This window comes from Crassostrea angulata, chromosome 6 (assembly GCF_025612915.1).
Source record: "Crassostrea angulata isolate pt1a10 chromosome 6, ASM2561291v2, whole genome shotgun sequence".
NCBI classification, from domain to species: Eukaryota; Metazoa; Mollusca; class Bivalvia; order Ostreida; family Ostreidae; genus Magallana; species Magallana angulata.
The window spans coordinates 60218473-60290561 of NC_069116.1; the positions used below are offsets into that span (position 1 = coordinate 60218473).

Below are 72089 nucleotides of genomic sequence, written 5' to 3' on the forward strand. Positions count from 1 at the left end.
CTGGAACTTGTGAGGAAGCATCCTAAGGTTGTGTAGATTCAGGATTATTCAAATCATTCTCCCCGGGGGAAGGGTGGGACCCCAATGGGGGAATGAATTATCACATAGGAATACATAGAGAAAATCTTCTTCTCAAAAACTATTCGGCCAGAAAACCTCAAATTTGAGTAGAAGCATCCTCAGATACTGTAGATCAAGTTTATTTAAATTATGGTCCCTGGGGATATGGTGGGGCCACAATGGGAGGGGTGTCAAGTTCTACATAAGAATATTTAAAGAAAAACTTGTAAAATTTTCTCAAAACCATTTGGCCAGAAAAGCTTAAACTTGGGTAGAAGCATCCTCATGTGGTGTAGATTCAAGTTTGTTCACATCATGAACCATGGGGTATGGTGGGCCACAATGGGTTTATTTAGGAATAGAAAAAACATTTAATATAGAAAAAGAGAAAAATCTTATCACAATTACTAAAACAAAACAGGGGGTTTGGTATTTACCATTAGAATCTGTGAATAAAAATTGGCAGACATTTTTACTTTGTGTGCAAGATCTACTGTATCTAATTGTCAAATATTTTGATTTGATACTGTAATGCTGATTTGATCAAAGTTATGACTATTGTTGCTCAGGTGAGCGATGTGACCCCTGTGCCTCTTGTTATTTTTAGCTGTGTATTAAACGTGACAAGCTAGAGGGGGTGTTTCAAAGGAGAAATCTTTGGGGATTATATCATACTAGTATCTATAAACATCGAACAATTAAGTAGCATTTGCTGCGATGATATCTTTGGACAGTGTATAGTAATGTTTACGTGACTATATCAAAATCTTCCTGATTCTGTTTGTGGGTTGGAAACGTTTGTTAAGACAAAAGTTTTCCTCTCTTCCTGTAATTATTACTAACAAACATCGAAGATAATCACAGAACAAGATAAACTTTCTAATTCTGAAGCAGAAATTAAATATCAATTTAATCATATTGACTTTATGACGAAGTACGTTGCGTGAGTAAAAAATTATTGTAGATTTACATAGTTAGAAAATAGCCCCGTCGCTCTAAGGGGTCGTTATCAACCCGAAGTTTATTAAACTGCAGAACACCGTGGGATCATTTATAAATCCTCACATATATCAACTTTCGATTCTTCCTCCCACATAATCATATCAAGGGACCTTCAAAAGCATTCTGACATTTGATTTATTAGTTTCAAAACAAATGGGTTTCAATTAGTAAAGGAATTTGAATGAGTTCAACTGTTAACTGTAAACCCAGATCTGCATTCAATAAACATTTCAAAATTTCATTTTACGAATTAATATTTTTCATTCTCTGTTTATGTATATTACTGACAATAACAAACCAATTAGAAAAATCTTAGTCGCAATTGGTACGTTTAATTTTTAAATTTAAGAAGTATTTTATTCAAGTATACACCAAAAAAACTGACGCAAGTGTCAAAAGAACGACGTTAACCATTTGGTTTTTTCTCTGAACAGTAATAATTGAAATGAAAAAAATAATAATTAAGTTTCATAATTCATGAAAAATCTCCTCACAGACATATGAACACAGTTGACGCAAATCAATAATTTATCCTTTTAAATTGAATTCTGTTTTGAAAACAAAATACCATAATATTTATTTCTTTGAAACATTTTTACTTTAAATCATTTCATAATGCATTTTTTTAAGAATTGGTCTCGTTCAACATCACGCTCTCATTCTCTCTCTCTCTCTCTCTCTCTCTCTCTCTCTCTCTCTCTCTCTCTCTCTCTCTCTCTCTCTCTCTGTGCAAAGCTGCGTTGCGTAATTATAGACAAAGCGTCTGGTTAACCTGGACGTTCACAATAGTTCCGCAGAATCGCACAGCTTCTTTTTACTTTCATATCATATCTCAGGGAGGGTCGTTAATTTTAATAAAACTAATGTTAATATCACTCTCCATGTTTGACTGATATTAGGTTTACCTTATCAAATCTGCAACTTGATCGTAGTATTCGTTTAAGGTCTTAGTAAATCTCGGGATATAGTGTAAGAGACAATCAGTTGGGTTTTTTTAATTCACTCCTACAGATAAGTGTATAAGAGCTGTCGGTTTTAGCGCTTGAAAAAAACTTGACATTTTTGTGTAGTTCTTGGTTTAGATTACTATTTTGATTTCTTTTTATTCAAACCTACTTTTCTAGAGAAATCGTAAAACATCGTGCAACCCGATATTTCTGGGACTTCAGGGTATAAATACGATCCACAATGATATTGAACAATAAAGTTGGATTTGTATAGGTCCATTGTTCATTTAATGAATCACGGTATTATTACATATAAATCCCTTTTCATTCCTTTATCAGCATTACTACAGTACTGTTGTATGAAGTTACATTCAAAGAATTCAATCTAAATAACAGTTTATATTCTATGGGCCTAAGTAATTTGTAAAATTAATAGGTTGAATTCTTTACCCTTCTTTTAAAACAAACAACAAATCATGTTTTCACTCCAAAGATTAGAATGTTGAGTTGTCCCACCTTGTGTTTATGGAAAATGGAAGAAGAGCACCGAAGAAATGTCACACCTCACAGCCTTATTAGCTTAATCGGAACCTTTCTGGTTTTTATATTAACGAAAAAATGAAAAAACGCGAGAAATAAACGATTAATCAAAGTACTGAAGAACTGACGGGAGTTGATTTTGTCGATGTTTATTTATTTTAAAATCAATGATATGTTATTTTGCATGACAAGTACATGTATACGTAGTTTCTAATTTGAATTACGCATATTTTTATAATATGAATTTTTGAATTTTTTCGACTAGAATGTCGAGAAACCTCCATATGAATCATGTTAAATAATATTTAAAGATAAAATTAATTCAATCAAACTATGTATCAGTGGTAGAAGTATTTCTCGAAAATTGTATGGATCCAAGCAATATTGAACTCTAGTCTCGTTCAACCAAACGCTCGGCTGACACCGTAAATCTCCGACAAGGGTTTACGGAGACAGCCGAGCGTCGAGTTCAACGAGACTAGGTTGAACTCTGGCGTAGGAATACATACGACTACAAAAATTATTTAAATTGTTCGTACCATTTAAAATCTGACTATTTTTAAGGTATTTGTAAATAAGTTTCCTTGAAAAACAATGCTTTAGCATACATTACATCGAATTCATCAATTATTTTCAAGAACTAAGTCTTGTCAGGAGCAATGATTTGTGCTGAGGTCCAAACACTGTTTCACTTTCGGTTTGTCCGAGTGACTGCATAGGAGAGTTGATTGAAAATCAACTCCCAAAATCATTTCATCCTTTGACTATATACGGTGTCAAAGAATAAGCATATTTTTCCCTGTTCTAAAGTGATTTAAAAATGATATCACAAAAATGACAATTTAGGTTTTATTTACACAAGAATACCCTAAATTTAAAAATAATCTCGTCAAAATCAGGATCTTAGGAAGTTTCATTTGTTTATTATATCAGGAACGAACTTGCAAAATTCAAGTCTACAGTAGAAATAGAATCGTCCACCCGATTTTGTGTATTATATTTTTACTAAAATTCAATTGGAAGGAAATGTTATTTTTAAATTTAATAATCCAGGTCTTTCATTGTATATTATTTGAATGTTGACTCTAAAGAAATTGTTTTTTCTGGCTTTTTTTTGCACATAGAAAATGACTTTATGAAAATAACAAATGGGTTTCACCTTAATTTAGCCATCAATGCATAACTGTTGTTTAAATTTCAACTATCTGCATATATTTTCTAAAATGATAGCAAGAAACTAGATCTCGTTACGAGTAACGATTAGGTCTTCCGCCCGATTTTATTTTCATATGATACGATGAAATATCGATATTCTCTGCCAAATCTGCGATCTTGGTGAATCTAGGTTTTTTGTCTCGAGACCGAAAACGGACGAACAAAAGAGGTTTATGAAAATAAAAGCTAGGTTTTTTTATACATTTGTTTAGTGTACACCACTGTTAATCATGGAAGATGAAACACCAAAGATAATCAGTTAAACTTGTGAAAAAAATAAATTGTTTGAACTCTTCTGGTGAGTACCGGAAGTGACGGTTGACAAAAGAAAACCCGTTAAATATGTCTTCAATCGATTGTCTATCATTTATAAAAGTGTGTGTCTCAATCACTTACAGTGACTAAAATCTCGCTGGTATCAATTTTGTAAAAAGGCTACGTACCAAAGATATTTGAAATCTTGATTGTTTTCAAGTTATCTGTAATACAGTTTAAGGGGCCAGTCCCTTTTTCTTGAGTTCAATCGAAAGGTCTCACGAATACTAACATTTTTTGTTCTTACACCCATCTAAAATTGTTGTTCATTTTTGAGATACAAATGATTGAATATTTATGGGGCCAGCCCTCTAGATCCTTAATGGGGGCAGACTTTAGAGTTTTGATTAGTGGAATCGATTAGAATCATCAATGCAAACATTTTCTTTTCTACATTGCCTAACAAAATATGTCTCCTTCTCAAGATATATTGCATCAAAGTTTAAATTCTTTGGCCCCTTAAAATCCCTAATTACGTCATAAATGGGTGTGAAAATGATTTTACCTGATAAATATTGCTACAATCAACAACTTTGCTTCTATCTTGCATTACAAAATTTTGATCGTTTTTCAGTTATTTGTAATAGAGTTTACGAGTGTCTTGGCCCCTAATTTAAGGGGCCATCCCCTTTTTCATGATTTTGTTGGAAAGAACGTTTATTATCTACTACTTTTGTTATATATGTCTTAACAAAATACCAACTGATAAAAAGATACAGATGAAAACGTATGAAAATTTTGAATGAAAATTCGTACTCAATTTTCGAGCCCAGGCGAGCTCCAAGAAATGGCGCCACTGGCGTAAAACAACATAATAGTGCACAACTTCAAACTATAGACTACCTATCCTGAAAATTTCATAGTCATATCTCTGATAGTTTCTGAGATCAGCTCTGCACAAAATAGGTCGTGAAAATGTGCAAAGTGGCCGATAAATCGGTACCGGAAGTGACGACAGAAAAAATCTCAAAAATGTATGAAGTTTACATCAAGTCCCATCTTCTGTGAAAAAATGATTGAAATCGGTTGAATAGTTTTCGAGAAATCGCGTGCACAAAATTTGTGGAAAAAAATAATAATAAGAAGAAATCGTACGAAAACTATAAGGTCTTCCGTTGGAAACGGAAGACCTTAAATATGACAGAGGAGAAAACTAAAGAGAATCGGCAGGCGCCTTACCTTACTGGAAGAATGAAATGGGAATGTTACGCCCTGCTGTTTTATGGTCATTATGTTATTATGACATGGTGCGGAATAATAATATACATGTACAAAAACAAATATTTTTTGAAAATACCTATTAACAAGATGAAATTTAAGTCCATTGGGAAATCAACTCTCTCTCTCTCTCTCTCTCTCTCTCTCTCTCTCTCTCTCTCTCTCTCTCTCTCTCTCTCTCTCTCTCTCTGTTGTTGTGATCGTCGCTTGCCATTGGTTTTATCTTTGATTACCCCCCTCTCAAAAACTCTAATGACTAAACTTGCATAGCTCAATTTTATAGATTAAAGACTTTAGAAGGAAATGATTGACAAAGAAGAAAAAAATCTTAACCCGGGTTTTTCAAAGCATTTATTCATCGATGTAACAGGTCAATGTCTAACAAGCAAAAATGAATCTTTTACTTCACTTAAGTAATGTACTTTGATGTTAATTAATTATGTTTTTAATTTATCAAAAAAATGCATTATACTTTGTCTACCTGATAAGTAGAAGATACCTGTCTGAGATGAATCAGTAAGTGATTATTTACAAAGAGCAACATCTGGCCTGATAATAATTAATTTACTGATTTGTAATTTGTGCGGCGTGATTAATGTAAAATCGCTCACTTTATAATTAAGGTTAACAATCGTCAGTCTGATCTGTTGTTACAAACAGGATACTGCGCCGACAACAACAGTTTGTTGGCACATGCATTTCTTTCTTTCATTTACAATAAATGTATTTAATTATTGTCAACATTTTACAGACCAATCATTTTATACGTAAGCATAGAAAAGACAAGATATCATACGTGTATACAAAATTGTGCATGATAGTATCTAAAAACCAGCAGACATGTTTATGAAAATTTCCCAAGATTCTTCCTTAGAAAGATAGGACTAAGACAAATTTTAGGGGGAAAAATTAGGTCAATCCTAAGTCGTACTTAGAGGTCAAAATTAAAGCTGACTTTCGAATACTAAGACGTCTTGAATAATTGATAAATAGAGATACACAACGCATAAAAGCCATCCTAAAGGATTCAAATAGTTTTAAAATCATAATAATGATAATCAATTATGTGTAAAACAAGCGAATTAATAAATTGATTTTTTATTGATGCAATAAATATTAATGAAATACTTATAAGCATTCTTTTTAAACTCACTTGGGAATGTATTTTAAAATATCTCTCTCTCTCTCTCTCTCTCTCTCTCTCTCTCTCTCTCTCTCTCTCTCTCTCTCTCTCTCGTTTCAAGCGCAGATCTGGAATTTTTCCCTAACTCCAACCATTAGCCCCCTCTCAGTTTTTAAACTGATATTCTTTGACAAACGCTTCCATATGTATCAATCTGACATCTTCAGTTTTTCTACCATACAATGGGGTTCGTATTTCCCGATGAAAGTGGGTTTAATGCTAGCTGCAGGTCTGTAGCTCCCGGTCTGAAAAAAATTTGGATGGACGACCTGTGAGCTACAGTGCCTCCCGTAGTAAAAAAAACCTGCAATTTACAGCGCACAAAAATCGCGCTAGCTTTGGACTGATTAATCTTATTTACACAAAAATTCTATGGAAAAAATTAGTACAATTAAATTTTTAAGGCAGTTTACTACTGATATTGTCTGTTTGCTCGCCTCAGTCTTTTTTTCCATAACACGCTAACCGACCTCGGAAAAATTCACATCGAGATCAAGAGTCGCCATTTTTATATGTAAACAAACTGCACCACTTCACTTTACGGGACTGGTGATGGTATTTATAGGGGCATCATATGTCACGATTGTGGTCAAATTCTATTATTCTGTTTTTATTATTTACAATGCTTTATGAATGCATTTCTAATGATCAATCAAAATTTTAGAGTCAGTCCTAGAGTTATAAGCAAGATGCAGGGATCACAATTTGTTGTCATGTAAACAAGACTCGTGCCATGTTTTTGTTTACATGGGTTCAATAAATCAGTAAAAAATCTTTTACAAGCTGATTTGTCTATCTTCTTATTCATTTCAAGCATAAATTAACAGTTGCTAATGTTTAACACATTCATTTTAGGTCTATAACTTTGAAGCTCTGTAACACGCTTATAACTCAACGAATGACACTCAAATTTTGGTTGCCTATTAAAAATGCCTTAATTACTAAATATTAAAATCGGAAAAATAATTTTAAACCAAAATCGTGACCATGCCCCTTTAAAAGAATATCAGAGGGAATTAAAGTGACGATGTCTGTAGTAAAATGAATGTCCGAGGAATTTGTTCGAATCAAATACTTCTGCAGAATATCACCCCTGCGAATGTGTTTGGAATGTTTTTTTTTTATCGTTGCTTAGTATGTAATTAATCCAGAGGTCCTCGAATGAAATTTTCAGGAGACTTCCCCGAGATTTGTTCAGTTCCTGTGAAATTTCAAGCGGATGTATAAGTGTTCGGATGACATTCTCAAAATACGTAAGAACTGGTCGTTTTTCATATTATATCCTACTTGGATTTATGTAAAACATTAAAAAATCTTTTAAGATGTATGTCTTATTTCACCATCTAGCGGTTATTTACATTAAACGATAATATTCAGAACAGAGTTATCGTTCGTGTTCAACCACGTGTAGAGTGGTTGAGAATATAAACATTGGGTTGCTTAATAAAATCATAGCCATGTGTGATGCTTGTGCTGTTTAATACTATGTTTTTAGAAAAAAAATAATGGGTGTCTATTTTGCATAAAAACTTCGTATATCGAGCCATTTTCAAGGAACATTCTGCATAAAATAGTATAGTCTGTTTCACTGTTGATGCTATTACTAGGCCGTACAAGGTCAGGCGCAGATCGAAAATTAATCCTCAGGGGGGATCTCTATAAGCATGTTAATTGTTGCAACAGCAGGCAGAAACTATTTTTAGGTCACCTGATTAAACTCAGGTGACCTATTGCTATCCGTTTTCGTCCGTCGTCGTGCGTTGTTCATCGTGCGTTAACAATTGTACAATTTTCACTTCTTCTTAAAACTACAAGGCTAATTGTTACCATTTTTGGTGTGAGGCATCTCTATGGTAAGAGAAATCTAAATTGTAAAATTCATGGCTCTACCACCCTCGGGGCACCACAAGTGGGGCCAAATATGCCAAAAAAGCCGAATTTTCAAAAATCTTCTTCTCTACTCCCACACATGTGTGGAAAAAACTGGTTGCATAGTTATGATGTCCATGAAGCCCTCTACCAAAATTGTGAAATTCATGGCCCCTGGGTCAGGGGTTCTGGCTCTAGGGTGGGGCCAATATGGCCATATAGTAAAAGTGTATTAAATCTTTAAAAAAATTTCTTCTCTACTCCAATATATATTTGTTAAAAAACTAAATGCATTATTATGATGTCCAAGAAGCCCTCTACCAAAATTGTGAAATTCATGGCCCCTGGGTCAGGGTTTAAGGCTCTAGGGTGGGGCCAATATGGCCATATAGTAAAAATGTCTTAAATCTTTAAAAATCTTCATCTTTACTCCCACACATGTGGGCAACAACTGAATACATAGTTATGATGCCTACTAACTCATCTTCCTAAATTATGAAATTCATGGCCCCTGGGTCAGGGGTTCAAGACATGGGTGGGGGGGGATATTGCAATATATTGTTAATGCATATAATGTTTTAAAATCTTCTTCTCTATTCTTACACATCTGTATGAAAAACTGATTTCATAATTATGTTTACCAGGAAGTCCTCTACTAAAATTTTAAAGAACTATATATGATAAGAGTTAAATTTGGCCCCCATAATTCGCCATTTTTAAAGTGTTTCGGGTACAATAAAATGTTAACTAATTTTTTAGAAGAGTTGATATAAAATATATTTTTCATCTATTTATTTGATTTATTTGCACTCACTGGCAGTATATGACGTCAGAAGTGACGCCATTTCTATAATTCAATCAAAATCAGCCAAAAATTGACATTTTTCTTATCTATTTACAAATGGGAAATATAGAGCGCATGCTTGAACAAGGAAAAATTTTTTGTCACTTATTAGTCTTGGCTAGATACATCTCTGATTAAAATATTTTATTTGTTCAAGAATGCGCTCTATGTTCAGGCACGTAGCATCGTTTTTGAAAGGGGGGGGGGGGGGCAGACTAATCCAAGAAATCTCGACAAGCAAAAAAAAAGAAAAAGGAAATTTAAAGTTTCCAAAACTCTTCAAAATCCTAATCCGTGGGGGGCTGGCGTAGTATATCACTTCAATTTCACTCCTCATTTCCTTATTTTCATCTCACTTTTTTACATACTCCTGTAACGTTTTCCGGGTTCGAAGATTCGGTTGCTCTGCCTGAGCAATTATAATACAAATCAAATTTCTCAATCAAAGCTTTAAATCAGTAATATATACAATTCACTTTCTACTAGAGCGCAAGCGCTTCCTCAACATAACTTATTCTGTTATCAGCCGACACAACACATACAATAAAACCTCGAAAGCCTTATGCAGGCACGTAAGGTATTTATTTGTGTTCTAGGTTTCACCCTAATAACTGCTTTCTTTACAGCTACTTCTCACCTCGACTGTCTGTTCAGAAGTCCGACTGAGAGCTCAGAAACTCTCCTTATATACCCTAAGTCACGTGATACTTGGGGATCTAGAAACAGGAAGTAGTACTCTAGTATGAGAAGCAAGTATGATTTTGATTCCGACTTTCGTTTCATTACCCACGCCTCCAGGAATGCGTCCCGCATTTAAAATAACAATATGATCTGGTAATACGCGTGGAACATAACAAAACTAACAATAAAACAACTTGATTCAATAGAGGGTCATGATCAACAAAAATAATTCAAAGACAGTGCGCTCATTACAAAAATCAGTGAAAAGATCTATTAGTATGAGTAAAAATATGAAATCAGCAAATGATCTATGAGCAGTCCGTATGCCTTACAAATAATGAATAATCAGCCAATAATGAATCTGCCTTAATCAAAGAAGAACACATCTTCAACTTAAATTTATCTAAAACCAACTATCTTCTTCCCGCGATGTGACAGTGGTCTTTCCCTCCTAGCTGCGACCATTTTATCGGCTATGATTTACAACAGGTCAACTATCTCTAACCTGTTTCCGTACAAACAAAAGTCAAGATATCGCTTGCACTCTGAACAATTATTCAAGTTTAGTATCTAGCCGCTATAGTCGACTTCATAGTCTTGTCACCACTTTGGCGCATTCCTATCGCGTCTTGGTCGGCAGTTTACGCTTGCGCCAGTTTCCTCAACGGAAATGAATGGCTCTGTTTCCTCAATGTGAACATCGTCATGAGGTGAACTGTCACCTATCTGTAAGTCACCTTTGTTTTGAGGCTCGTTGTCAGACTTGTCCTCTTCCCTTAATGTCTGAGCATGGCTCTTTCTCATTCGGTCACAATGAATGACAGTACTCTTTTCTCAAAAACCACATGCAACTGTGTACAATACATCTGACAGCTTATTCTCTACTTTATAAGGACCCCTCCAAAATGAAGTTAGCTTGGGAGAGCATCCGCTTTTCCTTACTGGGAAGTATACATATACCATATCGCCTGGCTTAAATGACGACCAAGATACTTTAACATCATGGTACTTCTGACGAAGCATCTCTCCTTTTACATTGTCTCTGACAATCGCATGCGCTTTCTCCAAACGTTCGCGCAATATCCAAACCCATTGATGAGCTGGTATTTCTTTAATTTCTATCGGCATCTCCTACATTAAATCTAAAGGTGTCGTTGCCTCTCGACCTAACATAAGCATATTAGGAGAGAAATTTGTTGTCTCATGCATCGTTGATCGATAAGCCATGAGGATATAAGGAAGACACAAGTCCCAATCTCCTTGGTTGTCTCTGACATAGGCGCTCAACATTGAAAGCAAGGTGCGGTTGAATCACTCAACCATTCCATCGGATTTAGGATGGTAGGGCGTTGGCCGTGTTTTTGTAATGCCCAGCAATTTGCACATTTCTGTGAACAGCTTACTCTCATACTGTCGGCCTTGGTCGGAATGAATGATGGATGGAACACCAAACCTCACGATAACTTGTTCCATAATTGTTCGAGCAATGGTCTCCGCTTCCATATCTGGAAGAGCAAATGCCTCTGTCCATTTTGTAAAGTAATCCGAAACGACGAGAATGTGACGATTTCCTCGGTCCGTCTCGGGCAACTCGCACAAAATGCCAGAAGCTATTCTCTCCATAGGCACACCAGATGTTGTGATTTGCATAGGGGCCCGGCGTTTCGGAATAGGATTTTTCCGCTGAGTACACGTGTCATATCCCGCTATGTACTGATGTACATCTCTCTGCAGACCTGGCCAATAGTATCGTTGCCTTATTTTTGCCAGCGTCTTTGTCACTCCAAGGTGACCTGACGTCTTATTGTCGTGACACATCTCCAAGACAATTCTCATTCACAATCTGGTACTATGGCTTGATAGATCCCTCGATTTGACGGAAGGAATACCCAGCGACGCACTAGCAAACCATCCTGGATGCTTAGTCTTTCAAATTGGTTCCACAACGATTTGATCCCGTACCCATGCTGCGAAACATCAGAAAATGAGGGTCTTTTACCGAGGTTGTGACAATCACTGTTCATATCGAACACACCCGATTTTAATTTTCCCATAATTCTTTGCAACGTGCTTGGCCGACCCTAACAATAGGCGCTAAGTTATACCCGGCCGAGCTGTCCAGCAATAAAGACGTGCTTAGTGTGTGAAGGGGGTATCGTGTTAGAAGCCTGTGTGGCATGTTTTAGTTTCACAAGTTCAGCATTTGACGCGGACACGGATAGCTGACCGTGGTAAGTATTTATTTAGTTTGGTGTAGTTTATTTGTAAATTTTTGCCTTTTTATTAGTATTACGCAGTCGTCCTATAAAGTCACCTTGACCATTGTTCACTGTAGAGTTACCTGTGTGTTCACTGATGTGTGACTTTAGCGAGAGTGTTTAAATGGAATTCGTCTTTTTCTATAGTACAGTTTTTGCTATTGCTGTATAAAGAAACGGTGATTTAAAGGGCTATTTTCTATGCGTTATTTTATTTTACAATTTATTGTCACTTTTTCCACTTAACTACTTGGGCGGAAGTGCGTCACCGGAAGTCTCAGACGCCATATTGTTTACTGTAAACAAATAACTTAGTTACCATATACTTACAATATTTTGAGATGTTGCCTTTAATATAATACTATTTATACATTATCATAGTTTGATACTATCAGTGAGATACTTATATGATGTATTATACAATATTGTTTTTATTATGGTGTTATGGTGTCACTTGTACACTTATTGTAGTGTCATATTGTTGATGTTGAGAAGATGATGATGTTATGATGTCGATGACGACGATGATGATGGTCATGTCGATGATGATGGTGTAGGTGATGTCGTTCATGGTGAAGTCGATGACGATGCGATGTTCATGTTGATGACGACGATGATGTTATGGTGATGATGACGACGACGATGATGATGGTCATGTCGATGAAGATGATGTAGATGATGTCGTTCATGGTGACGTCGGTGATGATTATGGTGTTGAAGTTGATGATGTTGATGATAGTGGTGATGATGATGATTGTGGTGAGGAAACTACTCTAGTTGTGGTTGTCCGTAGTTGGTCCAGGACTACAGCCCCGGAGATTCGGACACTCTTCTAATTTATTTTTGGTCATTTGTATAAACATCATATTTTTTCTTGTTGAGTGAAAGGTGTGTGAGTGTTTGTGTGGTTTAGTGTTTATATTTCTATCTTTTCTTTCTTTCTCTTATTTTTTTTGTTATTAAATTTTGTTAAATTTAAGATGTCTTGTTGTTGTTTGGAGTAGCCTCCGCTCATCCCGTTACAATTGGTGGCAGCGGTGTGATGAGTTGACTCCTCCAGATACTACAAGATATCTTTATAAGTGAACAGTTGCCAAGGTTTATTTTATTTTTCATTTTTTGATCTCTTTTGTAGTACATGTAAGAGCAAGTGTAGGTCGTTGTTTCCTTTTCCCTTGGTGAGTACATTACGTTAGGCAGATTGTTTTGTTAAAAGTTGAGAAGTTAGTCCCTTTATGAGATAATTTTGAGGTAAGTTGGTCTGTCAGTCAATGCACCATGTCTACTGTCAAGGAGATGCTGGAGCTACTTGAAGTGGGGACCAAGATGGGGATGAAGGATGAAGACCTTCAACAATTCGTGAAGGACGAACAGGCCAGAATGCGGGACGAACGTGAGAAACATAGAGTCGAGAGACAGGAGGAGAGAGACCAGGAGGAGAAAGACCGCGACTTCAAACTACAGATGGAGAAAGAGCGCGCCGCAAGAGAACATGATGAGCGAGAGCACGCCCGATTGATAGAAGAAAAGAGACATCAGCAAAAACTAGAAGAACTGGAACTTGATCACAAACTGCAACTAGAGAGATCTCACATGAAGCCGAGTGTTGTGACTAAAGAGGAAAAAGAAACTTCTCAAGTGATAAAAGGACCAAAACTTCCTCCGTTTGAGGATTCGAAAGACAACATTGACGCGTACATTAAAAGATTTGAGATATACGCAACAACGCAGAAATGGAATAAAGACACGTGGGGGACTCATCTTAGCGCATTACTCAAAGGAAAGGCACTGGATGTGTTCGCAAGACTCTCACCCGAAACAGCACTTGATTTCAACGAGTTGAAGAACGCCCTGTTGAAACGATTTGACATGACGGAGGACGGTTTCCGCAAGAAGTTCCGATTTTCAAAACCAGACGGAAGTGAAACTTTTATGCAATTTTCTACCAGACTGGACAGTTACCTTGAGCGGTGGATTCAGCTGTCTAAGACTAACAAGACATTCGATGATCTGAAGGACTTGTTCTTACGTGAACAGTTTTTATTGTGTTGCTCGAAAGAACTTGCCTTATTCCTAAAGGAGAGGATTCCTACTTCGATCCAAGACATGGCGCGATACGCGGACCAGTTTGCTGAGGCCAGAACAGTGACATCCTCTTCACTTACGCAAAAACCGCTCTTTGACAGACGACAGCAGTGCGATAGACAACCGCCGTACAAAGATTCCGTGCAACAAAACCAATCTGGAAATGCAGTGAAGTGTTATGAGTGCGGACGACAAGGACATAAAGCCTTTAACTGCAACTTCCGCAAAAGTCCGAATAACAGGCCGTTTAATTCGAGCGAGAAACAAGAAACAACACCGAAACATACTTACCCTAGTGATTTTCAACGTGGGTCGTACAATAATGGGAACCATGGATATCCAGGACGCGGTAGAGGTCGCCAAGGAGCCGCGAGTGTCGTCGAGAAACATGGAAACTTACCGTGTGTTGGTGATTCGGTTGCTTTCTGTGAAACGGAAATGCCAGTTGTGAAAGGATGTGTTGGCAATAAACTAGTGACTGTACTAAGAGACACAGGTTGTAGTGGTGCCGTTATTCGTAGAGAACTGGTAAACGATGATCAACTAACAGGGACATCTCAACGATGCAAGTTAGCAGACGGTCGTATTATTGATTCAGATGTGGCTAGAATTGGTGTCGATACTCCTTACTTTACCGGAAGTGTTGATGCTTGGTGCTTTGATTCGCCTTCGTACGATCTTATTCTTGGTAATATTCGTGGAGTAAGGAAACCACATGAACCAAATCCAGCCTGGATTCATTCCGTTGAAAACATAGCAGCTGTTGAAACGCGTGCGCAACTGAAAAAGAAACAGTCTCCATACAAACCATTGAAAGTACCGGAAGCAATACGGGATGTATCGCCGGAGGATATCTTACAAGAACAACGAAACGACGAGACACTGAAAAAGTTATGGAGCTTAGCTGAGAGTGGACAGCTTAAACATTTCAGTGACGGCGGATTTTCAAAAATGTGTGAACGGAAGCAAATGTTGTTCAGAGAATTTTGCAGTCCCAAAGTGTCCAGTGGAAAACTTTTCCGACAGTTAATCGTTCCTCGGAAATACAGAACTATCGTCATGAAGATAGCACATGAAACGCTGATGGGTGGTCATCTGGGATCAAAGAAAACAACCGACAGAGTAGTGTCCGAATTTTACTGGCCAGGAATTCAGTCAGACATTAGACGGTTTTGCAGATCATGTGACGTGTGTCAGCGGACTATTCCAAAAGGAAAAGTACCTGCAGTACCGTTAGGACATATGGACTACAAGATCGATATGGGAGGCAAGCTGAAAACTTTCCACGCAAATCTTCTTAAGAAGTATGTTGAACGAGATACATTGAACTGTGGTGTTTTGTCAACATGTGCAATTTCACTCATAGACTTTAGTGACCTAGATGATGATGAACAACAGGACTCTATTCTTATGCCACCTGTTACTCAAACCGAAACAGCAAAGGACATAAAGTTTGCAGACAGACTAACACCAGATCAGTTGGAAACTGCTAAATCACTGTGTGATTCGTTCTCAGATGTATTTACGGATATACCTGGAATGACGAACTTAGTGGAGCATAAGATTGTTGTGACATCGTCTGAACCTGTGCGTGTGAAACCATATCCAATTCCGTTCAGTACAGAGAAAACAATTACAGAAGAAGTTCAGAAAATGCTACAGTTGAATGTGATTGAGCCATCATCTTCCCCTTATTCAGCTCCAGTTGTCATAGCTCGGAAGAAAGATGGAACGAATCGATTTTGCATTGATTATAGACGACTGAACTGTGCTACGGTATTTGATGCAGAACCAATGCCCAGTCCAGAAAGCATATTTTCCAAAATGACCGGAAAGAAGTTTGTGTCAAAGATAGACTTAAGCAAAGGATACTGGCAAGTACCGATGGCTGACGAGAGTAAGCCGCTTACAGCCTTTTCCACACCATCCGGATTGTACCAATTCAGGACAATGCCGTTTGGTCTTGTAAACGCGCCGGCAACATTTAGTCGTATGATGAGAAAACTACTTCAAGGTATGAACGGCGTAGAAAACTTTATCGATGATGTCATTGTTTTTACAGATACCTTTGAAGAACATCTACACATACTGAAGACTGTGTTCGAACGACTCAGAGATGCGGGACTTGCGGCCAGACCGACAAAATGTTTCATCGGATTTGACAAGATTGACTGTTTGGGACATATGGTGGGCAACAAGTGTCTAGAACCAGAACAGGACAAGATTGATGCAGTCAGAAATGCGCCAATACCACAAACCAAGAAACAGGTTCGTGCCTTCCTAGGCTTAGCAGGATTCTACAGAAAGTTTATTCCGAATTTCTCTGCGATAGCCATTCCACTTTCTGATCTTACGAAGAAGGGCCAACCAAATAAAGTTATTTGGACTGAAAGTCAGCAACGAGCTTTTGATACATTGAAACACATGTTATCAGAAAGGCCAATATTGAAGTTGCCAGAATTTAATGAAACCTTCATTTTACGCACGGACGCTGCAGATGATGGGATAGGTGCTGTGCTGTTACAGATGGAGGATGACGAGAAACTACCCGTAGCGTACGCCAGTAGGAAACTTCAACCAAGAGAAAAGGCATACGCTGTTATCGAGAAGGAGTGTTTGGCGGTAGTGTGGGGAATACAGAAGTTCCACCAGTACCTTTATGGACGCGAGTTTCTACTTGAAACTGATCACCAACCCCTGACCTACCTTAACAAAGCAAAGACAGAGAACTCCAGACTGATGCGTTGGGCTTTGCAGCTTCAGCCATACCGCTTTAGGATCATTGCGATCAAAGGAAGCGACAATGTGGGTGCGGATTACCTGAGTCGTCAGTGAGATGTATAGTAGACAGTACAGGTATGTATATAGGTTTTATTGTAAATACGTGAGAATTTTCAAAATTCAGTGATTGTTTATTTGAAATTGCAGGACAATTTTTTAAGGGGGGAGGTGTGTGACAATCACTGTTCATATCGAACACACCCGATTTTAATTTTCCCATAATTCTTTGCAACGTGCTTGGCCGACCCTAACAATAGGCGCTAAGTTATACCCGGCCGAGCTGTCCAGCAATAAAGACGTGCTTAGTGTGTGAAGGGGGTATCGTGTTAGAAGCCTGTGTGGCATGTTTTAGTTTCACAAGTTCAGCATTTGACGCGGACACGGATAGCTGACCGTGGTAAGTATTTATTTAGTTTGGTGTAGTTTATTTGTAAATTTTTGCCTTTTTATTAGTATTACGCAGTCGTCCTATAAAGTCACCTTGACCATTGTTCACTGTAGAGTTACCTGTGTGTTCACTGATGTGTGACTTTAGCGAGAGTGTTTAAATGGAATTCGTCTTTTTCTATAGTACAGTTTTTGCTATTGCTGTATAAAGAAACGGTGATTTAAAGGGCTATTTTCTATGCGTTATTTTATTTTACAATTTATTGTCACTTTTTCCACTTAACTACTTGGGCGGAAGTGCGTCACCGGAAGTCTCAGACGCCATATTGTTTACTGTAAACAAATAACTTAGTTACCATATACTTACAATATTTTGAGATGTTGCCTTTAATATAATACTATTTATACATTATCATAGTTTGATACTATCAGTGAGATACTTATATGATGTATTATACAATATTGTTTTTATTATGGTGTTATGGTGTCACTTGTACACTTATTGTAGTGTCATATTGTTGATGTTGAGAAGATGATGATGTTATGATGTCGATGACGACGATGATGATGGTCATGTCGATGATGATGGTGTAGGTGATGTCGTTCATGGTGAAGTCGATGACGATGCGATGTTCATGTTGATGACGACGATGATGTTATGGTGATGATGACGACGACGATGATGATGGTCATGTCGATGAAGATGATGTAGATGATGTCGTTCATGGTGACGTCGGTGATGATTATGGTGTTGAAGTTGATGATGTTGATGATAGTGGTGATGATGATGATTGTGGTGAGGAAACTACTCTAGTTGTGGTTGTCCGTAGTTGGTCCAGGACTACAGCCCCGGAGATTCGGACACTCTTCTAATTTATTTTTGGTCATTTGTATAAACATCATATTTTTTCTTGTTGAGTGAAAGGTGTGTGAGTGTTTGTGTGGTTTAGTGTTTATATTTCTATCTTTTCTTTCTTTCTCTTATTTTTTTTGTTATTAAATTTTGTTAAATTTAAGATGTCTTGTTGTTGTTTGGAGTAGCCTCCGCTCATCCCGTTACAGAGGTCAATCCATTTGCGAACCAATTGAATGTCTTTGCTCTCATCTTAAGATCCTCTTAGACTAGCGCTCGCCAACACATTTTTGTTATCCTCGACCTCAGTAGATGAGTGCAATACCCTAACTAAAGATTTAGAATCTTTTGTCTCCCAGTTAGAATCAAATCCACACTGAGTGCATGGGATTCTACTAAGGGCATCCGCGTTCCCGTGTTTTCTGCCCGGGCGATGCTCTATCTCCATATCATAAGTGCTGATGACTTCTAGCCATCGCGCTAATTGTCCTTCCGGGTTTTTGAACCTAAGAAGCCATTTCAGTGACCCATGGTCAGTCCTTAACAAAAATTGCTTTCCATAAAGATAGTGCCTAAAGTGCTTTATGAAATGGACAACAGCGAGCAATTCTTTTCTCGTCACACAATACCTTCTCTCTGTTTTAGATAGTGCACGACTGGCATACGCTATCACCCGCTCGTTTCCGTTGATTTCCTGCGAAAGCACAGCGCCTATTGAGCAGTTACTTGCGTCTGTATCAAGAATGAATCGTTTAGACACATCAGGTATCGCCAGTATTGGTGCAGATATTAACCTGTTTCGAAGATTTTCAAAAGCGCTCTGTGCTTCTTGCGTCCACTGAAACTTCCGCCCCCTTTCTGTAAAACGATGCAATGGTTTTGCCTCCGAGGCAAAATCTCGAATAAAGCGTCTATAATAACTGCACAACCCTAAAAATGAGCGAATGTCAGACACATTGGAAGGAGTTGGCCACTGGGCAACTGCTGCAATCTTTTCCGGGTCTGTAGCAATGCCCTCATGAGATATTATGTGTCCCAGGTATTTCACTTTAGTTGCAAAAAGGTTGCACTTCTTTGCCTTTAATTTCAGTCCAGCTTGCTGAAGTCTATCAAATACCTTTCCTAAGTTCTCTAGCATGTTCTCAAAGGAATGTCCAATAACTATTATGTCGTCAAGATACACTAGGCAAATGTCCCACTGGAGACCCGCCAGAACAGTCTCCATCAGACGTTCAAAAGTCGCAGGCGCACAGGTTAGACCAAAAGTTATAACCTTAAATTGAAATAGGCCTTTCCGCGTAACAAACGCTGTCTTAGCTTTATCCTTTTCTTCCATGCCAACCTGCCAATACCCACTGTTAAGGTCTAATGTGGAGAACATAGCATGACCCGAGAGATGGTCAAATGCTTCGTCAATATTTGGGAGGGGATATGCATCTTTGATAGTTACTTCATTCAAGCGGCGATAATCAATACAGAATCGCATTGTCCCGTCCTTTTTGCGCACTAGAACAACAGGCGATGCCCAAGGGCTATTGGAAGGTTCTATATCATCTCTTTCTAGCATTTCATTGACTTGTTTGTCGACTTCATGTGACAAATGCAAAGGAATGCAGCGCACGCCTTGCTTAATTGGTTTCTCAACTGTTCCAGTATTTATCTTATGCTTAACTACTGCTGTTCGTCCAAGGTCAAAATTTGAATTTGCAAACAAATGTTGATATTTGCGTAAGAATTTTTCAGCGTCTTTGGCTTGGGAGTGCGTAAGGTTTTCTTTACCTCGATCTAGGAGATCGCGCAAATCCTCTCGCAGCTCGCCAGACGACTGCTTTTCAAATCTAGCCGTGCTCTTCTCTGCATCAATAGCCGTCATCTTAGCTATGGTTGTGTCCTTGTATATCGTTTGCGGTACATCTGTTATATTCATAAGTCGAACAGGTATATTCTCTCCACCTTTAACTAACGTTCGCCCAACTAGCGCACGACCCCTTTCCAGAAACTTTTCTTCTGGCTCGACAATGTAATCTATGGTACCGCATTTATTTTCTCCAGAAATTTTACCCTTTATGACTAATTCACTTCGTGGGGGAATATGAACATCGTCGGCAGCAGTGATACGATAACAGCCCATAGCTCCTTCACAAGAGACTGTGCATTCCTCATCATTTAGCCGCAAAGTATTAGTTCCGAGATTTATAATACCATTTCCCATTTTTAGGAAATCAAGGCCGAGTATTCCATCGACAGTGATATCCGTCACTATCGCTGGAATATGTGTTTCAGATTGACAAACCGCGATACCAAATATTGCTCTTCCATACTGAGGGAGCGCATCTCCGCTTGCATTTAATACTCTTTGCGAACTTGCTTCTAGAATCGGGCGCGTGTGTTGTGGCATCAAATCGTATATCTTCTTTGATATTAATGTCAACGAAGCGCCTGTGTCGATCAACATCTTTGCTTGGACTTCATTGACGTTAGTTTGTAGAAAGATACCAGCTTCATGGTTTGAAGTGTTTGCGCCTATGTTTGCGTTCATACACTTGTTTTTCCTGCGATTGCTACGAATTCGTCGAGATTTCCCCTCGCCCGGACTTTTTCTATAAGGCTCACTTTTCTTATCCGCCCCTCTACTCTTCAAACTGGGACAATTTCTCCGAATATGGCCCTTTTCCTTACAGTAGTAGCAAACCACGCCATTGCCGAGGTTTCCGCCTGAAGTCTGTATAGGTCGTCTTTGTCGTGCCCCATTTTGAACCTGTATTTCTAATTTATCTAATTTAGTCTGCATCGCCTTCCTTAAATCCATTAGCTGCGTTGTCTGAGGTTGTGCGCTTTCATCACTCTCAATCATGCGCAAGTCTCCTCGCTTTTCTGTTTTGAAAAACGCATCCAGCTCCACAGCAAGGCGAATTGCGTCATTTAGATTTCCAGGTCTGCTCTGTTTGATGCGCAGTCTCATATCCGAGTTGACTAGTGCATCGATAAACGCATCTTTACCTAATGTCTCCCTAACCTCAGACGGTGCCGTCGGATAAGCTAAACAAGTCAACCTATGAATAGCCTGACCTAATTCCGACAGGGTCTCAGACGCTTTCCGACTTCTTTCCTTTAATTGTGCTCGATAGAGTTCCGTCTGGTTTGGCGTCGCAAAACGTTCCTCTAGAGCTTTTACCAGCAAATCATACCGTTGTCCCATTTCATTAGAAACATTCCCAAATATACCTTGAGCTGCCCCACGCAGCGAAACAGCTAAGTATAATCCTTTCTCCTTTTCTGACCAATTGTTAAGGGCAGTGCAGGCGTCAAAATGAGATTTGTAGTCCAGCCATGAATGAGAGCCATCAAATGTTGCTGGTTTGATGTTGCATCTAGTGCCCTTACTTTCTGGATCTGTGCAAGCTTCAATGTCTCCTCTCGGAACCGCTGACTGTCTACTTTCAGTTTGTAGCTCACGAATTGGTGCGTAATTGATACTATTTCTCCTCATCGCATCAGTATTTCTACGCTATAATGGCGCACGCGTCAATGTCGCACTCGACAGTATTCGCACTCCCGCGGCTTGCGGCGCGCTCACTGTTTCAGTGCCTAATATGTGATCACCCAGCGCATCCGCAAGCAAAGCCTCACTAGTATTACCTTCACTGTGTGCCTTAGCCCGGCGCACTGTAACATGGCTTGTGCGCTCAATATCATCAATACCATCCCTTTCTTCATTAGCCTGCAATACAACTGTATTCTCAGGGTCGTATTACTGACCTCCGCTCGCTCCATTCAGTGTAGCGATTCCAGAATCGCGCGCTTGCGTTCTTCTTTCCCTAGGTGTAGAAAACCTCTCTATTTCTTTGCGCAATCGATCGCAGCTCTGCTCTAGAAATGATATTTCTTCATCTATCATCTCATCCATATTAATTGATCACAGCTGATTATAAAGAAATAAATAAATGATTATCTATAAACGAATCCCGACGCTGCCACCAAATTTATGTAACGTTTTCCGGGTTCGAAGATTCGGTTGCTCTGCCTGAGCAATTATAATCCAAATCAAATTTCTCAATCAAAGCTTTAAATCAGTAATATATACAATTCACTTTCTACTAGAGCGCACGCGCTTCCTCAACAGAACTTATTCTGTTATTAGCCGACACAACACATACAATAAAACCTCGAAAGCCTTATGCAGGCACGTAAGGTATTTATTTGTGTTCTAGGTTTCACCCTAATAACTGCTTTCTTTACAGCTTCTTCTCACCTCGGCTGTCTGTTCAGAAGTCCGACTGAGAGCTCAGAAACTCTCCTTATATACCCTATGTCACGTGATACTTGGGGATCTAGAAACAGGAAGTAGTACTCTAGTGTGAGAAGCGAGTATGATTTTGATTCCGACTTTCGTTTCACTCCCAAAAAAGTGGTGGGGCCAACTCCATGATAATTCAATTCTTTATATGTAAATTTTAAAAAATTTGTTGCTGCGAGAAAAAGTGGGGGGGGGGGGAGGCCCCCCCCCCTGGTCCCCCCTGATGCTACGTGCCTGATGTTTTCAGAAGGAAATACTGTTTGAAAACAAGCTGTTTTACGCTAAAAATGAAAAAATGGCGGGAAAAGGTTGTCTTTACAATGTCATGTTTCCAAATTGTGGGCACTTGAACCAAAATGAATATTTTGTAAACACATCACATACATATCTGTACTAAGAAACAAAGAATGATAGTAAAATGATGATGTTCATTTTAGGGGGCCATTTTACGCCCTTATCATATATAGTCCTTTCATGTCCCCTGGAGTATGGGATTTAACTCTAGGGCAGGGCCAAAATGGATGTATAGGTAATAATGCATATAATGTTTAAGAATTATCTTCTTTACTCCCACACACCTGAATGGAAAACTTAATTCATGATTTAAAAGACAATAAGATCTTAAGTTTTTCGCAAAAAGTATAGGTTTCATAGTTCTCTTTGAAAGATTTCAGCCAGGGAGGTGGTCGTCATTACAAATTTATAATTTTTCTACCCCAGAATGAAACTCAATTAAATGAATATATGAGACTCCTCAACAAGTTTGTGTATGGGTTACTAGTATATGCTACTCAGGTGACCGTTAAGGCCTATTGGCCTCTTGTTTGTGTTGTTGCATTTATTTCTAGAACACATTTTATCCACCAAATAATGAAGCTAAAATTTAAAATCAATAACTATCTAGATTTTATATTTGACAAGTACCTAGATTCTATGAAATAGACTATAAACACGAGACATGATTTTTACTGCGAAACTGAAAGGATCAAATAAAATCACGTGGTCTAAATTTAAATAGCAATAACATTCGCAGGTGTGAATATGTTCGAAAATAAGATGAATCAAATCAAAACTAGCGAAATTTGTTGTGCACCGTAAATTGCCGTTATTTACTTTGGGAGGAACTGTACCTCCCAGGTCATCCATCCGAATTTTTTTCAGACCAAGAGCACATGAAGGTGCACGCGCTTGAGGACAGGACCCCCCCCCCCCTCCCCGATATAAACCCCCGGGTTTGTTGAATTTTTTATATAAATTCCTTTAAAGTGATGCACACAATATGGGCATTCAGACGTTGGAGTTCTATTCGCTTTTTGCTATTCACTATTCGAATAGAAAAATATTTCTGTGGTCTATTCGCTATTCAAATTACCGTAAACATGCTGATAAACTTAAATTCAAAATTCCATATAAACATCCCAATTTAATCGAAAGAAACTGTGATATAGTAAAAATTATTATTTGCTGACTTCACATGAACATTGACATAATTACATAGCCTAGCAAGAAGGTAAAAAATCATCATATTCTGTTGCATTGATGATATCTTTCAAGGGGCTGGCTAACACCATGTATCCCATATTTGAGCCTTCCTATCTGGTGAGCATGGGGCACCGGGGAAGCCCAGCCGACCATCAAAAGGAATTGGGTTTACACGACCAGTAACAGGCTTAGCTAGCCTGGCGAAAATGGGAAATTTCGTATAATACAGTTACAATGGGATATCTTTCAAGGGGCTGGTTAACATCTGTTTATATCATCATTCCTGAAGGTTATGATGTATCAAATATTGACAGTCTCCTCGATGTCAAACTTCTCCCTACTTTTCTTTTCTTTTTCTTTTTTTTTTTGGAAATACATCTCCCAAACATTAGGTTGGTACTTGTAAAATGAAAGATTCTTTGTGTTTTGAAAAATTTTAACAGTTCTCTTCACTCCATCAAATTTCAAACCAACAGAAACAAAAGAGTTGGTTTTGCTTATGACTATAGCTTAAGTGAAATTGTGTAAATTTACAAAAAAAATTATTAACTAAATATTTTTTCTTCCCTAGCACTATGTTTCAAGTTTGGGTTAAATCTTTGCTTGTCAAAGAAGGACATTCTCTGCGAGTATAGTGATTTTGTGTAACCTTATTATTGTAGAACCATTAAATATGACTTCACAAATATTTACATTGATTACATTACCTTAAGTTTATCAAATATTATTGTTTTAATATACTTTTAGACATTTTATATACCAAATTTTGAAAATAAATTGATAATTTGAAGTAGGTGCATTATGATCAATAGAATGATATTTCAATACATGTTTATGTACATCAACATACAAATGATAATGAATCTATTCATGCACATCTAGACAATGAATCAAACATGTTTAAATATAAGAACAATATCAAATTGTGAATTCGATATTTTTTTTCAAACACTTATTCAATCATATATATGTAACTAAACAGAAGGTAGTGAGCCTGCGCAGAGGCTTACTGCAACAAACATTTTGTTACTTTTTTGTACTACAGTTTAGCACGAAAAAAAGGAGAAAAATATTCATTTACAAGTAAATTTCCGCATATGAAATGTTTTATGCTAAGTATGCCATTAATACAGCAAAGATAGAAGGAAAAAAATAAAGGTTGTTACATGAAAAATATATAGATATCATACATATATTAAGATTTGTACATAAGTAATTAGCAGGTTTATGTAACAGTATATTTCTCTGTTAGATGCGTAGGGGGAATAAAAGTTTAAATGTCCAGAGAATCCCCCTACCAGTTTTACAATCTAAAGGTCTGGTCACCTTTAGAGTTATATTTTTCCGTTTCAAAATACTTTAGACACAATGGCATTCATTTACAAGTAAATTTTCAACTATAAGCTGTCTTTGGTGATGTAAAAATGGAGAAGAAAACATCATTATATTTAGATTTGTACATAAATATAGCTAATACATGTAACAGCAATATATTTTTCTTGTAGATATGTGTAGGGGAAATCAGTATAAGTGTCCAGAGACTCCCCCTACCAGTTTAATAATCTAAAGGCCAAGTCACCTTTAGACAAACATAATTTGAAATATAATTACAATTTTTCATTCAATCTATTAAGAATATCAAAATATTTAAACATAATGCTATTTGCTGATTTAACTGTCATATAAAACCGTGTCAGTGCACTTTTCAAAAAACATAATAAACCATTATATGTTACAATGTCATTCAAAACTCTACATTTCATTTTATATTTGTATATTTTATAATCCACAAAAGATACAACATTATTAAAGATAAAAGTGAATTCGATATTAAATTTGTTTTACATTCCATTGGTACAAGTATAACAATTTGTTTTACAACTGGTCATATTTTTTTTTAGTTTTGTTATGAATTAAAGTATTGATTCATTTTTTTTTCATTTTTAATTTATAATGTATTTTATATCATGCCCTGGCAGAAAAAAATATTTACTTACCTACCTACCCAACTTCAGGGTCAGGTTAGGAGAAACATAGATAATTTTAATGATGGCCTAAATTATCGTCTTAATAATGAATATTTTTTACACATGAAGAACAAGTGATGTGTATCTTCTAAACTTCCACGTGTACACATTGGGTTGGCTATTATATTACATCGATAAAGATCATAATTAAATCAGAATACAATTTATTTTAATTTGCCGTAATTTTGTATGAATAATATTTATAAATCTTCTACCAAAGGATAAATACTTAGGAGGCTTTGTAAAATCGCTCTCTTGTTTTTCTTTAAAATACCTAAAATCCCTTGTATTAATACTCAGATTATTCCACTTACGAATAGTGTCAGGAAAAAACGACTTGTTAAAAAAACTTCTGATCTACATCTAGGCAAAGAATAGTTTGAAAAGTTCTTAGTATTATAGTGGGAAGTGACATTTCTGATTGTAAGGCGTTTGGTCCACCGCACAAAGTCTTCCCGTCTGCTTACTATTGACCAAGTCAACTCCGAGTGAAAGTTTTCACAATTTTATTCGCCGTGTCGTATAGTGGTATCAATTCAGTTCTCAGTCCAATTCGGTTCTAATTTCTAACAAATTGACATGAGTATACCCTTTCGGCTTTAACGGACAGTTTTGGTTAATCATGACTACCTGTGCTGATGTGTCTTTCCACTTTGCCATTTCCTTGAGGGCTGTAATGGGATGTAGTTATATGGTTAATGTTAAATTCCTTTAACGTCTCTTCTAATTTCTTGTTAATATTTTCTTGGCATCCATCATCTCGGTTATCGCCTTATCCATGATTTGTCTCTTATTTAGGGGGGCTCGGTAAGGTCGATTCTTTATAGGGTGACAACCTTCTGTGTCTATCCTCATCTTCACTGTCTCCGTAACCCCAAGATCACTATCTTTTTAGCGAATAAGTCTTTGTTATGGTTTACCAGTCTTTGTATAGATTGTTCAAATCTTTTTGGTACGTCAATCTTTTCTTTGGTGTCTTGTCTGCAGGATATCTCTGAGACTTCCTTCTGGTTTTCGGTGGTAATACGTCCTACGATATATCCTATTGGAATTTTATAGCCTTTATTTGTTTAGTTTACGAAAATCAAGGGAATTTTGTCATCCTTGCGAACATCACAAACACAGTATTTTAAGTACAGTCCCATTATACAGTCATTGTCTATGCAATTCACTTCCTTGACTAGGGAACTTGTTATTCACTCTCCCATAGAACACAGGTACAGTATTTTGTTTTATAAATTGTTTTTTATGGGTTCTCACAATTGTTGAGATGTTCCAAAGCTTCACAAAAGTCCTTACAAACAGAAATATATAGCAGGTTCCAGTAAATGTTCTACCAAACCTCTCTCTTTACTCCTTACTAAAATTCTTACAGTAGTGAAGGAGAAACTTCAAGAGTACTGCACAACAATGTTCTCCAGAAGTGGTGTGAATCAGATGTGGATATTAAAAAACTCTAATGATTTATTAGAAACATTGAGGTCACGAATTCTTACCAAAATCAACGGCATCAAAACATACGATTTTTCAACGCTTTATACATTGTCAACCATTCTCCATGACAAATTATAATCTAGGCTTTTTTGATATCATCGACAGTTGTTTCTTCAATAAAAATAGAAGTCGTAAAAATGCTTACCTTGTCACTGGAAATCTAAAAAAATATTTTTTTAAAAACCATTCTGATTGCACACACAAGTACTCTGAAGTTGACATTAAAACGATGTTTGAATTTCTGATAGACAACATCTATGTAGTTTTTGGAAATCAAGTCTTCCAAAATTCTGTTGCAATTCTCATGCGTACCAATTGTGCCCCATTGTTAGTAGATCTATCTTTTGTATTCTTATGAAGCAGAATTTATTCAAAAACTTGTACGTGAAAAAAATAAATTACTCGCTGTAGCCTTCAACTCAACATTCAGGAATATCAATGACGTATTATCAATTAAAAATTGTTATTTCCATACTTACGCCGACTCGATATATCCCAAAGAACTTGAAATAAAAGATACCACAGAGTCTGCGTAGTCTGTTTCATATTTGAATATTTTACTTGACATAGATATTGATAGTAACCTAACAACAAAACTTTATGATTAACTCGATGACTTCAATTTTTCTATAGTCAACTTTCCTTACTTATGTAGCAATAAACCTTCAACACCTGCATATGGTGTTTTTATCTCTCAGTTGATTCGATACACAGGGGCATGCTCTTCGTATGAACAGTGTCTAAGACAAAGCAAACTACTGTCAAACAAGTTTATAAAACAGGTTTCTCAACAGTCTCGCTTGAAGTCGTCTTTTCATAAGTTCTATGGTCGATACAACGACCTTGTCAGCAAATACAATCTTCCACTGGTCGCATGCTGAAGGACGTTTTTCATACTAATTGTTAGACCATTATTAATCACCTAATAGTCTAAGGACTTTTCCAAATTTATTTTCCCGATTACGACAAAGAGCACACGGCGGGTGTGACCGGTCAGCAGAGAATGCTCACTCTTCCTAGGCACCTGATCCTACCTCTATCTATTTGGAGGTCTGTGTTGCTCTGCTTTAAATTTGCATTTCGTTTTATGGATTTTTGAGATGGTTTACGGTTTGTTATTGTCATTTTTTCATGTGTAGGTCTTCTTTGAGCTCCACCATTTATACGCATGAGTCCCAAGTCAAAATATAAACGAACATTTTTCTTTTTTAGCCAAACACGACCAAGAATCAGATTCCAATTACGTCCCTTTGTCACATAAAGTTTATGTTCTAACGTTAAACCTGAAATCTTAAAGAGATGTTTACGTACCCTATTGCAATTAAAGAATCATTGTTTGCTGCTTGAAGAGCGGGGATGTCATTTTTACACAATTTAGGGCGAGGAAATGAATTATTAAACATTTTCTTACTGATTAAAGATACAGCGGCACTTGTATCTACCAAAGCTCTGAATTTATTTTTACCTATCTTTAATTAACAACTACTGGGATTGTTAGTAAAATTAATTTCATATCTAGGTCTTTGTTTAAAGTTCTTTCTTCGGGCTTCAACGAAGAAAACATCTTTGTTTTCCTGATTTTGTTCTTTAAAAGTAGGGCGAGGAGTAAAACTTGAAGTCGATCATTGTTTTCATTCTGAGTGTCACGTAACCCATTATGGCGACCTATCTGTCTCCCACGGTTTAGCTGCGCGGGCTCCAACAGTCAGCACGCACATTACCTAGTTTACCACAGTTTCAACATTCCACAGGTGATCGGGGGCTACGTTCAATTCAGTTTTTGGGAGTTGATTTTAATCAACTCTCCTTTGCAGTTACTCAGGCAAACCGAAAGTGAAACAGTGTTTGACCTAAGCACAAATCAACACCGCTGACAACATTAGTTCTAATCAATATGTTCGATATAATGAGTTCTTAAGCATTGTTTTTTAAAGGAAACTAATTTATAGATACCTTGTAAATAGTCAGATTTTAAACGGTACGTACAATTTAGATATTTTTTAAAGTCGTACATTTTATGTATTCCTAGTTCGATATACCGTAAATCTCCGTAAATCTCCGACAAGCAGAGAGTGTCTCTTGCTTGTCGGAGATTAACGGATACAGCTGAGCGTCTGGTTGAACGAGACTAAAGTTCAATTTTGCTCGGATCCATACAATTACTCATAACTATTTCGATTACTGATACGCAGTTTGATGGACTAATTCGTTGAATATTACACAACATGATTGATATTGAATTTTCACGAATTTCTTGTAGGAGAATTCATGTTATAAAAAATGTGCGTAATTCAAATACTTATAGGAATTTACTTGCCATGCATGCAAAATTACATGTCTTTGATTTTAAAATAAATAATAATCGATAAAATAAACTCCCGTCAGTACTTCATTACTTTGATTTTATTTGTGGCCGAGGCCTAATCTGAGGTTTGTTTTGCTTACAAAATCTGGCTCGGTGGCCTGTTTTCTTACACTTACAACAGCGGTTGATTTGCGCATGGTCAATCTCCATGGGTTCTTCATGTATGTCATCTACTGGGGCAAAGTTATCTAAATGATCTCTTAAGAAGGGAAAGGAACTCGAAAGTGGGGGCAACCAATACATTGCTATTATTCTGTCTATTGTCAGTTACTGTAAACCAACATTTATTCGCGAGAAATATTCGCGACGACGATGCCCTCGGGAACCTCGCAAAAATTTCTCGCACGCGAATAAAAGTTGTTTACAGGATGTCTGACCCTCTAGTGGCCAGTGTCTGCCTTAAGTTTTGTTCCCGCATTGCGACTTGAATTGAGGATTCTAAATCCTTAGGATTTTCTCGTAAATTTTTCATTCTGAGGTAGTCAAATGTCAACCCGTCACAAAAGATATCTACCAACAGTTGTTGTACCAAAGTGTCTTTTAGTCTGCCTTTACTATATGCGTCTTCCGCGATTTGTGACAGTCGTTCAGCGAACCACCGGACACTTTCGTTAGAATTTTGCCTAGTCCTATGCATCACTGCTAAAACGTGCTGGGGGATGTCAGTGATCTCTGCAAACCTATTTTTTAATGAAGCCTTTAGATCATTCCACGACCGCATTCTTCCGACGCTTCTGTTTCATCTAGATATCTTTTTATGAAATCTCCTACAGACCCTTTACTAGTGATATATGCTAACAAAGGGATTTGATGATTTGATTTCCCTGACATAACCGCATATTTTCCTACTTCTTTCAGTCATTGCTCAAACGGAGTAATAACTGAAGATAAGGGCACTGACAGAACTGCTGTCACCGCCTTTCCCGGAGTTATAAAAAGTCCTTTTTCGTCATCCGGCTTAGGAGCTCGGTGTCTGAGTTCATTGAGCTGAAATTCTCCAGTTTCATGAAAAAAATCATTACTACTTCCCGGAGATTTAACCGAGGAATCTTTAGCCTGATTTTCTTGACCCTCTCCCTCTTTATCTTGACCTAAACTTGCCATACGTTGTTGTAATTGCTCCATTTGTTTTCTTTAATCATCCCTGTCATATTCATTCGTTGCCAGGTTAGTTGCTGTTAAATCACCACAAAAATAGAGACGATAGTGATATAGAAAAGGATTCTTATCTTTAAAAGTTTTTCTTGTCTTTCCTTTCGACTTCGCTTATCCTGGTCACGGCACCACAAATAATAAGACAGATGTAAGATGTTTGGTCCACTGCACAAAGTCTTCCCGTCTGCCTATTATTCATCAAGTCAACTCCGAGTGAAAGTTTTCACAATTTTATTCGTCGTGTCATATAGTGGTATCGATTCAGTTCTCAATTCAAATCGGTTCTTATTTCTAACAAATTGACATTAGTATATATACCCTTTCAGCTATGACGGACAATTTGGTTAATCATGACCACCTGTGCTGCTCATGAGTGTAGATTCAGTGACCAATTTCAAAAGCAGTATTGCAGTTCCATATACAGTATCAAAACTGTCAAACTGTCGATCACAGCGTCTAGGGATCAGGGTCTACAATTTCCTGCATTGGTACAAACATGAGTATGAAAATAAGCATAGGTTGACAGAATAAAATAAGCATAGGTTGACAGAAAACATGCAATTCGTGACAAGCTTACCATAACAAAACTCTATGGAGTCTGCAGTTATGACAAATATAGTCCTCTCGTCCTATACCTGGACGTATGAGATCATACTACATGTACTGTGCAATTAAATTCAAACTGTACATTCCGAAGGACATTTTCAAAAAAGTGATCAATAGGTTAGAATTCAAAATAATTGCACAGTCTATTCATAATTGGTTACGTGTTCATATTAATAGTTCATATCAAGGTTACAACATAGTCATCTGTTTACATGATTCCAGGGGTTATAAACCATTACAAACCATCAGATATCTAGTATCAGAGAATTAATTTGTTTTTCAACGTCATAGCCAACGTTTAGTTAAAGGAGAAAAAACTGATAATAATAATTTTGTTTATAACTGAGTCCTTAAATGTGTATGAAGAAAGTATCTTTTATTATTTTCTCATACATATTTGATTACATATTACTGATGAGCTCAATACTGAGCAATATTATACTGAAAGTAGTCTCATAAAATGATTAAAAGAGCAACAATCATCAGTGCTTACATTATTTTTTTTAAGATAGCATTTTGTAGGCAGCATTCTGAAAAGAATTCTGTACAGAAGCCACTGTACTGAGGTATCAGCACTTGTTTTAAAAACATACTTTAAAGAACTCTTTAACTGAAACATTAACTTCCAGATGCATGGATAATTCAGTGTTCCATTTCTGGATGGCATTTGGTATAATGTCTCTACTATTAATAAAATTGTACAAGGTTTTCGAACATTTTTCAAACAGTAAAACATAACCAAAGTAAAATGGAAGGTATGGATAGTCATCTTTTTTAACATCAGATCTTTTTATAGAATGAGATCTAAGGAAACTAGATATTGCATTAATAACACTATTGTAGAGCATTGTACATATATTAGACAGTCTATAATTTTGTACAAAATCACGCTATTTCAAAAAATGACCAACCTAATCTAGAAAATCACCTATAGTTTTAATACCATGTTTATACCAGTTATAGACAATGATATGTTTATTACCAACACATATATTTGTATTGTTCCATACTGGCAAAGCACATACATTTGTTGTAGATACTGAATTGTCAATTGTTCTTAAAACTTTTAACCATGAGTGTAGAACATCTTTCCAAAAAAAGTTGCAATGAATTATTATGTTTTGTACATATTTGTTACCAAAGTCTAACAAATGTTTTACCACTTTGTTACCATGAATATCTAAAAAAAAAAAATATCTATCCATGGTTTGTTATCTTTTGTTAACCTCTTGATCCTAGAACATTTTAATGACACTGAAAAATTGTTAATATCCAACATTTTAATACCACCTTTTAAGTAGTCTTGAGTAATGAGTTGTCTTTTGACTTTATCTATTTTTGAATTCCATATAAATTCATAAAAAAAGATTGTTAAGGGAAGAAATGATATCTTTATCTGGACTTGATAAGGAAATAAAAAGATGATTGAGTTTTGGAAGAAGTTATGTTTTAACTACAGTAACTCGAACAAAAGGAGTAAGAATTCTCCTTTTCCACTGTTGTATTAAAGCTTTGATTTTAGGTATTTGAACACTATAATTTAGACTAACAATTTTTTCTAACTCAACAGAGAATTCTATTCCCAGTAGATTGAAATTTGTACATCCCCACTCCAGTTTCCATCTTGTATGACGGTATACTTGTTTAGAGAACTTTTTTGAACCTATCCACACAATTTTTATTTTGAACTGTTTATCTGCAGTCCTGAAAAAGATGAGAAAAGATCTATGGTATCAAGAGCAGCGAAAAGGGATTCTGAAGAACCATTAAGCACCAAGGTTGTGTCATAAGCATATTGGGATATTTTATGTTCTTTTCCATTGGCTACAATGCCTCTAATATTTACATTTTGTTTAAGGAGGATAGCTAAAATTTCTGCACAGAGAATAAAAAGATATGGGGCAATCGGGTCGCCTTGTCTACAATCTCGATATATAGGGAATTGCTCAGATAGCACACCACACTGTAAAACAGAAGCTGTAATCTTGGTGTTAAGGATTTTTATCCAAGTGATTATGTTTTCACCAAAACCAAAATATTTTAAAACTTTGTAAATAAAGTTCCAGGAGATAGAATCAAAAGCTTTCTCAAAATGTATGAGCACAAGTAAACCAGGCATATTTTTGGACTCTGTGTAGGATAATAAATCATAGACAAACCTAGTATTTTCACCAATATATCGACCCTTAATGAAGCCAGATTGGGTTTCTGATATTAAACAATCTAAGGAGGATTTGATTCTATAACTAAGGCACCATGAGATAAGTTTATAGAGAACATTCAAAAGAGTAATTGGGCGCCAGTTTTTTTTAAATTGTCTAGGTTTGTCACCTTTCGGAAGACATGTAATGACTCCAAGTCTTTGCCATATAGGCAACTCCTTAAACAGTATCCTTTAGTTGTGTGATATTATAGGTGAATTCCTTTGGACAGGAACTATGATAGTTGGTGTCCTTTAGTGGTGAACTATGACAGGTGATGTTCTTTAGATGTGAACTATGAAAGATGGTGTTCTTAGGATGCGAACTATGACAGGTGGAGTCTTTTGTATGTGAACAATGACATGTAGTGTTCTTCAGATTTGAATTATGACATGTGTTGTCTTTTAAATGTATACTTTGACAGTGGTGTCTATTTGATTTAAACTATGACAGGTGGTGTCTTCTAGATGTGAACTATGACAGATGGTGTCTCTTCGATGTAAACTATGACAGTTGATGTATTTTAGATGTGAACAATGACAGGCGTTGTCCTTCATATGAGTAATATAACAGTTGGTGTCCTCTAGAAGTGTTCTGTGACTTGTGATGTCTATTCGATGTGAACTGTGAAAAGTGATGTCTTTTAAATGTGAACTATGAAAGATGGTGTCCTTCAGTTGTGAAATATGACAGTGTCTTTTAAATGTGCACTATGACATGTGGTGTTTTTTTTTAGATGTGTACTATGACAGGTGGTGTTTTTAGATGTGTACTATGACAGGTGATGTTCCTAAGATGTGTACCATGACAGATGGTGTTTTTAGATGTGTACTATATCAGGTGATATTCTTAAGATGTGTACCATGACAGATGGTGTTTTTAGATGTGTACTATGACAGGTGATCTTCTTAAGATGTGTACCATGACAGTTTGTGTTTTTAGATGTGTACTATGACAGGTGATGTTCCTAAGATGTGTACCATGACAGATGGTGTTTTTTAGATGTGTACCATGACAGGTGATGATTTAAGATGTGTACTATGACAGATGGTTTTTTTTAGATGTGTACCATGACAGGTGGTGTTTTTTAGATGTGTGCTATGACAGATGGTGTTTTTTTTAATGTGTACTATGACAGTGGGTGTTTTTAGATGTGTACTATGACAGGTGCTGTTTTTTTAAATGTGTACTGTGACAGATTTTTTTAAATGTGTTCTATGACAGATGGTGTTTTTTCGATGTGTACTATGACAGGTGCTGGGTTTTTTTTAGATGTGTACTATGACAGATGGTGTTTTTTTTTTTAGATGTTTACTATGACAGATAGTGTTTTTTAGATGTGTACAATGACAGATGGTGTTTTTTTTAAGATGTGTACTATGACAGGTGATGTTTTTTAGATGTGTACTATGACAGATGGTGTTTTTTAGATGTGTACCATGACAGGTGATGATTTTAGATGTGTACTATGACAGATGGTTTTTTTTAGATGTGTACCATGACAGGTGGTGTTTTTTAGATGTGTGCTATGACAGATGGTGTTTTTTTAATGTGTACCATGACAGTGGGTGTTTTTAGATGTGTACTATGACAGGTGCTGTTTTTTTAAATGTGTACTATGACAGATTGTGTTTTTTTTATGTGTACTATGACAGGTGCTGTTTTTTTAGATGTGTACTATGACAGATGGTGTTTTTTTTTTAGATGTTTACTATGACAGATAGTGCTTTTTAGATGTGTACAATGACAGATGGTGTTTTTTTTAAGATGTGTACTATGACAGGTGATGTTTTTTAGATGTGTACTATGACAGATGGTGTTTTTTAGATGTGTACCATGACAGGTGATGATTTTAGATGTGTACTATGACAGTGGGTGTTTTTAGATGTGTAGTATGACAGGTGGTGTTTTTTAGATGTGTACTATGAAAGGTGGTGTTTTTTTTAGATGTGTACCATGACAGATGGTGTTTTTAGATGTGTTCTATGACAGGTGGTTTCTCTGGATGTCAACTAAGACAGGTGTTGTCGTTTATACATTTAGCTAGATGTGTTGGCGTCAAGTAAGCTTTGCAGAAATTGTTATTATAATATTGAAACACAAAGAGTGTTACTAAAGGAATGTTTATTTTTTAGTACCATATTCGTTATATGTATGCCTTAAAGGGCTATTTTCCAGCGCGAAGCGAATAAAAATAAGGGAAAATATAATTTATACAAAAAGCACGAAAGTCGAATTCAGCGACAAAATATATTGAACTTTCATGCACATCAAATTAGCAAAATTCATAAAATCAAATTTCTAATTTTTTTTTAAAATTATTATGGTTTATGATGTTTTTATATCTAAAACTGGTAGATAGCCCTATAGAATAGGTTATTAGACCTCTGTATCTGCCGCAAATCGAGTCAAGCCTCTTAAGGACCAGTCTGTGATAAACTATAGTACATAATATTATACGTGTTGTTCCCACCCGACAACGGACATATGCTTTCTATAAAACTATTGGTTCGTAAATAGGTTAATGTGAAAGTGTTAAAATGATTCAGGGATTCTGTTATCATCACCTTTTTTTAATGCTCAATGTGTTGATCATTTCTATGATGCACTTGTGCATGTTCACATGTGAGAGAAATCAGAGAGGTTTCGAAGGCGTATCTGTACTGTTTCAATAAGTTATAAGTATATGCATACAAATGATAAATTTGTCTGTAATGATATGTAACAGGGGTTGAAAAGTTAATGTCTTAACCGGGACTTGAACCCGGGGCCTCTGGCGTACCTCACAAACGTTTTAACCACTGAGCTATTAAGACCAGATATACTGAGGGACAGTCCCACATCTGTAAACCCGGTGACCGATACATTGTTGGGATGACAATTTCTAACCGGATAAACGGTTAATCGGTCGGAACGTGGTACATATAACCGGTTTCAAAATCAGTAAATGGCTAGTCGTTAGAAATATAAAAATGTTAAAATATTTTAACTTATTTAAAGCAATTTCATTATAAATTTAAATCTTTATCTTTCGACGCATTGATATTTGATCAAGTTACATGAAAATTAGAGACAGTTATGGCTGAAATTGTGAAGGGAAAGGGGCAACGGGTGTTAGTCATAAGACTTATAAAAACTTGTGATTGCAGTGTCCTTGTCTGTTTAGCTCTAACTTAACACGGCTCGATGGTCGTGGCCATTTTTTGGGTCTGTATTGGTCTCCTACAGAAGAAGAGTTCTGTATAAAATATAGGAAAATACCCAAGATATAATAGATAGAATGTAAGTATTTCTTCTGTACTAAATAATTGTGTACAGCTAAACAAATCATATCTTAAGATTTCAGGTAGATCTGACGGTTAATTTGGTGACCTCCTTAATCATTGATTAATGATATTAATGTCGAGTACATGTGTACTCTACAATTATTAATAGTGTACCTACTTTTACTGTGTTTATTTTACTTGGCTTTTTTTTCATTTAATAAGACATACTTTTTTTAATACAAAGCAAATGCTTTTATCTTTATCGGACACGTGCATCCAACTACTTTCATAAAGTATATATGTTTATTTCAAACGAAAGATGTAAAACTTGTTATATTGATAGGCAAACTTTAATCTACCCTTTGTTGGTCTGTGACTTGATAAGTTGAACTTGCTTCGAAATTGCTGAAAGGAAAATGATTACACAATTTATTCCTAAAAACTATTATGATAAATAATTAGTAATTTTATGACCTACATATCAACAGAATAACCTATCAACTTTTGATGACAGTAATTTAGAAAACTTTAGATTTTGAGATACAAAGACTTATATAGTTAACATCCGTCAACTGACGTAATCTTCCTATAAAACTATCGGTACATTCATTAGCTAATGTACAAGTGTTAAAATGATTCAGGGGTTCTGTTATCACCATCTTTTTATCCTCAGTGTGTTGATCTTTTCTATTTATCACCTTTGCATGTCCACTTGTGAGAGATATCTTAGGTTCCAAAGGCGTATCCATGGTATCCGTACTGTTTCAATGAGTTTTAAAAATATGCATACAGATGTCGGCAATGATATACTGTAAAACCATACATGTGTTACTCCAAAAATGACAATACGTCCCTAGTCATTACCATGTTTACGCTATCAATGGTCAACACATTACCCATAAGACCAATCTTAATATTTTGAATACGTTTTATATCCAAAACCCATTATTTATTAAAGAACATTTTCTTACGTTTCAAATTAGAAATTGAATACTTTCCTATATATTCTTACAAAGATCTTGTAAAGACGTTTACATAGTCTTTAAGTGGCTATGTCCATCCAGACTCCTTAATTGTCCGCAGCATTTCTAACGTCCACTTATCTTTACATTCGACAAGAAGGGAAATTATAATCAATAGGATACCAGGTTTACCAATTATAATAATGTAATAGTTTGTTAAACTTGTTTAATTTTTATCATGATTGTGTAACAAGAACATGGATTTTTTATTTATTTATTTTTTTATATGAAGAAAAACTGATCGCGTGAAAAAGAAGGTCGGATAATCTTGATGCACGTGCATGCTTGGAAAGTCTGTCAAAACAACGGATCGCATTTCATGATAATGTTGTTCGTACATCTATATCTAAGTATTTCTTGATTATACAGTGCAAATATACAATATTTTTAGTGTTACTTACAGAATAACGAGATATGTTTAAATGAATATTTTTAAAACTATAGAATAGACGAGTTATGTAGTGACGTTAATTATCCTATGGTTTACGTATTAGTTCCATGTTTCATCATTAGTAGTGATTTGAAATATATAGAAAAAAGACGCGGAGCGATGATCAAGCTGGACATTAAAATTAATTCATACTTTTTTGTAACATAGCATCTTTATATTTTGAAAGAATTCTATTATATTTGGGTTTGATTCAACTTTGACATTTTAAAAACATTTTATTCCATTCATTAATAATGTTATAAAGCAGGTTTAGTTCATGAAATCTCACATTAGCTTTAACTGCACAAAATCAAAGTTTTAAAACTATCCTGGTTTATGGCGTTTTTATTTCTAGAACTGGTTGAGACCTCTGTAAAATATATCCTAATTGTAACTACAGACTTCTATATCTGCCTCAAATCAAGTCAATGTTGACTCTCAAAACTGGTTTGAATCAGTCTGTAAAATTCTCTAGTATGTGTACAAGTAGTTCACACCCGAGAACTGAAGTAATCATCCTATAAAACTATCGATTCATTAATTAGCTAATGTGCAAGTGTAAAATGATTCAGGGATTCTGTTATCTGTTCTTCAATAAGTTGATCATTGCTATTTATCACTTTTGCTTGTCCACGTGTGAGAGAAATTACTTAGATTTTAAAGGTGTTTCCAGGCACGTAGCATCGGGGGAGGGGGGGCGGGGGGGCTGGCCCCCCACTTTTTCGGGCAGCAAAGATTTTTCTGAAATTTACATACAAAAAATTGAATTAACATGGAGTTGCCCCCCCCCCCCCCCACACTTTTCTGTGACCCTGGAAAAATTGGATTGAAAATAAGGAAATAAACAGTGAAATTGACCTGCTCTCTCTAACATTTCCTTTTTTTTTTTTTCTTTTTTTTTTTTTTTTTGCTCGTCAAGATTTTTTGGATTAGTCTGGCCCCCCTTCCTTCAAAACCGATGCTACGTGCCTGGTTTCATTGTAATTTCAGTAAAATAATGCGTACAAATGATTAATTTGTCTTTAATGATATATGATAACAATACCATATAAACATTTATCTCTTAACTATGTTTCTCCAAAAACGACAAAATATCCCCAAATATACCTGTCATATCTACCTTAAATTTTAGAAATGATTTTTGTAGCCATAAGCTGTTGACAAATATTTTCTATATATTTTTTACAAAGATATTCTTCTAATGGATATTAATGACGTCCAAAAGTGTCCATGGCCATACTGCCCCCTTTGCTCTAGACAATTTCTAATGCGCGCGCATGTTTACGTGTGACACAAAGAAAGATTGCATTCGACTGGTTGTAATGTGTAGCAATATTTTCTTGTTATAGTTGGTTTTTTGCCTAATGTTTGTTCACGGTAACATATGCATCGATATAAACCTACTTTGATAAAAAGTAACTCTGATCGCTTGAAAAAAAGTCCAAGCGATCTTAATGCACGTGCATGCTTGGAAAGTCTGTCAAAACACGAGTCGCGTTTCGTGTTTTGCTGTTGTTTCACCAGTATTTAATTATTTGTTGCATATACAGTACAAGTATACAAATGATTTCTTCAGATTCTTGGGTTTTACTTACCGAATACCAAGATAGATTCAGATGGATTTTTTCAAGACTATAAATAGACCAGATGCACCTTAAATGTTTGTCAGTGGTCGTTGTAGAAGAAATAATCCTATCCTGTCTCTATCCAGGAACAGGTACCACCTGTGTTGTGGCACATTTATTTTATTTTTTGGTATATTTAGTTTTAGAAATCTTGAAGTTAAACTTGAAAATCACCGTAACATAAACATCTAAACTTTGTCTCCTGTCTTCTTTCTAATTCTGATAAATACTTGACAATAGTTTATATTCTGGTCTTGAAGAACATGTGAAGCTTCAAAAGCTGACCAGGCATTGGAGCTTGATGGAACTTTGTGAGGCAATCCTTCATTTTCTTATAGAAGCTTTTTAAGATCAGTCAATTCATAAAAAGAGTTTTTATGATCTACTCTGAACTTAAAGTTTTATATAAGCGACATCGTTTTTGGGAGTTGATTTTAATCAACTCTCCTATGCAGTTACTCAGACAAAAAAGTGAAACAGTGTTTGGACCTCAGCACACATAATTGCCGCTGACAAGACTTAGTTCTTGAAAATAATTGATAAACTCGATGTAATGTATGCTAAAGCATTGTTTTTCAAGGAAACTTATTTATAAATACCTTGAAAATAGACAGATTTTAAATGGTACGAACAATTTAAATATTATTTGTTGTCGTATGTATTCCTACGCCAGAGTTCAATATACATGTAGTCTTGTTGAACTCGACGCTCGTCTTTCTCCGTAAATCCTTGTCGGAGACTTACGATGTCAGCCGAGCGTTTGGTTGAACGAGACTAGAGTTCAATATTGCTTGGATCCACACAATTTTCGAGAAATATTTCTATTACTGATACATAGTTTGATTGAATTAATTCTATCTTTAAATATTATTTAACATGATTCATATGGGGGTTTCTCGACATTCTTGTCGAAAAAGTCCAAAAATTCATAATATAAAAAAGTGCGTAATTCAAATTAGAAACTACATGTACTTGTCATGCAAAATAACATATCATTGATTTTAAAATAAATAAACATCGACAAAATCAACTCCCATCAGTTCTTCAGTACTTTGATTGAGTAAGTGCTTATCTAAATGAGCGTTTGTACATGTAGACATTTCTCGTGTAAAAATACTTAAACTTAGTAGTGATGATTAAAATTAGTTTAAACATTCGTCCATTTTTAGTTCTTGATTAAGCATTTGAAGTTACGTTAGTTTTCCTGTGGTTTTACATATTATTTCAATCATTCGTCATTAAAGTAGTGATTTGAAATGTACAGAAAAAAGATTTCAATAATCCAGCTGGACATCAAAGCCAATTCCTGCCATTTAGTAACATGGCATCTCTGTATTTTGAAAGAATTCTATTATTGCAGTTCGATTCGATTTTGACATTTTAAAAGCATTTCTTTCATTGATTATAGCAGACTATTGCTCTTAATGAATTGATAAAGCAGTTTTAGCTCACCTGAGCTGAAGGCTTAAATTAGTTTTTCTGATGATCGGTGAACGTTGTGACCAATGGCCTCTTATTGTATTATGCAGTCAACCAAATGACCTTCACCCATTTTTGTTTTCAAGGTTTGCATCAGATTCGGGTTTATATGTCTCTAATCTACTGCAAATTCCCTTTTCACTGTGGCAATGATAAGGACATCTAGTAAAAAAAAACAAATCACTCATTTTCGGCATTTATGATAGACCTTTTGACTAGGTCCTGAAAATTAATAATATGGAATTTCCATGACGATTATCACAAACAATGCTCAAACGTAGAACCTCATCAGCAAGTACATTGAATGAGGTAAGTATAATGACGTCTTTAACTGAAGATAACTTTAAAGAGAGTAATTAGACCCATAAAATGTTTTTTTTCCTTACTCGTAATAAATTATTCTTTTTTTAATTTATTCTAGTCCTTTAGGTTCTGAGTGTTACGTACATTAGCATTCTACATACCTAGACAGTATAACCTATATATCGAGACAGTAGAACATTAAGATACGTAAGGGATTAATATTCAACATGCTGAGTAACCCACATCATATATGGTTTTATATTATATTATATTTTGACCCCCCAGCCTCCTTAACTAAATTAGACGACTGGATATCACGTAATCCAATGTTTGTCATACGTTAATGAATATCAATTTCGTTTGTTATGTCATTATAAGAAAAGAAACTGAAAAGAAACTGATTAAGTAAATATTAGCAGACAACAATGGATAAGTCATCATCACTTGTGACGTCATATTTTAATTCTAAATTCTCTCAAAAAACGACTACTGGAGAGAGAGAGAGAGAGAGAGAGAGAGAGAGAGAGAGAGAGAGAGAGAGAGAGAGAGAGAGGGACAGACAGAGAGAAAGACGGACAGACAGACAGACAAAATGAGAAAGAAAGAAAGAAAACTGTTACAATTCTATGTCCATGTTAACCATGTTAATAAACAAAAAAGCGGTATTCATTTGGATTGTATTTATTTTTCAGTTAATTGAAGCATGTATATTCAGCAACAATCTTAAGCAAAACAAGTCCTTATATTACAAAGTGCTTTAACTTTAGATCGAAATTTACCACTCATTATACAGTACAGTATAAAATTGACAAAGAAGTTTATCAAAGCAAGAAAGTCAAAGAAGTCTCCTAAGGGAATGTACACGTTTTCGTACAAACCCGAGATAAACGAACACAACAGGACTAGTACTCCTTGGGGAAGTTCAGTAATCAAAAACAGGGTCACGATGGTGTACAGCAAACGGTTCGTTCTCCCCATCAACACAGTTCGCTTCCTAGTGGAGAAAGAAAAGGTCTGGCTTCTCCTGTGCAAGGAATGAACTAACGCCCCGACAAACACGATCATCAGCAGACAGGGCAGTAGCTTACCCACGATGGCGTACAGCAGAACATTGGTGTCCACCAAGGTGTGTGAGGCGCTGGTCGCCACAGCCGGGACGTTGATGACGTATATAGACTCGTTATTATCTAGAGTAAACTTCTCGACCCTGTGGGCAAAGGTGTTAGGGATGGAGGAAGCGACCGAAATAACGAGAGCGAAAGAAACCACCGCGGCGGTCTGGAGTCTCCTCGTCCTCTTTGAGACGTGGTGCCTGCTTCTTGATTGAAGGAATCGAAAGATGGTCAGAGAGACCCCGAGCCACACGCTGGCATTGTGGGACGCCAGGGTTATCTGGGAGGCGACGAGGCTGTAGATGACCCTGCTGTAGGACAGGTACTGGGAGAGCGGCTCGTTGTCGTCCCTGATGTAGAACAATATCAGCTGGGGGATGTACAGAACCATGGTGATGGCGTCGCTAATGGCCATCAGAGTCAGAATCAAGTTGCTGGAACTCCGCAGCTCTTTCGTGTTCAGAACGAAAATACTGACGATGTTGGCGAGGATTCCAATCACACAAACAACCAGGCTTGTGTAGCCATGGAATCGGGAGTATCCGTTAGCGATGTTCAGGAGCCAGGTTTGTTCCCCAACTAGCAGGTGCCCGTTTTCGGGGCTTTCATCATATAAATCGTACAGCGCCGAATACAGATCGACAGAAGCGTTAGCTGTGTCTTGCATGGTTCTGGCCAAGCAATCCGAATGATACGAAAGATGATTTTCAAAGCTGATTAAATAAGTTTCCTAACAGTTTTATCGGGTGAAAATTGAAGACTAATTGATTGACAGATGGGAAGGTTTTAAGAATTGAAGAGTTCGGTGGCATTCGCGTTTGAGTTGATCTAAGACTTCCGTGGGAGTTACCAAATAATCACCGATATATTAAATTCTATGTTACATAAAATGTTTTTTTTTTGTGTTATTCCATCTAAGAAAGATAACTTCTGTGTTATAACATACACATTTTACCACGCCGTCTTCAGAGTTCATTTCTATGAGAGGTTTCCCTCAAAATTAAGACAATTCTGTGAAGGACAATCCTTAACTACACACTGTATATAAGGAAAGGAGCAGTAGCGTATGGAAGAGAAAAACAGTGTAATAAAACCGTTATGTATCCCAGGAATATAATTTGGTTGGCTTTTTTTTTTATATTTCTTATCATTTTTTGCATTCAAATAAAAGTTCATTGTAAATGTCATGCACATGTCCTTGGTGATATTGTTTGTCAAATGTAACGACGAAAATCATATTGTCAGGCTGATAACTGACGTTAAACTCAACGTCAGTGACCCACGTGTGATTCACATCGACTCTTTCAGTCATCACATCGATTCTCTTCATTATCACATCCATTCTCTCCATCGTCACATCGATTCTCTCCATCGTCACATCGATTCTCTCCATTGTCACATCGATTCTTTCCATCACATCGATTCTCTCCATCATCACATCGATTCTCTCTATCATCACATCGATTCTCTCCATCATCACAACTATTTTCTTCATCATCACATCGATTCTCTCCATCGTCACATCGATTCTCTCCATCATCACATCGATTCTTTCCATCATCAGGAAACTTGTGGACTCAAAACCGTGGTTTGCGATGATGCGTTAAACTTAGCGTAATAGTTCAGCGGAGGGGGGTGGGATACATTGTAATGTTATACACTTGTAACAGAGACACTTACTGCCTCTGCTGGGGTTTGAACCCAGGTCCTCTGGCACGCCAGTCCAGCACTCTACCGATCGAGCTAAAGGGTTAACCCACTAGCCAGAGCTAGTAGGAATGCCATATACTTGACTCTACCACATTGTCCCCCTCCAAGGAAAGAGGCGTCCCGACTCTCCTGGAGTGCCAATGCCTGTGGGGCAAAGTTCTGGAAACAATCTCTCTCACCCGCCAGAGAATACCCAGGTCCCAACGTGGGCGCCAAATGTAACAGAGACACTTATTGCCTCTGCTGGGCTTGAACCCGGTCCTCTGGCACGCCAGTCCAGCACTCTACCGATCGAGCTAAAGGGTTAACCCACTAGCCAGAGCAAGTAGGAATGCCATATACTTGACTCTACCACACACTTAATAAAAAGTGGCTTTGTATGTATTTACTCATTCGACCTTTTTAAATCTTGAGCGGAAATAAAGGGTTGAGCGTACATACATGTATAATTACTTATTGGGGTTCTCGTTAACGTGGTCTTTCTGAATTGGGGGCGTAATTGGATCATTCTGTCTGTCATATTCATCCCTAAATAGCTTTTTTTCCTTATTCTGCATTAAAGCTGCGGTACATTTTTAGCGGTCCTTAACCTACATGATTGTGTTATACGTTACTCCAATATTGAGGTGATCAAATACGGTCGGGGTGATCAAATCCAATAAAGCCCGAAAAAGCCCGAAGGGCTTTATGAAAGAGTTGAAGGGCTTTATGTTTATGATAGATCTGATTTGCCCCGACCGTACTTGATCACCTCATTAAGGTCTTCCGTTTCCAACGGAAGACCTTATAGTGATTGTAATGTTTCTTATTAAGGTCTTCCGTTTCCAACGGAAGACCTTATTGTTATTGCTTTGTTTCTTCTTCCCTATTATTATTATTTTTTTTCTTACAAATTTTGTGCACGCCATTTCTCAGCAACGGCTCATTTAATTTTTATGAAACTTTCAGATCTGATAGGTATTGATCTGAACCTTGTTGCAAATTTTTTTTATTGATGACGTCACTTCCGTTTTTGAGATATCGTCGATTTTATAATTTTTATAGGGGTATTTTGTCGGTGGAACTCCTCTTTAACTATTGCAGATATAAAGTTGAAATTTTCAGGGTTAATAGACAAAAGACTGAAGTTGTGCATAAAGGTCTTAAATCATTTTTATCTTGAAAAGCGCCGACGCTCGCCTGGACTCGAAAATTGAAATTAAAAAAAAGTCGTGAATTTTCGTACTTTTCTTTCTTTATCTCTTTTCTGGAAAACATCTTGTTAAAACATGTAATGTTAAAAAGGTTTATATTTACAAGACCTTTCTTTTGATACCAAGAAGAAGGGGCTGGCCCCTTATATTAGGGACCTATAGAGCTCTAAAATCTTTTATCTATAGCTCTTTACTGAGGTATATTTTGTAATAGATTATAAAAGCAAATATGTTTATCTTACAGTTATGAAGCCCAACAACATAACGATTTTTTCATGTGTTACGTAATTAAGGGTTTTAAGGGGTCAAAAGTCCAAAACTTTGATCACCTATTTCTCAAAAAGTAAAAATATTTTGAAATGCAGTATAGAATTAAAGATGCTCAAAATGATGAAACTAACAACATGCAACCTTCAAAATTTGGTTCAGCAGCCCCAATAAGGAGATAAGGGACCGGCCCTTAAACGTTTTTTTTCAGATATCTCAAAAACGGTAACGAATTTCTTAACAACTGTTGAGCAATATGTCTTTAAAATTAAATGACCTTTCATTTGATACAAAGAAAAAGGGGCTGGCCCCTAATATTAGGGACATAAAAGGGTTCTAAAGTCTTTTTCTACAGCTCTTTACCGAGGTATATTTTGTAATGTATTAGAGAAGCAAATATATTTATCTAAAAACCTTAATCTTGCAACCTTCAAACTTTAGTACAGTGGCCCCAATAAGGAGATAATGGACCCGCCCTAAAACGTTGTTTCTCAGATATCTCAAGAATGTTGACGAATTTATAAACACTTGTTAAACAAAGCTCTTACACCTGAAACAAAATAGTATCTGGCCTTTAGAATGTACACCTTGCTCTCTGTTCTTAAACATATTTAGCTGTTCACAGCAAAATCAAGATCGAACATATTATGAGATTCTAAAATCAGACGGAAGACCTCCTCGTTGCTCGCAACGAGATCGTGTCTAGTTATTATTATTATTATTATTTTTTTTTGTCCGTTTTTTGTCCACAAGATTTCTCAGAGATGGCTGGATGGATTTTCTTGAAATTTTCAGGACTGACAGAAAATTATAATATCTCCAGGCGTTTTTTTTATTTTTTCAAAATTCACTTCCTGTCGTCCGTTTCCTGTCCCGCGACAAAAAGCTATGGACAATGAGATCTCAGAAACGATAAAGACTTGAACATCCAAACTTTGAGGGATGATAGACCTATAGTTGTAGATGTGTTTAAACTATTTTGTTTTCTTCGTCGTAACTTCCGGTCGTCACCGGAAGCTCTTCAAAAATTATGTTTTTACGCATTTAATATATTTCTCGGAGAATTGAAATATAAGTATAAATGCTTACATATGTCATCTATCCGATGATTAATAAACATAAAAATTCTACTTCCGGTGAGATATCTCAAATATCTCATGAAGCCTTTTTTAAAGTAAATGTTTGAACCCCGAGATCTCAGAAACTGTAAGTGATCAAGACACGAAACTTACAGGGATGATAGACATTTGATAGAAGATGTGTTTAACCGTTTTTATTTGGTCGACCGTCACTTCCGGTCCACACAGAAAGAGTTCAAACAAATCAAGTTTTTTAAAAGTTTAACTCGATTTTTCAGAGATGCATGGATGGATTTACTTGAAATTTATAGGACTGATAGAGAACGGAAATATCTCCAGGCATTTTTTTCATTTTTTCAAAATTCCCTTCCTGTCGTCCGTTTCCTGTCCCGCGACAAAAAGCTATGGACAATGAGATCTCAGAAACGATAAAGACTTGAACATCCAAACTTTGAGGGATGATAGACCTATAGTTGTAGATGTGTTTAAACTATTTTGTTTTCTTCGTCGTAACTTCCGGTCGTCACCGGAAGCTCTTCAAAAATTATGCTTTTACGCATTTAATATATTTCTCGGAGAATTGAAATATAAGTATAAATGCTTACATATGTCATCTATCCGATGATTAATAAACATAAAAATTCTACTTCCGGTGAGATATCTCAAATATCTCATGAAGCCTTTTTTAAAGTAAATGTTTGAACCCCGAGATCTCAGAAACTGTAAGTGATCAAGACACGAAACTTACAGGGATGATAGACATTTGATAGAAGATGTGTTAAACCGGTTTTTTTTTGGTCGACCGTCACTTCCGGTCCACACAGGAAGAGTTCAAACAAATCAAGTTTTTTAAAAGTTTAACTCGATTTTTCAGAGATGCATGGATGGATTTTCTTGAAATTTATAGGACTGATAGAGAACGGAAATATCTCTAGGTTTTTTTTTTATTTTTTCAAAATTCCCTTCCTGTCGTCCGTTTCCTGTCCCGCGATAAAAAGCTATGGACAATGAGATCTCAGAAACAATAAAGACTTGAACATCCAAACTTTGAGGGATGATAGACCTATAGCTGTAGATGTGTTTAAACTATTTTGTTTTGTTCGTCGTAACTTCCGGTCGTCACCGGAAGCACTTCAAAAATTATGTTTTTACGCATTTTATTTGTTTAACACTGAAATGATATTAAGGTATAAACGCTTTCATATGTCATCTATCCGATGATTAATAAACAAAAAAAATTACTTCCGGTGAGATATCTCAAATATCTCAGGTAGTCTTTTTAAAACAAATATTATGACAGCGAAGTCTCATAAACTGTAAGTGACCAAGACACAAAACTTGCACGGATGATAGACATTTGATAGAAGATGTGTTTAACAGTTTTTATTTTGTCAACCGTCACTTCCTGTCCACACCGGAAGAGTTCAAACAATTCATGTTGTTTAAGAGATTTACTGCTTCTGTTTGACAAAGTAAGACAAATTGATAGTCAATTAAGTCCTGTTGTCTAATGGTTATGAAATACTGAGAGAAGCAATGTCTTACAGTTAAATTGATACATGTATATCAAAACGGAAGACCTTTTTGTTGCTTTTGCAACAAGAGTCTAGTTACATGTATATTCAAATAATTGTTCCTTATTACTTATATTTATGCAATGTTCAAAATTAATACACAGAAATGCATATAAGATTATCAATTTCAATTATTTAGCCGATAACCGAGCCCCTGTGTGTATAAAGTAACAATGTAAAGTTACATAATGAACCGATAAGTGCCTCCCTTCAAAATACACTCTTCCTTCCGCACAACAAATGTAAAACTTTTAAAAACACTAAGTCTACACATTTTAAAAAATGTCTTTCTCTTTGATTTCCTTATGATTTTTGAAACGAATATATAACGGTTATAATAAATAATACGAAAATTTTTGGTACGATTTATCAAAAACCGATGAACACGAAACCAGAAAAAGGATGCGATGCGTTGTTAGGTAAGCATAATATTATTAATATATCGCTGATGGGCGGTTTTAGAGACATTTTATGATGTGTGGCATATATGCTAGGTTCAATCTTCTTAAACAGTGCTATACGACCCGACGGGAGAGCTATGATAAGGTGAACATACATGATAACGCAAGATGTACAGTTCGAATTTCTTCAGTCGGAACTGACTATGCCTAACACGTTTAATCTGTTTCTGTATGATAACGATACTGGTATTGATTGGCAAAAATTATCAATAACTACAGAGTTAATTCGAGTATAAACTGTGGGGTAAAGATTAAGTTCTGTCGCGATTCAAATTTTTAAACAAGTATTCCTTTTAAAGGAATGATCGGCAATAATGATGTATTGATAGCTAGAAGCAATCAACATGATCAGTTTAATGTATTTTTACAAAATATAGAATATTTTGAATCTGTAAACCATAATTTCATCATTATAAACCGTCAACAAATTTAATTTCGAAATAAATTTGGGGAAAGCCGTTCGTAAACTCCTTGTCTAGTTTTATTTTTTTAACGTAATTATTAAATGTTAATGTATCTTCTTCTTCTTTAGAATACTAAGTAGGGCTCTTCAAAGAGCATTAACACGTATAGAAAGAATGAGTTGTATTAAAATAATTTAATGCGACTGAAAAACATTGAATGCCATCTTAACTTGCTATTTAGGTCGCATTATAACGTAACCTTGTTTATAAATCAGGCCGTCTTCCTAGCTTCTACATATGTATTATTCAACATCAATAGATCGTAAGGTCAGTTCATGGAGCATCTTCTTATGATTGAGGTCAGTTCATCGAGGTCAACTGCATTACTGAATGAATCTTTCAATCGAAATTCTTATGCGTGAGACAAAATGTGCATTCTTGAATTAAAAGGTCGAACTGTATTTTATGTATGTTTGCATCTCTTAAGGTAAATGAATTTAAATAAAACTGAGTAAAATGTTACATAACTACTAAACCAAACTTCAAGTTTTTATAAGAACTACTTATGCAAGCGGAATGTGTGCGCACGTGGAAGCATTTGCCGGATGCCTCATATGAACACAATAGTGATCGACCAAAGCCGATCACAAAAATTTAAGTGATACAACTGCTCTTTTTTGGAGTTTTGGTAAAATGGGTAGGCAAATCCAGCTCGAGGTAAAATAAAAGCGGGGGTCAGATCGAGAATGTTTCTTTTTCTTCAATATTAATCTGCCAATCTCATTAAAATTTTCAGGATATGTTACAGACTGATATAATTGTATTCGCTGTAAATATTGTTGCCTTATAACAATGCGTATTTTTGAATTTATTGACGATTGTTTATTTCCAAGTTGGTAAAATGGGTAGGCAAACCGGGTCGACATTTACATTTTTTACGGGTTTGTGGACTTAATTTAGAAGAAACTTAATAATTCATGTTTAATTCCCTTAAAAAATTTGAAATACTTTTTAAAAATAAAGATTTAAAGATAAAAAATGAAAACTCATATTTTTGTGATTAATAACATGTTTTAATAAAAACTGGGTCATTAAAACCGGATCCAATTACCGGGGACAAACTTGATAATTCTGTAAAAGTTGCGTGTCAAGATGTTATCCCACGTGGATATTTATTTTCTGTTTTATGCAATGGCATCATCAGAAATTTGCAGGTTTTACAAACTCAGGTGACAGTTTCCTATTCAACTGTCAGTGTGCATCAGCCTCTCACTCTTACAGATATGTTAATTATAATTTCCCAATTGATTTTATTTCTTTCCTAACATCAGTGCTTGTAAAAATTTGGAATCTTTATTTTTTAAAAATTAATGTGTAACACCTCAAAATCATTATTAATCACTTTTCTCAAATTTATTAGTTAATTAAGGCTCTAATCAGTAATGAGGAAACCTTATTGCGGTTAAAGCTGGACAAATTTAAATATGTCACAATATTTGTGATAGCTAATATCCTCACTTCTGAATTTTGAGTTTGTCCGGGTGATCGGAATCGTTTTAATGACCCGGTTGTTACTAAATGCTGAATGATATTACTTTCCGTTCAGTAAATGTCATTTTCTTACTAGTATTTCATATGTTTTAACGGAGTGAAACATGAAATGTTAAGTCTCTTCTTAAATTTAAATAAGTCCACAAACCCGGCAAAACGTCAACCCTGGTTTGCCTATATATACTCATTTTACCAACTTGGAAATCAACAATCGTCAATAAATTCCAAAATACGCATTGTTGTGAAGCAATATTTGCAGTGAATACAAATATACCCATCTGTAACATATCTTGAAAATTTCACTGACATTGGTTTATTTTTATCGACGTAAATTGAAAAATCTCAAACTGCCCTGGCTTTTATTTTGCCCCAGCCCGGGTTTGCCTACCCATTTCACCAAGACTCTCATTTTTGCGCAAATACCATCATTATACTTTCATCTTGGAAAAAAAAAGTATCCATTTTCAGGTGCCCATCATGATCTTCTACTTTTTTGACCTCCCCCTATACTATTATTTTGTAAATACATTTTATTTTAAGTGGGGGTGGGGGGTAGGTTAAAAATTAAGAAGACAAAAACATGAACAAGATTGTAGAGAGCACCTGTGACCCATCTTCCTATTTCTCTTGCACTATATTACATATCTATTTACATGTACATGAATTTGAAAACCTCCACAAACAACAGGTAGACCTAATAAAATGTAAACAACAGAGAAAAATATTTTTTTAGACCACAGAATGTTTTGTCAGTTCTTTGATTATCACAATTTGGAGACGTAACAAGATATAGCCTACAATCAGATTAAAAGGCCGCAAGCTTTCAAGTCTCGTTTTCTGTAATCTGAAAACAAGATGTAATGAAACATTTTCATGGTTTAATCTTAAACTATTTATCATTATAATATTTGTTTATTAAATAAAATGAAAATATCTATTAAAGAAGTCAATCCGAGTATCGCACTACGGATTTTACAATATCAGTTCGACTTTTACATAGCATTTTAGATATCCGGTATTGATTTTGCTCTACATCGCTGTTATAAACAATATGGCAATAATAAGCAATTGTACCATAACTAGTTGGATATTCAATTGTAAAATGATGTGGTATATCCCTAAATACACTATAAAATTTAGACCAATCCAATAATAAGGGGTTAGGGTACATGAAGTTATGTTTCTGTTCTATTCAAACTGAAGCCATATAGATACACCATAGCAACATACACCACAACCTAATCACCATGTCACACTGTAGAAAAGACTGCATGATGAAATCAATTTAGTGACGTAGTATATAACTTTAATTTCATCCCTAATTTCCTTATTTTCATATCAATTTTATTACATACTCCCAAAAAAGTGGGGGGGGGGGCAACTCCATGATAATTCAATTTTTCTTATGTTCTTATGTAAAGTTTAAAAAATTAGTTGTTGGGCCCCCCTGCCCCCCCCCCCCCCCCCCCCCATGCTACGTGTCTGCTTGGGACTGCCCGTGAATTATGCACTCGTTCATAGTGTATATCAACTTAACCAATGCAATGGTATTGGGTAACTACTACTTAGAATGGCAATGTATGTATTGTATGAGAAATAGAAATGATTAATGTTGAGATACTTGATGTTGTTAATGTAAATCAAAAAAAGAAATTTCTGATTAACCAGGATCTCAGGTATGCTTATATCTTCTCTCTTTTGATGCTCTCAGCCGCGATTTTTTGTTGTTTTTTTTCTTTTACTAAAATTGGTTAAAATTTAGAGACAGCTAGAAGCTATTTCATATTTAATTAATCGTAAGCCTAAGCAGAAAACTGCAGCAAAATGTGAATTTTACAGAATTTTTCTTCAGGGTCAACGTGGTTTAGAGCTTATAGTGTGAAAAGTATTCCATAAACATATGATTTATTCTATCAAATCTTTTTTCTAAGATGTCATTCTATCGAATAAACACCATGAATATAGGTTTGGGTCCATAAAATTGTAAAAAATTTGGTTGGATTTTTTTAAATCTCTTACAATCAAAGGAATTGTCAGTGGAAATGTATATGGTTAGAACAATTCAGCAAGTATATACACCAGGTATTTCACTAAAAAGTATAACCTAATAAACTATTAACTTTCAATCAATGAATCATTTACATTGATCTGCAGAGATGTTCTTACCCAATAGTCAAAAGTAGCAGGTGTTACAAATAAGAATTGTTGGCCCACAACCATGCAGTGTCCATGTCGCACTATGGTATATATCAAATGTGTTTCCATTAATTTGCATTGAATATATTAATTTATGGAAGAAGTACAGTACCGTACCATTACCAGACCCAACCAAACAGACAGCAGATCCCAACCAAAGCCTGAGTCTGCTTTCTATGTCTGCTCTGGGTCTGCTTGGGGTCTGCTATGGTGAACCCAGAGCTGACCCCAAGCAGACCTCAGGCTGACCCAGATAACACATAGAAAGCAGACTCTGATTTTAGAATCAGACCCTTATATTGCTACTCAAAAATACCCAAATGTCTCTACATGTGTATTTGAAATATACAAGGAGGTAGGGGCTTACAGGTAAGAAAAAAGACGAGTCCGATTCACTCTTAAGTGCGTAAAGCAGATCCCAAGAGCTGACCCTGAGTAAACCCAAAGCAGACCCAGAGCAGAAGCAAATTTTTAAAAAGCAGATCTTGACCACACCCCAAGCAGACACAAAGCAGACCCCTTGTCAGGCTCTGGCATCTGCTGTGGTGTTAGGTTGTGTCTGGTCGGTACTGTACACTGATCAGACATCAAATCAATAGCGTGAGCAAAATCAGTCATATCATATTAGGAGACTGTAAATATAGAGTTTCACCTGAAAGACAATTAAATGGATCTCACACATTTATGCAAAAGAGTCTCTTGGATTCATATTATCCTTTTACAATGCCTCAAAAAATCACTCTAAAAATCGTACAGAATTAGGTAGCAGTAACCGATGTGAATCAGACTTCAAGGCTTACATCTACATCATTTATTTGCTTCCATCATCGGTAATGTAGATTTAAACTGAATTATTTTTTTTTGTAGGCACCTTTCATTTACTAGATCTTGACCTTAATTGTTAAAGTCACATTATAACGCTCTTGAGAAACATCATTTTTTTTCAAAGGATAATATACAGTACATGTATTTCACCGCTGAAAATGTGAAGTCATGATCAATTCGAGTTTGCTTAGAGAGCAGTCAGATGAACCTTTCTTTCAGATTAGGAATCAACAGTCGATTACGTTCTATTTGCTTGCATGAATCAATTTATTTTTTTTTATCTGCAAAACTGATAATTAAAACTCAGGCGGAACTAGAGCTTGGGTGATGTCCTGAGAGCCTGCCTGCTTGTGTGCAATGTTCATTAACTAAATTGTTGGGTTTCCTTTTCCATACTCTGTGGTATTCTTAAAGCATGCCAAAGATATCCTTTGCTCATTAAGCTTTTACGAGATTGTTCCTTCATCATACCTATCCTTAATGGTTGCCATATATTGATTTTCAGGGCTGATATTATCCAGCTTCATTATAAATTGGGAAAGCTTTGGATGCTCTTAAAATGATCACCTTACTCTGTCTTGGCAGTGATTTATTAACATTCAACTTTCTTAAGGACAACAGAAGCGAAGAATATGAGATTGTGCTTTGGTATAATCCTTAGATGACATTCTTGATGTGTCAGTGAATTTGAATGTATTGTTTTATAACACTGGTGTGTTGCTTTTTCTGTGGAAATTTGCCTGTACATCAGGGGATTGCGTACTCTGAAAAAGGCCTCAGACTTGGTGCATTCTGACATCTGCTGTCACGTAAACTTTGTGCAAAATCTGATTTGCTGTCAATGGGTTGTTGCTGTAGCTATGACATGGTAGCCAAGGATATCGAGGGGCGACAGATCCGAATCAATGGTAATCATCCGACTACAGTCCAAACTCAGAAATCTTTAACATTCTAATCGGGCATATTTCGGAAATACATGTATTTGTTATCTTTGGGGATTAGTAGCAGTATTTGTGATCTAAATGGGATTTTACCACATCATTTTATTATACCTCATTATAATAATTCTAAATAATGCATTACAGTTTATTTTGTGATTGGTTCTTGACAATCACATGTCAGGGCAATAAAACTTCATATTAGTTTTCCCTGTCATCATCATATTTTTCATCATAATATGATTCTCACCCCTTCGGAAGCCACATGAATTTTCATTCCATGCGTATGAAAAATCTTGAGGATGAGCATATGATGTAAGCAAATGAATAATTCTTAAATTTTTTCTGATTCATAATAACAATTATAATCCAGAAATCTAATAATATGAATTACTGAAAAATGAGAAACTATAACATAGTACTACAAAGAAACCGGTGAACATTCAGGATGTTTTTGCTTTACAAGATTTTTATTATGATTTAAACTTGATGTATTCTATATTCACCTGTCATTCATTGCATGAACATTCGGGTGATATGAAAATGTATTCCCCTAGCAAAATCATATTGCCCCAAGGAAATATGATCTTCGCGGGGAAATAAATTTTCATATCTCCCTTACCATCATGCAAATGAATAAATGTACATGTATAATATTCCCAATATTTGGCATCTTTGGGGTTTTAAGACATCATTATAATTCCAAAATTCAGTGATCTGTGGGGTTTTTGCATATTCCTGCACTATTCTTAATCTTTGGCATTTTTTCTTTCTCGCACTCCAGCAAAATTTTATATATACCGGCATATTATACCACCTCTGACTGGCATGAACATTAGTATTATGGTATCTATACATGATCACACAAGCGCCGCAAGTCCAATCGCATTGGCGCACGTTCAATCGTCCGATCACCTGATCACTCGCGCGATCCTATTGCATTATCTTACAACACTCGCTTTCATTGTACAACAGTCACATATAGACGCAAGATATTTCGTAAGATTAAATGCATTTGCATCGCACAACGGTCGCTTTAGATCATGCCAATTTCGTATAAATGCTTTTTCCATATACGATTTTCTTGGCAACATTTACTGTTTTCAATCCAAATCTAAATTTTTCGGTTGCACGAATATCTTGTTGCTTCTCCTTGTGTCCCAATCATGAAGGGTTTAAAGCTACAAGACCACACTAGAAAAAATGGAAGACTTTATTCATAAAAGTTCCTTTCTCTGATAATATTGATACTGTTGCAATTGAGATTACCTGAAATCCAGACTTCTTGACCTTGATCATCAAATGACATGTCATATAGCAAATTGATATGTCATTAGTAAGTAACTCATGCTTTGTGCAAGCGCAATTTTATATCTTTACCAGACTGCATTCTATGAATTAATTATATTTATGGTGGAAGCTTAGATTATGCATATATAAATTTAAATGTTGAATATGTCAATTTTCACACCTGTAGAAGCTCTAAGAGGATTAAAATACCATCCTCAGAGAGATCAATCTGTTATATTTGTTTTAACACATTTTTAACCTGTGTATTGTATTACCACCTTGACACATCACTTGATTAATTTTATGTGAAGGAGGAATGAGTGCACACAGAAGAGAATATGACAAGTAAAATAAATGAAATTTGACACAGGTGTAAAAAAAAAAGAAATAAGGTATCATTTTTAATCATCTACAGATTGACACACATCATTTAAGCATCTGACAATAGAACCTATTCTATATCCCAATGGATCATGAACATTTCTGCAGAACCAAATGTTCAAGGCTGTATATTTAATGATGGCGTTTTACTATGCTTGACCTAGACTGTTCACTGTTTTAAATTTTCGATGGATTTTTCAGTTATTGAACCCACAAGTGTCAGTGCAGGAATAGAACCAGCATCAGTCTCATTGTTCCGCAGTCCGGAAGGAACCGGAACCAACCACACACAACTTTATATCCCAAAACAATATGGCTACTCATCTGGATTCAAAGGTTAAATGTGATATCATGATCAGCTACAATAAAATGGACCTGGAGTTTACATGCAAATTGGCAGGTTGGTTGAATTCTTTGTTGCCTAGATTACATTTACGAAGATAAAATTATATAGACCTATATAATCTCAGACTGGTTAATAACAGTAAATGAATCCACACTATTGTTCTGTGGTTTTGGTATCAGAAACCCATATTTGTTACAAATATTACACAATAGATACAGTACCCGCATCGTTATTCTTTACAATCCTATCCTACCGTATCATGCGTGTATACTGTAACAGTATACACGCACGATACAGTATTACTGTTCTATTGTGTGTTAATCCTATCCTATCCTATCGTGCGTTAATCCTATCAGGATATATCAGGGAGACTTTGTTATACAGAGGGAGAGAGGTAGTAAGAGAACTTTATCAGAACAGGTACCTGTATGCCTGAGGACAATACCTGAGGACAGGTACCTGTATGCCTGAGGACAATACCTGAGGACAGGTACCTGTATACCTGAGGACAGGTACCTGTAAGTACCTGCTAAAGTTACGGTACTCAAATGAATAGTTCAAAAGGTCAGTCAAAAAATATTTATACTGATGACAGATGATTTATAACCATCATATACTACTCCAGCATGTCCAAAGGAGAAACCCATGAAACTAAACATGGCTGAGTGAAATATTTTGAAATCATATTATTTTAGACAACTTTTAAAAGAAAATAAATGATGTTAATTATTGTAAATTCAAAACTGCACTAAAACATTTCAATGAATTGCAAAAAAGAGAAAGAAAAAAAACTAACAGTGACTGAAAGTGCAAATTCAAATTAGGGATCGATTTATAAATAACACATTGTACATGTACATCCATCAATGCTATGCGTTCTTTATTTATAAGCAATATTGCTAAAATTAATCTAACATATTGAAATACACCACAATATAGACTTTTTTGATATGCAGTCTACTGATGTAGACTGCATATGCAGTTTTTTTCCACTCCCTGCATTGCTCATTTTAACCACCTTAGATTAGCATTTTACTTAATTTGTTTTCATATCTAACTCTATGTGTCTCTCAATTAAGGTAACTATATAAAAAGAGTAAATGTATATGGAAGTAGAGAGGAGAGAGAAAGAGAAAGAGAAGTGGGTTTCTGATTATAGCACTTTAATGATGTTGAGTAAAAACATTGATTTTTAAATTGCACATTCATTTCCTTACTTACGTCAGATTAAAGCCCAACACAAGCCATACAAACTTACACACCATGGAAACCCCTCTGATGAAATCTACACACCCAGTCACATTAATATGTAGATGTGATTAACATTTTCTCATTGCTGGTTGAAAGTAGTTTGTAGTTGGACCCCCACTACACAGGTTGGGAACAATTCCCCTATAGCGAGACAGCCTCGCTAAAGTGAGACCATCCCTCTTTACAGTAATAAAAACATTCCCTTACACAGCTATAGGACTACTCCATACAGGATTGAAAGAATTGGATTCTAACTCTAGTTTGACCTTTAATATGTATAACAATTAGAACGAAAGATCAGTGTTTAAGCTACTCCTTTAAATCTTGGGGACAGTGTTATTGACTTCTAAACATCTACTAAATATATTTCTTAAAGGGGCATGGTCATGATTTTGGTCAAAAATTATTTTTCTAATTTTAATATTTACAATGCTTCAGTAAGGCATTTTTAATAGGCAACCGAAATTTGAGTGTCATTTGTTGAGCTATAAGCGAGTTGCAGACCTTGAAATTCTTTGTTTTGTGAACAAAGCATTTGTTTACGTATACATTTTGAACGATGAAATGAAAATTCAAGGTTTAGACCTAAAATGAATCGGTAAAATGTTAGGAACTGTTTATTTGTGATTAAAATGAATGAAAAGATAGAAAAATAAGCTTGAAAAAGATTTTTTTACTGAATATTGAACCTATGTAAACAAAAACAGGACACGAGCCTTGTTTACATGACAAAGAATTGTGAGCCCTATATCTTGTTTATAACTCTATGGATGACTCTCAAATTTTATTTGATCATTAGAAATGCAATTCTAAACCATTGTAAATAATAAAAACAGAAAAATAGAATTTGACCAAAATTGTGACCATAGCCCTTTAATTATCGGTAAGTATAAATAAGTTTGTAAAAATGTACTGTAGAAAGCACGGATATAAATATGTGAAAAGTTTTATTATTCAAAATACCGGTATTTATCATTCACATGATTTGCTATAATTAATCAACAATGGTATAAGCCAGGGACAGTCCCTGGTATAAACATTTTGATATTTTAGTATAAGCTAGCTGATCAACTATAGGCAACTATAGGATAATTTGAATTCTGCTCACATCCTTTCCAACATCCTTTTATGTGCGTATATTCACGTCTCTCTATATATCCTCTTCATTGTTTACTTTGACTTGTACATTACACCATTTCTGTGAATTTTTGACCATTTATATAACTTCATAATCCTCCTTGGAAGGAAATAAAGAATGAATGATTGAAGAAGTGGTTTAGCCCCACAACAAGAATGATTCCTTCAAATTGGCTATGAATTTCAGATAAAATTGATAAAGTAAAAGACATACAGTTATCATAAATATTAAATGATACTTTAAAAAAAATATTTTTAGCATTTAAATCGCTGTATTCGTGAAGTAAATTCAGTTTTACTTCATGTGAGTTCTATTTTTGGCTTAATTATTATTCTTATATTGAATTTTAAAATGAATTTTTTATATGTACTTTCTCATATTTCTTCGTTTTTTTTATTTTTCGTTAATTTATGTTATTAATGTTCCCTACTATACTACTATATTAAAATAATAGACTCTAATTTTTGGGCTTTAATACCGAAAAATTGGAAGAGTGCTGTCTTTTGTTTTATCATGTTTATAGACATGATATACTCAAAACATCATTGGTACTTGAAGATTACCAATTTGTTTTTATTTTTTCTCAATCAAACTTGGCTAATTAATAATCGACAAAAATTTCCTTTAAAAAAACCGGAAATCATCTGAATTTTTTGGATTTTACAATCTTGCGCATGCGCATCATATTCACGCTAAATTGTGGGAGGTTCTTTATTAGTTTATGTTTCCATAATATCACATTTGCATGGATAAACTCAGAAATGATAATACAATGCATGTAAATTTTCATTGGAAATTTGCAATATATTCTGTTCATCAAAGAACATATGTGAGATAACTCTAACTCAGTGCATTTAATATGAGAGTTCGAAAGTCAACATGGTTTGAAATTAGAAGCGAGTAAAAAACGTTGGTGAAAAAGTACTGGATTCTTCAATAATAGAATTCAATTTTTAGAAGGTATTTACAGCCTCAAAATGGTTTGTTATGAATAATTTGACTGTTGTTTTCAATGCAGTTTCATTAATTTTCTCAATCGTTTCGGAGCGATTTTCAGCAAATTTTTGCTACATTACGGGTATATGGGAGGCATTTAAACAGTGGTGAAGGCCTGTCCCAAGACACAGTTTTATTATTTTTACTAAGTAGAGTGTAGTGAAATTAATAGCATTATTGTAGGTTTAAAGCTTGGTTATGTAAATGTCAACAATACGGTGTGTTAATGTATCTCAACTTTAAGGCAAAATGGGAACACACCTTCACAAAGATGAGCTTTTTTCAGACATATAAAATTAAGTTAAAATCTCAATGTTTTAAAACAAATGACTAGATGTGCATATTTGCAGGAGTTTTAGTTTTTATCTGACGATTTTTTGCATGTTATGCTCTTTATCAAATTAATTTGTGTATTCAATGCATGATCTTGCCATTCATTATCTGTAGCATTGTCAGGTAATGGGGAACATCACAGGGTTGCTCAATTTTTCTTTCATGTCCACATTAGATTTTCTGTACCGGCCATACATTGTAAATTAATATAAACACCTGCACTTGTTAGTTTTATAAACACTTCTAAGTTTTGTTTTTTCAAAAATGATGACAAGCATGTAAAACTCTATCATTTATGGTTTATTGGTTTTTCCTAATTAAAAGAAGAGGAAATATTTCATGATTCTTTATGCTGGGAAAAATGTATCATATGTGGAAGCTGAAAAGTTGAAGAGATGTGATTTTAATTAGCACCTTACTGATTATAAATCAAACCTGAAATACACAGTGAGCTGTGAATAATACCAGTAAACTGTTGTTTCAACATATTTTGCAGCTCACAAAGTATTACGTCAGTTAATGTAAGCTGAGGCTGTGGGAACCAGTGATATCTGGACACCAGCTCTCCCTGGTCTGTTTCTTTCTCCTAGGATATCACCCCCTGGACTGATCATCATATAGTCAGTCACCTATCATTGAGAAAAATTTGTTAGCTGTTTTAAATGACGTAGTAGCAAAGCTTAGTTCGTTCATTATAAGTCCCTTCGTACTGTGTCAGGTGCAAATTAGCCCCAAAATCATCTGAAACAATGACCTTAATAAGTTCACCATTGAATTTGTTTTTCCAGTTTTTAGGTCACCTGAGTGACTCAAGTGAACTAAAAACTGGAAAAACAAATTCAACAGCTCAGGTGACCTATTGCAATTGGTCTTCATCTGTCTCTGTGCCTTGTGCATCGTCCATCCTGCATTGCGTGTTGTGCTTTAACAATTTTACATTTTAAACTTCTTCTTGAAAACTACAAGGCCAATTGTAACCATTTTTTGGTGTGAAGCATCTCTGTGGTAAGAGGAATCTAAATTGTGAATTTATGGCTTTTCCAACCCCAGGGCCCCATAGGCGGGGGCAAATATATATAAAAAAATCTACATGTCTGGGGAAAATGCATGATTATGATGTCCATGAAGCTCCCATACATATTTGTAAAAAAATAAATGCATTCTTGATATGGTGTTAACCAGGCTTGGGGCGAATTACATTGTAAAGTAATGCATTACATTACCATTACTTCATGAATTTGGGCATTAAATTACCATTACCATTACTTGATTTTATTGAAGTAATGCATTACATTACCATTACTTGAGTAAAGTAATGCATTACCATTACTTTGTTTTAAAAAAGTTAAGCTAAATAAGAGTTTTTGTAAATGTTTCATATAATAAAACACTCTTTAACATATCTACAGGTTCATGTTCAGTATCAGGTTCGAATTCAATGACTATACAAGATCTTCTAAGTCTTCTACCTTAATTGTGAAATTCATTGCCCCTGGATGAGGGTTTCAGACCTTAGGGCAGGGCCTATATGGCTATATGTTAAATTAACTATTAAATCTTCAAAAATATTCTTCTTTACCCCCATATATATTTGAGAATTACTAAATGCATTGTAAGTCATGATGTCCATCAGAAGCTCTCTACCAAAATTGTAAAATTCATGGCTCCTGGGTCAAGGGGTTCAGACCCTAGGGCAGGGCCAATATGGCCATATTGTAAAATGACTATTAAATCTTCAAAAATATTCTTCTCTACTCCCATATATATTTGAGAAAAACTAAATGCATTGTTATGATGTCCATGAAGCCGTCTACCAAAATTGTAAAATTCATGGCCCCTTGATCAGGGGTTCAGACCATATGGCCATATTGTAAAATGACTATTTAAAACCTTCAAAAATATTCTTCTTTATTGATATTGGCGTAAAATCGTGAGTAGCTCATCTCGCGAATTTGAAAATCTTGTTTTTATTTTTTAGACAAGTGTAAACTTATGATATTATGATTTTAATTTGGCGTTCTCGATTTCATATTTTTGCCACTAGATTTTACATGGTTGAATCGCAGAATTAAGTTCTCGCAAAAAATAAGGAACCTACAGTATTGAACATGTATTTTTTCTAAGGAGGATAGGTGTGCGTCATCCATTAACAATTTTTAACTTCATCTTAAAAAGTACATGGTCAATTGTCACTTGGCAATATTACCAAGTGCAGCAAGAGGCGGGCAAAGCCTGCTTTGCGAAGCAAGGATTAATGGTAACATGTATAATTATAAGAAAATCAGTGAAAAATGAGAGTTGAATCAGGGGTACTAAAGGCTGAAAAGATTTTCTACCAGCTCATGAACGCCGCCATATTGGCCACCATTTTGTTCGAAAAAGTTTACTCATTCATTAAATGAGTAGCACTTTTCTTATAATGTTTATTGTTTATTAACTCTATGTCTTATCTAATTATAAGATGGAAAATAAAAACATTAACATCAAAGAACCGATCTTTAGATACTGAATAAAGTATATATTATATAGAAAATTTATCAACTTATAAAATGGATAAGCATTGAAAAAGGAAATAAAAAAATCTCGGAATCACATACTTTTCTATGGCTATTTCCGAAGACACAATTTTTACGTTTTTTACTTATAGCCTAATTTGAGTAGACATGTGGATCCCAGGGGATTATACTGTATGCATTTCAAATATTAAATTTTGTTCTACAAAAATCAAACCGCGCTTGGTCCAATGGTCACACGGTATACAAATTAAATTAAAAAAAATTTTTAATGTTCTATTTTAAGTAACGTACTTGAATAATCCTGTGCATTGTATACCTGTAGAAATAAGCTGTATGCATTTTGTGTGCATTATAAATGAAACTGTGAATATTATAAAAGGTTGACCATTTAAGGCCTGCAGGTCTCTTATTCTTAAAAGTTTATAATTTTTTTCCCCTGGAGCTAAGGTATATTCACATTATATATTCAAATCCATAAGCTTAAAATACAAACATGAGACTCTCTGACATGTCAGTCTAATGGCTAAGGTACTCAGGTGACCATCAAGGCCTGTAGGTTCTTGTGTTTTGAAATTTAGAAAGAAAAAGAAAAAAAAAAACTAGATATACATGCATATATGTAATTAAGGTTTAAATACTGTGAGTTCTATAGTCATGTTTAGTTCCTTGCAATATTATATTTAAAGCTGCTTGGTCCGATTTTATTTCAAATTTTATGCACGCTTTTAAACGATGGTTATGCTTGGTTTACGTATAATAATAGACATTGCAGTACTTTTCCAGTCAATCAAGCCAAATTTCAATGAAGAAAAATACGTACAAACTTTGCTAACAAAACAAACGAGATAAAAGGGTACGGCGTTATTTCGCCTCATGTTAAATTTCACCCCTGACGACGAGCCGGGTATGGTTGTATTACGACTTTGACATCGCTTGAAATAAAGGTCGAAATGATCAGACAAATTACAAATATGTGTACGTTTTGTTCGCCAATATCTCTGAAGTTTGCTTTATTTACAATCAATGCATAGCATGCAGGTTGGATAACCCCAATCATTCGGGGGACGAAACCAAACGGTTTCCTTTTCTAAACATTCCTGTGATGCATTTTGATTTGTTTTTTCGTTTGCCCAAAGAGAAATAATTTTTAATTACTTTGAATATTTCTAACTTTGAAAGGAGACTGATTCTGCTGGTGTAAATAGGAGAAAGTCCATAACTTTCTAAGATAAATGGTTTGTATGGAAAAAAATATGATAGTGTATTAACAAAAAAATCGGACCAAGCAGCTTTAACTTCAAGATCATTTAAAAAATGAATATTAGAGTAGGTACGGAGGAATGAGCATAAAAATACATTAAAAACATATGGCTGGACCGGGAATCGAACCCGGGACCCCTGCAACTCTAGTCAGGAGCTCTACCACTGAGCTACCCAGGCCGATATATGGACACGGAACGATTTGTTAACAATAATCATTCATCACATGATGTTTTTTATTGTTTCTTTGATATTTTCTATAAAGTATGCGATATAAAAATCATAACATAGCAATTTTTATAACGCATCCTATATTATATATCATAAGGGGTACATTACCGGTATATGAGGTGACTATTTAAACCCATGGGCCTTATTGATTTTTGATGGGTTATTTTTTAGGTCACCTCAGTTAACTCAGGTAACCGATTGCTATCCGTTTTTGTCCATCGTGCGTTAACAATTTTTCCTTTTTTACTTCTTCTTAAAAACTACATGGCTAATTGTTACCATTTTTTTGGTGTTAGGCATCTCTATGGTTAGAGGAATCTAAATTGTGAAATTCGTGGCTCTATCACCCCCGGAGCACCACAAGTAGGGCCAAATATGCAAAAAAAGCCAAATTTTCAAAAATCCTCTTCTCTAATCCTGCACATGTCTGGGGAAAAAACTGGTTGCATGGTTATGATGTCCATGAAGCCCTCTACCAAAATTGTGAAATTCATGACCCCTGTGTCAGGGGTTTCGGCTCTAGCTACGGTGGGGTCAATATAGCCATATAGTAAAAATGTATAAAATCTTTAAAAAATCTTCTACTTTACTCCCAAATATGTGGGCAAAACCTGAATACATGGTTATGATGTCCACTATAATTACTCCTTTACCTAAATTGTGAAAGTCATGGCCCCTGGGTTAGGGGTTCGGGACATGGGGGGCAATATAGTGTTAATACATATAATGTTTTAAAACCTTTTTCTCTTTTCTCACACATCTGTATGAAAACTGACTTTATTGTTATGTTTACCAGGAAGTCATCTACTAAAATTTTAAATTTCATATCCCCTGGAGTATGGGTTTTGACTCTAGGACAGGGCAAAGTGGATGTATAGGTGTTAATGCATATAATGTTTAAAAATTATCTTCTTTACACCCACGCACCTGAAAGGAAAACTGAATTCATAATAATTATAGGTTTCATAGTTCTTCTTGAAAGATTTCAGGCAGGGAGGTGGTCGTCATTACTGTAAATATTATAATTTTTCTACTCCAGAATAAAACTCAATTAATTGAATATATGAGACTCCTCGACAAGTTTGTGTATGGGTTATATGCTACTCAGGTTACCATTAAGGCCTATTGGCCTCTTGTTTAAATTTAGCAACAAAATTTCATTCTTTTCATTTAATATGCATAGTTTCATTCATTTGGTATAAAAACCCAGCTGGAATCAGATATGACACGTGTAAAAGTCATATTCAATAAAACATTGTGAGGCCTAATCAGTATTCCAATAAGAGTAACTTTGCTAATTGTTGATTGCGTAAAAGCCACATGGTTTAACAGTTTGGTTCAACAACAACAACAAGATGTGTTTAAAAAAGACTAATATGGCATTTGTATAACGTCAGTTCAGTGACTAGGTGTGAAATGGTCAACAGGTGAGTAAGTATCAATTTTTATACATGTATCTGTTGTGTTTTATCATTGTGGCCAATCAAACTGATGAATTCTATGTACAGGTGTGACATGGTCAACAGGTGAGTCAGTATCAATACATGCTGTATTTGGTGATGGTGGCCAATCAAACTGATGAATTCTATGTACAGGTGTTATAATGATGGTCATACAATAGAATTGTGGACCTATCCTGACTTTGGAATGTAACAAACAATAAAAAGAGCATGACAAATTCACAGATAGTTGGTCCATTAATTAATGATTGTTTTATTTTGTAAAACAAGTTATTGCATGTAATTTCAAGGGGCACCAAGGGGGCTGGGTGGTCAAATTAACCAGCAGCTCTTCCTTATATTTTTACATATGTATTGATTTGTTTAACTATAAATACCCTTTAATAAAGGAAATATCCATTTTTAGCTGTGAAATTTGAATATTTTACTATAGTTTTATACAGAGCTCTTCTTCTGAAGGAGATTAATAAAGTCTAAAAAATCATGGCCACTACCGTTCAGCCCTCTTAAATGTTCTTCAAATTTTTAATGCTTACAATGCTAAAGTAAGGTATTTCCAATACAAAAAAATGGCACAAAGGACTATATATGGTTTGAGCCTTAAATGGCCCCCTTAAATGAACATTGTCATTTTACTGTAATTCTTTGTTTTATTGGATTTGAACAAATATACATTTGAAGTTTTTTAGTAACTTTCATTTTGATTTCAGTGCCCACAATTTAAAAATATGACATCATAAAGTTTACCTTTTCCAGCCATTTTCACATTTTAAGCATAAAACAGCTTGTTTTGAAGCAGTTTTTCTTTAAGGAAACATTGAGCGACTGCTTGAACAAACAAAATATTTTCACCAAAGATGTATCTTACCAGTACTTTTAAGTGACAAAAAGTTTGTTCTTGTTCAAAGAGTCACTCTATATATCCAATCGAAAACAGATCAGAAAAATGTCAATTTTTGACTGTTTTTTATTAAATTATAAAAAAAGCGTTACTTCTGATGTCATATAGTGCCAGTGAGTGCATATTAAATCAAATAGATAATTATGTGAAAAACGTATTTTATGTCAACTCTTTTATAAAATAACACAACAAATTAATGTACCTAAATCACTTTAAAAATAGTGAATTATGGGGGGGGGGGGGGGGGGCAAATTTGACTAATATCATATATAGTTCTTTTAAAGGTAAGGTATTTCCAATGCAAAAACATATGGCACAAATTTTTGGGTTTTTTTTACATAACAAAGAAAAGTGAGCTTATATTACTTGACATCTTTACATGTAGTAAAATTCTGGCTTCCTGTCTATTGAAAATATCTTATTGAGTATTTATGCAAACTGTAGTTTAGACCATCTTCAAACTCTTTAAATGAATTACCGGTATTTAGGAAATTACAATTGTTATCAAAACCTTTTGAAAATACCAGTAATTTGAATTTTGTTAAATTGTTGACAAATTGGTACTCCCATTATCAACCAAATCAAGTTGATGACACTCTTCTATGGGATGGCCATGGATGGCCAGGTAAGTTAATTAAGGGTCCTCGACACCTCGTGACTTTCACATTTTAGGACAATATGACATCAGAAAATGGTGATTTCAACTCATTTCATGACTCACTGGTCATGGCACCGATATTTGTTGTCTATCTCTGTAGCGCAATGGGTATTAGATTTAATCTATGAATGTGCAGGTCCGGAGTTTGAAAACAGCAGGAACTTTTGTTTTTATAAAACGCAATACATTTTTAAAAGTTGATTTTCCCCAAAAATTATTCAATTTTTTCTGTCATTTTCAAGTTGAATATTCTTGAATTCCATATCTTGAAGGAATATCATGAAATTGACTTGTATTTTTCAGAGTGTGTGGAGGACCCTTAATAACTGTTATTTTTGATATGATTTTCCAGAGAAGTTCCAGGAGCAGGGCTGGATTGTCTGGTTTGCTGATCCCAAGATGGAACATCGTCTGATGCTCAACCAGAAAGGGGAGGCCATCCTGTCGTGCAAAGTAAGCAGAATTACCCAATATTTTAGAGATTTGTGTTTTCCTGTTTTGAGACCTTTAATAATAAATCTAATAATATACCTCAATACAATTTTATATTTATAATTACAGAATTTTACTCAATGATAGAAATCACAATAAGTATCACTGAAAATTTTATTTAAAAAAAAATGATAACTGTACATCGTTAATTAAAAAAAAAGAAACGGACAATTCCATTGATGGCAACCAGATTTTTCCTGTTTTACAGACATGTGCCATGAATTAAAGTCATGCCGACATATTGTAGATTGTTCAGTTAGTGTAGTAATCAGTGCAGTAGTACATGGCCCTTTTGATCAGGTATTAATTAATGGCTCTAATTCTTTAATTAATGGCTCTAATTTTGTTTCCTATCATCAGGTGTTTGTGACCGTAATCACAGACGTGTCGGCAAAAGATGTTCAGTGCCAGGACGAATTGGCGCTAGCGTACATTTCCAACTCTTCCATATTTCCCGTCAGTCTGAAGAAATACAGAGATATAAGTCCGTCGCTGGACGGTGGAATGTATGTCATTTCTTACAGTCAGATAGTAGGGAGACAGAGGCAATATGCACTCAGTTTATGTTCATTAATTATCTTGTGATTCCCCTAATGAACACCAACCAATTAAGTTGAAAGTTTTTTTTACAACATGACTGCATAGAACGTGATCAGTGTCATGTAAATGAAGTAATCTGAAATTGATTTTTATTTGCAATTTCAGGAAGCTGATGCTTGCGAAGATAAACTGGACATTTTTTTTCAAAGAGGAACTGTTTGTAGAGAATATGCCTGCCTTACTAGCTGCCATGGGAAAAGAAATAATGGAGAAAACAGAGGATAATACAAATACATCCGGGCCCCCAAATGACAGTAAGAATAAGTGTTTTATTATCCTATATGGAATGACAGTAAAATTTGATCTCTTGTAAACTTATCTAATATGGAATGACAATATTTCTGAGTCCCCAAATGACAATAAGAATTAGTCTTTTATTATCCTATCCAATATGAAATTACTTTAAAATTCTATCTTGTGTAAACTTATCTAAAAATGAATGCCAGTAAAAATTAGTATTTTATTATCCCATCCACTATGGAATGGCAGTAAAATTTGATCTCGTATAAACATATCTAATATGATGGAATGGCAGTAAAATTTGATCTCGTATAAACATATCTAATATGATGGAATGACAGTAAAATTTGATCTCGTATAAACATATCTAATATGATGGAATGACAGTAAAATTTGATCTCGTATAAACATATCTAATATGATGGAATGACAGTAAAATTTGATCTCGTATAAACATATCCAGTATGGAATGACAGTAAAATTTGATCTCGTATAAACATATCCAGTATGGAATGACAGTAAAATTTGATCTCGTATAAACATATCCAGTATGGAATGACAATATTTCCAGTCCTGGAGAACGTATAGGGTGTAAACCTAGACTTGGATTTTGACCTTGATTTTTGCATTAAAATTGATTCTGAATCAATAATAACTCTTATTCCCCAAATCTCTGAAATTTTTTGAAATTAAGTCTTGGCTTTTTCAATTAACTATGTATACTATGCAGAATGCTAGTATTATATTAAGGTGGTATAGGACATCTGTCAATATAAGTGTGGATTAAAGTACATTATGATTGAGGTACTTTCACCGGTTTAGAATTTTCAAATTTTACAATATTTAACCAAAAAATAGCTTTTAAAAATATTTGGATTGGTAAAAATTGTAAAAGCCCCAGCAGGATTCGAACTTACAGGTTCATTATAGTCAACCCTCTAATAACCCACTGCGCTATGCTGTTACGTGGCAAAATTGGGAAAGAAACAACTTATATAATTGTACTTCATGTTACTGTTTATTTAGATAAACAATATGTCACAAGATGGAAGTGTCCCATGCCACCTTAATCTCATATTTACTTTTCAAAATCTTTTTCTCTTCAATTTTTTTTTTTCACATATCCTCAGTCATGTCATTTTTTTTTAATTTCCCGGCATCTTCATTATATCATAATTTGTGTGGGGAAAAGAAATAATTTCCCCTGATTAATTAGATACAGCTGTGTATAGTGATTGATGTCATGAAAGCTTTAATTGTTTATATAATACACTGTTGTGTTAATGGAGAACCTGTGACCAATTGGTTAATGTTGGTAAACTTTCTTAGAAATGTTGTGTTTTGTTCACGGTAGACTTTAAAAAGAGGTTTCTTTTTTTTAAAGTGAATTTACTAATTATAGGTAATACAATCCTTTTTCATGGGATGAATATAAATGTCAATGACAACTGGAATGCAGACTCGGAAGATGAGAGTGAGGAGGAGACGTCTAGGCCCCAGTCAGGTCGGGCTCAGAAGTCCGAGGGCACCTCCCTCAGCTATGACTTCTGGGACAGGGTCTTCGCAGAGAAGAGCGAAGTGACCTGGGTGGACTTTAAGAAGAAGTTTGAGGTGGAGTACAAAGATAAGATAATTAAGACGTACACAGAAGAGGAGTTCAAGCTGTTTGTGAACCTGATCTACAAGGACATTTTTATGCTGAACAAGTCGATGAAGAGGACCTCATATGACCAGTTTTGTGAAGGGAACCCTAACGCTGACCCTCATCGCTTCTACCACCGCTTGGCCCAGTACGCCAAGGGATACCATGCCATGAGGGAGGTGTTCAATATGGATAGCACCCTTAGACTCATCACTATTCAGAAACTAGGTCAGTGACCGTTTCCCATGCTCGGGGGCCGTGATACTTAGATGAGCTCAATTTTGATCTCAGTCTCACTTTTCCACTATATATTCCTTATACGAGATCAGTGCTGAGTTTGTCTAGGTTTTACGGGGCTGGGATCATGAAATATCTTGGACTTAATTAAGTCAAAATTTCAGTCATTCACTAAACATTAATTATAGATTGACAAGAGAAATAAATAGATAACAACGAGATGCAGAAACAATGTTTGATATGAATGAAGAACTAAATTAAAATTTCAATCACTCACAAAAAAATTATGAATCATTATCAGATTGATAAGAGAAATGTGTCAATAAAAGTGTGATAGGGGAGCAATCCTTTAATTTTTTTTTATATGACGTACATGATAAAACTTTACTGCTGAGTACAAATTCTGCATTAAGTCTTGGACAGCTCCATGATCCCCAGGCCAGCTGTCTTATACTGACTTGATATCTGGCCCCGGGGCCATAAAACTTAGATGAGCTCACTTTTGATCTCGATCTCACTTTTCCATTATATGTTCCTTTTGTAAAAGTGAGACTTAGATCAAAAGTAAGCTTGTCCAAGTTTTATGGCCCCGGGGCCAGATCTGGAACATCTCTCTGGAATCCGTAACATGTTGACTCTGGTACAGCTGCTGTGTAAAACGCTCCTCCGAACGTTTGACTTTAAATGATCTGGGTCATCCAGTCAGATATTTAAATTAATACGTCAATGACGAGCTTGGTTGTTGTCATACATTTACACCTCAATGACGAGCTTGGTTGTTGTCATACATTAACACGTCAGTGACAAGCTTGGTTGT

The 72089-nt window shown here is 35.4% G+C and overlaps 3 protein-coding genes across 4 annotated transcripts in view; 2 read left to right on the forward strand and 1 right to left on the reverse strand.

The window, feature by feature from the left end:
* Positions 1 to 11906: 11906 nt before the first annotated feature.
* LOC128190087 (uncharacterized) lies at positions 11907 to 18401 on the forward strand. 2 transcript variants are annotated; one of them, XR_008244321.1, is made up of 2 exons: positions 11907 to 17395; positions 17894 to 18401. XR_008244321.1 is itself a non-coding variant. In XM_052861997.1 (2 exons), exon 2 carries the CDS (start codon positions 13411 to 13413, stop codon positions 17050 to 17052), a length of 3642 nt encoding a protein of 1213 aa, XP_052717957.1. In that variant the 5' UTR covers positions 11907 to 12105; positions 12604 to 13410; the 3' UTR covers positions 17053 to 18401. The 2 variants fall into 2 exon arrangements, 1 of the variants encoding a protein (XP_052717957.1); XM_052861997.1 differs by having other exon boundaries at positions 11907 to 12105; positions 12604 to 18401.
* Positions 18402 to 41802: 23401 nt separating this feature from the next.
* On the reverse strand, positions 41803 to 43769 carry LOC128187651 (uncharacterized). Its single transcript, XM_052858059.1, has 2 exons — positions 42869 to 43769; positions 41803 to 41849 (listed from the first exon to the last, which is right to left on the reverse strand). Exons 1-2 carry the CDS (start codon positions 43767 to 43769, stop codon positions 41803 to 41805), a joined length of 948 nt encoding a protein of 315 aa, XP_052714019.1.
* A 13467-nt stretch (positions 43770 to 57236) lies between these two features.
* The window catches only part of LOC128189075 (uncharacterized), a 19443-nt gene continuing 4590 nt past the window's right edge, over positions 57237 to 72089 (forward strand). The window contains exons 1-5 of the mRNA XM_052860518.1: positions 57237 to 57371; positions 68414 to 68514; positions 68914 to 69059; positions 69259 to 69407; positions 70796 to 71263. Coding sequence (XP_052716478.1) covers positions 57284 to 57371; positions 68414 to 68514; positions 68914 to 69059; positions 69259 to 69407; positions 70796 to 71263 — 952 coding nt within the window. The 5' untranslated portion in view covers positions 57237 to 57283. The remainder of the gene's footprint in view (positions 57372 to 68413; positions 68515 to 68913; positions 69060 to 69258; positions 69408 to 70795; positions 71264 to 72089) is intronic.

What these genes read in the sequence shown, in the direction of transcription:
- LOC128187651 (XM_052858059.1), bottom strand. Translation starts at nt 43,769, where the DNA reads ATGCAAGACACAGCTAACGCTTCTGTCGATCTGTATTCGGCGCTGTAC. An exon ending in GTTGTGTTCGTTTATCTCGG is followed by an intron (nt 41,850 to 42,868) that starts GTTTGTACGAAA and finishes TTTTTTTACTAG; the next exon opens with ATGTCCTTATCATTGCCACA.
- LOC128190087 (XM_052861997.1), top strand. Translation starts at nt 13,411, where the DNA reads ATGTCTACTGTCAAGGAGATGCTGGAGCTACTTGAAGTGGGGACCAAG.